General features: G+C 48.1%; 2 protein-coding genes across 3 annotated transcripts; both read right to left on the bottom strand.

The window, feature by feature from the left end:
- Positions 1 to 17,494: 17,494 nt before the first annotated feature.
- Positions 17,495 to 47,863, bottom strand: LOC147646147 (maestro heat-like repeat-containing protein family member 7). 2 transcript variants are annotated; one of them, XM_086873870.1, is made up of 17 exons: positions 47,670 to 47,863; positions 47,276 to 47,598; positions 47,018 to 47,176; positions 46,684 to 46,748; positions 46,425 to 46,574; positions 46,087 to 46,235; positions 45,635 to 45,782; positions 45,198 to 45,385; positions 44,971 to 45,108; positions 44,578 to 44,692; positions 44,268 to 44,405; positions 43,878 to 44,054; positions 43,586 to 43,741; positions 43,326 to 43,427; positions 43,000 to 43,102; positions 42,663 to 42,719; positions 41,932 to 42,374 (listed from the first exon to the last, which is right to left on the bottom strand). In XM_086873870.1, exons 2-17 carry the CDS (start codon positions 47,397 to 47,399, stop codon positions 42,175 to 42,177), a joined length of 2,169 nt encoding a protein of 722 aa, XP_086729996.1. In that variant the 5' UTR covers positions 47,400 to 47,598; positions 47,670 to 47,863; the 3' UTR covers positions 41,932 to 42,174. The 2 variants fall into 2 exon arrangements, with proteins under 2 accessions (XP_086729995.1, XP_086729996.1); XM_086873869.1 differs by lacking the exons at positions 41,932 to 42,374; positions 42,663 to 42,719; positions 43,000 to 43,102 and adding exons at positions 17,495 to 17,937; positions 18,228 to 18,284; positions 18,565 to 18,667 and having other exon boundaries at positions 47,276 to 47,863.
- Positions 20,400 to 24,638, bottom strand: LOC147646148 (uncharacterized). Its single transcript, XM_086873888.1, has 7 exons — positions 23,731 to 24,638; positions 22,986 to 23,524; positions 22,731 to 22,886; positions 22,397 to 22,461; positions 22,138 to 22,287; positions 21,729 to 21,948; positions 20,400 to 20,404 (listed from the first exon to the last, which is right to left on the bottom strand). Exons 2-7 carry the CDS (start codon positions 23,107 to 23,109, stop codon positions 20,400 to 20,402), a joined length of 720 nt encoding a protein of 239 aa, XP_086730014.1. The 5' UTR covers positions 23,110 to 23,524; positions 23,731 to 24,638.
- Positions 47,864 to 70,028: the final 22,165 nt, after the last annotated feature.

Genomic DNA, 70,028 nt, shown 5'->3' with positions numbered 1-70,028 from the left:
AATTCCTTGGAATTTGGAGGAGACTTGAAGAATTTTGAGGGATTTTTTTCCTAGATTTGGTGGAAATTGGTGGAGATTTTGGGAGATGTCAGTGGAATTTTGTAATGTTTTGAGAAGATTGTGGGAATTTTGTGGGATATTTCTGGAATTTTGAGTGTCTTTTCAAGAATTTTTTGGAGAGTTTTCTTGAATTTTGTGGAAATGTGTGGAGATTTTGTGAGATGGTTCTGGAATTTTGTGGGATATTGAGGAAATTTAATGAATTTTTGTGGGATTTTTCTTGAATTTTGTGGACATTTGTGGAGATTTTGTGGGATGTTGCAGGAATTTGGTAGAAATTTGAGAAGATTTAGGGAATTGTGTGGGGCTTTTCCAGAATTTTGTGGGATTTGGAGGAGACTTGAAGAATTTTGAGGGATTTTTCCTAGATTTTGTGGAAATGGGTGGAGATTTTGTGAGATGTTGCAGGAATTTTGTAATGGTTTGAGAAGATTGAAGGAATTTTGTTGGATTTTCCTGGAATTTTGTGGGGCTTTTCCAGAATTTTTTGTGATATTGAAAACATTTTGTGGGATGTTGCTGGAAATTTGTGGAATTTTTTTGGTATTTGGAGGAGACTTGAAAAATTTTGAGGGATTTTTCTTGTATTTTGTGGACATTTGTGGACATTTTTTGGGATGTTTCCAGATTTTCATAGGGTTTTGAGAAGATTTAGGGAATTTTGTTCCATTTTTCTGCAATTTTGTGGAATTTCTCTAGAATTTTTTGGGATTTGGTGGAGTCTTGAAGAATTTTGAGGGATTTTTCTTGTCTTTTGTGGCCATTTGTGGAGATTTTGAGAGATGTCTGTGAAATTTTGAAATGTTTTGAGAAGATTTAGGGGATTTTGTGGCATTTTTTTGGAATTTTGAGGGGCTTTTCAAGAATTTTTTTTGATATTGAGGAGATTTTGTGGGATGTTGCTGGAATTTTGTGCGATTTTTGTGGGATTTGGCGGAGACTTGAAGAATTTTGAGGGATTTTTCCTAGATTTTGTGGATATTTGACATGATTTTTTGAGATGTTGCAGGAATTTGGTTGGGTTTTGAGATGATTGAAGGAATTGTGTGGGGCTTTTCCAGAATTTTTTGGAATTTGGTGGAGACTTGATGAATTTTGAGGGAATTTTCTTAGATTTTGTCGAAATTGGTGGAGATTTTGTGAGATGTTGCAGGAATTTTGTAATGTTTTGAGAAGATTGTGTGAATTTTTTGGCCTTTTTCTGGAATTTTGAGAGGCTTTCAAGAGTTTTGTGGGATTTTTCCTGGATTTTGTGGAAATTGGTGGAGATTTTGTGGGATATTGCAGGAATTTGGTTGGGTTTTTAGAAAATTTAAGGAATTTTGTGAGATTTTCCAGGAATTTTGTGGGATTTTTGTGGGATTTCGAGGAGAGTTGAAGGATTGTGACTGATTTTTCCTGAATTTTGTGGAAATTGGTGGAGATTTTGGGAGATGTGTCTGGAATTTTGTTGGGTTTTGATAAGATTTAAGGAATTTTGTGGTTTTTTTCTCGAATTTTGAGGAGCTTTTCAAGAATTTTGTGGCAGTTTTCTTGAATTTTGTGGAAATTTGTTGAGATTTTGTGAGATGGTTCTGGAATTTGGTGGGATATTGAGGAAATTTAATGAATTTTTGAGGGATTTTTCTTGAATTTTGTGGACGTTTGTGGAGATTTTGTGAGATGTGGTTGGAGTCTGGTAGGGTTTTGAGAAGATTGAAGGAATTTTGTAACATTTTCCTGAAATTTTGAGGATTTCTCTTCAATTTCTTGGAATTTGGAGGAGACTTGAAGAATTTTGAGGGATTTTTCTTAGATAATGTGGAAATTTGTGGAGGTTTTGTGAGACGTGTCCGGAATTTTGTAATGTTTTGAAGAGATTTAGGGAATTTTGTGGGATTTTCCTGGAATTTTGTGGGGCTTTTCCAGAATTTTTTGTGATATTGAGAAGATTTTGTGGGATGTTGCTGGAATTTTGTGGGATTTTTGTGGGATTTGGAGGAGACTTGAAGAATTTTGCGGGATTTTTCCTAGATTTTGTGGACATTTGTGGAGATTTTCTGGGATGTTGCAGGAATTTGGTAGAAATTTGAGAAGATTTAGGGAATTGTGTGGGGCTTTTCCAGAATTTTTTGGGAAGAATTTTGAGGGATTTTTCCTAGATTTTGTGGAAATTGCTGGAGATTTTGTGAGATGTTGCCCGTATTTGGTTGGGTTTGGAGACGATTGAGGGAATTTTGTGGCATTTTTCGGCAATTTTGTGGGGTTGTCCAGAATTTTGTGGGATTTTTCCTGGATTTTGTGGAAATTGGTGGAGATTTTGTGAGATGGTTCTGGAATTTTGTGGGATATTGAGGAAATTTAGTGAATTTTGTGGGAGTTTTCTGGAATTTTGTGGACATTTGTGGAGATTTTGTGGGATGTTGCAGGAATTTGGTTGGGTTTTGAAAAAATTTCGGGGATTTTGTGGGTTTTTTCTTAAATTTTTTGGGAATATGTGCAGATTTTATCAAATATTTCTGGAATTTGGTTGTGGTTTGAGAAGTTTCAGGGAATTTTTTGATATTTTTCTGCAATTTCCTGGGATTTTTCTTGAATTTTGTGGATGTTGAGAAAACCTGAAGAATTTTGTGGTGTTTCACTTGATTTTTTTCTGGATTATTTCTGGAGTTTTTTTGAATTAGAGTAGATTTTTGGGATATTTTTGGAATTTAGAGGAATTTTGTGTAATTGCATCAGATTTTTCTGTAATTTCTGGGGGTTTTGTGGAATTTTGTGAATTTTTTAAAGAATTTTGTGGGTCATTTAAAAGCTTTAGGGATTTTTGTGGGATATTTCTATAATTTTGTGAGATATTTCTGGAATTTTCAGGATTTTGTGTCTGTTTGGTGAATTTGGTGGTATTTTTCTGGAAATTTGTGGGAATTTCAGGAGGCTTTGTGGGATTTTTGTGGAATTTTGTGGAGTTTTTCTGGAATTTTGTAGGATTTTGAGAATATCTGGGGCAATCTTTATGAAGATTTTGATAAAAAAGCTGGGAAAAAAGTGGTAAAACTGCTGAAATTTCAATAAACAAAGGAGAAAAGCAAAATCATATAAAGGGACCTAAACTGCGCACTAAATCCGCATAGTTTGGCCTAACATCAGCCAAATGGGGTTAAAATCATCCCAGGGAGTCCAAAGTGCAACCACCAGGGCATAAAAATGCCCAAAGCGGTGTCAAACCCACTCCAAATGGCCTAAAATCACCCTGGGATCTCCCAAATGGGTGCAAGGTCCACCCTGAAAGTCGCTGGTTTTGCCTCAAATCACCCAAAGGGCCCCAACATCAGCCAAAGTGGCCTGAAACGCCCAAAAGGGACCTGAAATCACCCGAAAAGGGCTCGGTTCGAGCGGCACCGGGACTGGGAGCGAGACCCAGATGGAGACCGAGACCGAGACTGAGGCCTAGAGCGGGCCTGAGACTGGGACTGAATCCGGCACCGGCACCGAGAGCGGCACCGCTCCGGGACCGGGACTGAGACCGGGACCGGCACCGCTGCGCCATTGAGATCGACACCGGGACCGGAATCGGCTCCGGGAGTGCCCCGGGACTGCTCCGAGACTGAGAGCGAGGCCAGCACAGGGACTGGGATCAACACCAGGAGCGCTCCCAGAGCAGAACAGGGATCTCCGAGTGTTCTCAGTGTGGGAAGAGGTTTCCCAACAGATCCATTCCTTTCCGGCACTATCGGATTCACAGGGATGAGAGGCCTTTCCGCTGCCCCGACTGCGGGAAGGGCTTCAAGCACAACAGCAACCTGGTCAAACAGCGGCGCATCCACAGCGGGGAGAGGCCCCACGAGTGTTCCCAGTGTGGGAAGAGCTTCTCACAGAGCTCTCACTTGACCCGACACCAACGGAAGGGAAGCCCTGCGAGTGCCCCGAGTGCGGGAAGAGCTTCGTGCGCTGCTGCAGCTCCATCCCCCACTGGAGGAGCCACCTTGGGCACATTCCTGGGATCCACCTTGGCAATACAACTGGCTGCTAATCCTTCTCCTTTGGCCACAGTTTGCTTCTCATCTCCATCTCTTTGCACTCCAAAAGCCAGGAGGGATCCATCTGTCACCTCAGAACAACTCAATCCCACGCAAAACAGCTCCATTTGACCCCAAAAGGGCTCGATCCCAACTCCAAAGGGCTTGTTCCACCTCAGAAAATCTTAATCCCAGGCTAAAAGAATGGATCTGAAGAAATGCAGAATGTCATTTATAACCTACACAACAGTAAGTGAGTAGAAATTTGCTCCTTGGAAGAAATGCTCCAGAGTATATAAAGATACAATATTGGGTTTCAATTACTTATGCTGAACAGCACTGGAAGAAATCCAGGTTGGAATTCTAATACCATTTCAGAGTGTCTTCATTCTTGCTCCTCTAAGAACATAAAAGCAATGATGCATTGACAGTCAAGGCAATGCAAGATAAATGCAGTCTTAGGAAAAACCTTGAGATAATCCAAGTAAATTTGGAGAGCACACATTTCTCTGTATGTTGTACAGTTCCAGACATATTGTTGTAATAAATATCTTTCCCATGGCATCAGTAATTACAGGAGCATGCAAGTAAAATGATCATTGCCCTCTCCCCCCCCAGTTTTACTCTTTAAGTAGATCTTTTAGAGATCAATGTACTTACCAAAAAGAGGACTGAGGGGTTATTTGATCATAGTTTCTAACTGCCTTCTCAGGGTAAAAGTACAGGATATGAAATAACTGTTTCATCTAGCAGCAAACAATACTATGGGTACAAAAGATACAAAAATTCAGGAGAAAATACTTATCAAACTTTTTTTTTTTTTTTTTTTTTAATGTGGAGTGAATGGCCAGTAAATCAAAACATGAAGAAAAGAGTAGATGCCTCATAACTCAATGTCATCAAAGCCAGACTGAATGCTTCTGTGGAAAATCCCAAGCACTAGGTCTAAGTTGTGGCCTTGCAATCAAAACTAACCGATGTGACTGGCCCTAATCGCTTGTGTCTTTAAAACCAACTTCTCCCTCTAATTTGCATTTCTACCTTGCCTTGTATAATGCTGATAGTTTTCATTCACCTATTGAAATACTTCTTCAATTCAAAGCAATGGATGTACTTGACCGTGAGAAATGCACAAACAAGGCTGGGAAATATTTTCATATGTATCCTCTAATTTGGACAAGTAGATACACGGATAAAAGCTGAGATAGGCCAAATAAATTTAGCAGAAGCATGTGAGGACATGATCAGCAGATTCTGCTGGTGATACAGAATTGTAGAGGTCAACACTAAGAAAAAAAGTCAAGCTGGACACAAGTATAGGTTTGGACAGAAGTGGGGGGAGAGCAGCCCTACAGAAAAGGATCTGGGGGTGTTGGCTAAAGAGGAGTCAGCAGTGTGCCCCCAGGGAACGTCATGCTGGGACAAATGAAACACAGCATCATTAATTGGTCAAAAGGGGGAATTACCCAGCAGTGCTGGCAGCTGGGGGAAATGAGGCTGAGCAGCAAACTCTTTGCTCTCTCCAAACACCTGAGGAAGGCAAGGTGCTGATCTCTTCTCCCCGGTATCCAGTGATAAGACAGATGGGAATGGTTCCAAACTGAGCTAGATGAGGTTTAGCAAGCATTTTTATCAATAGACATGGGTCAAACACTTCCTAACAGGCTTCCTAAAGAGATGATTGATGGTTCCAAGCCTGTCTGTTTGAGAGGTACTTGGACAATGAGCTGAATAACATTCTTAACATTTTGCTCAGCCCTGAATTGATTCAAGCAGCTGAAGGAGGCCATGGGACTGCTGGAGACCATGGATAGGATCAGAGGGCTGGAATACCTCTCCTACGATGACAAGCTGAGAGAGTTTGGTTTGTTCAGCCTGGAGAACAGAAGGCTCTGGGGCAACCTTAAAGCACCTTAAAGGGGGGCTCCAAGAAAGCTGGAGAGACTTTTAAAGGACATGTAGTGATAGGATAAGGGGAAATGGCTTGAAACCAAAAGAAAATACATTTAGATGAAATGTTAGAAATTCTTTAGGGTGAGGCTGGTGAGGCACTGGAACAGGTTACCCAGAGAAGCCGTGGGTGCTCCGTGCCTGAAAGTGTTCAAGAGCAGGCTGGACAAGGCTTGGAGTAACCTGCTCTAGAGGAAGGTGTCCCTGCCCGTGGCAGCGTGATTGGAACTAGATGATCTTCAAAGTCCCTTCCAACCCAAGCCATTCTATGATTCTGTCATTCTATGACTGGTGTAGGACTCTTCCAACTGAAATAGTTTTTTCCACTTTTTTTTGGTTGTGTGACCTTCATGACTCACTGCTCAGCTCACTGAGGCAATCTGCCTTCCCAACAGGAACAGAAATGGAAAGCCCCATGAAACACTCATCTTAGATGATTTCACACAGCTCAGTCTCCTGGGAAAATACGGCTAAGCAGCTTTTCCAGTCCGTGCACAGTTCTTCATTGACATAATGCATGAATTTGAAGCAGGGCCATCACCTCAGGGTTACTGTAAACTTCCAGACATGGGTGTCACAAGAAACATCGGACTCATATTTGTATTCCAAGTCCATCAGTCTAAGAAAACAGATCTCCTTGCAGAACCACTCTATATCTCAAATATTGAGCTGCCTGCCTTTGCAGGAATAGCTCAAATTGTTCCTGTGTGAAGAAATGCCCTCATACGTAACTTAAATATATACTTTTACAGGAACTTGATCTCAAAGTATGGCTGAGTGGAGCACTTGGTGCTTAAAATGGCAGCAAACTTGTGTTAGTGCTATTCACAGATAGATCCATCCCGAGCAATTCCTTTGATCCTTAACTCTTTCACACTCCCATCCTTGTCATCTCCCTACTTAGCTGCCTACCGACACTCCATCTTAAAATTCAAATAGTTATGTTATTGGAGACACCTTTAATTTTCTGACACCTCTACTTCTCTGACACCTCTCCATATTTTTCTTTACTGTTTGCCACAGACCCTGGAGCACTGTCCCATTCCTGCCCCTCCCTCCTCTCCTCCCCCCAATCCCAGACGAAAAATCCTATTTTAAGAAAAATCCTATTAAGAAAAAATCCTATTTTTTCTTATCTTCCATCCTCTTGTCTTTTTCCACCTCCATATATGCATCTAGAGACATACACACTATTTTTGTTTGGCTGTGGAAAGTTTGTCTTTTCAGTTCCTTACAAAGTATTTGAAAAGATAGCATTTTTTTGCATTTAATTAAAGGCCATAAAATATCCCAAATGATGCCTTAGAGAAAAAGGCAGCAAATACTGTTGAAAGTCCTGGCTTGTGGTCTCTGATGGAAATCCAGCCCCTTAGCCAAGTGGAAGGGGCATAGCCCATGTATTTGGAATGACAGTTCTGTGTTCTCTTGGTTAGATTGTGCTCCTGTTATGGAATAAACTGATGAAGTCCTCCAAGAAAGATGAAGCTGTGGTTGGTTGTTTGGGCTTTTAAAAATGATGATTTTTAAATGACACATTGTGGCATCTCCCTATGGCCACAGACTTGCAGCCAGAAGTTACACAGAAAAAAAGGACTGTAGTCTGTCTGCTTTCAAATGTCACACCTGCACTGTGTGAAGAACTCCTGGTGACACTGAGGCCATTTAATTTTGGACCATCTATTCCTGTTATATGGCAGAGACTAATAACTTTGAACAGTAGCACAGGTCCCGGCAGGTGCCTTGTTTTCCTTGGGCAGCCTTGGCGAGGGGCAGGAGCTTGTGGGCACAGGTAGCTGGTGTGCTTTGTGTGCCTTGTGTGCCTGGCCTGGTGTGGGTTTTGTGCTTTGTGTGGCCTGTGTGCTGCTGGCTGTGGCTCCGAGTCCGCTGTGGCCACAGGCAGCCCTGGTGGCCGGGCTGTGTGCTCTGCGTGTCTGGGCTGTGTTGGTGAGGCTGCGGGGCACGGCAGGAAGGTGAGCGCTCCTGAGAGGGGAAGCAGCGCCTACGGCCAGAGCGCCCTGAGAGCGCCCGATCCCGCCTGATCTCGGAAGCTCAGCAGGGTCATGTAAATCATGTAGGACTTTTCTCCTAACATGAGTATCCTGGGGATTTCTCAGAGCTGTTTTAAAGGAAAATACAGGACAATGTCCTGGATTCCTTCTTTATGTTCCTAGAAAACCTTCTGCTAAGCTGCTTGCCTGTGTCTTCACTATCTAGCCTGAGACTTGGGTGACTAATCCTATTAATTAAGGCAGCATTATGATTAATAGCTCCTTGGATCAGTCAAAGGTAGATAACATGTTGGAGTCTGAGTGTGTCCCCTTGTTTTTAATACTTACTTCTAGGATTCAAAGAAACACTGAATTTCATATAATACGAAATTCATGAGCATGTTTTCATGGTGATACATGAAAACAAATGTTAAAGTTAGATAGGAAAAGTGTGAGTGTGTAGATTAGAAAGTTTTCTAAATCACTGGGCAAAAAAGTAGTTTAGAGAACAAGAGACAAGATGGAGGATTTAGGGTTTTTCTCTTGTCCTCCTTCTTTCTTCTTCATGTTCTTCTCCTAGGGGTTTTTGGGTAGTAGGAGGTGATTGGATAGAAAATACCGTAGTGCAGCACACAGGTGTTGGGTCATTGGGTCACTAAGAAAAATAACTCCCTGCAAAAGCTTACTAAATCTCCACCATTTCCCACTAAATCCAAGAAAAATCCCTCAAAATGCTTCAAGTCTCCTCCAAATCCCACAAAAATCCCACAAAATTCCAGAAACATTCCACAAAATCTCCTCAATATCCCACAAAATTCTGGAAAAGCCTCAAAAAATTCCAGAAAAATGCCACAACATTCCCTATAACTTCTCAAAATTCTACCAAATTCCAGCAACATCCACAACATATCCAAAAATGTCCACAAAATTTCACAAAATCCCACAAAATTCCAGGAAAATCTGATGAAATTGTTAGCGTTCAGGAACACACATCATCACAGAATGATTATATGAAGGTGCTTTATTGAAGAGCTCTGGGTGTCAGGGGTACACAGACCCAAATCTGACCCATCTTGCTTTTGAGCTGAACATGTTTTATACTCTATCGTTATACAACTTAGATATTAATTATTAAACTTACATTGATCTATTGTATGCATTGTTTTTACCCAAGCATGGATTTCTCGTGTTCCCCTCTCAACCCCCTAACATTGTTCCTCATGTTCTTTAAACAATAATTATATCTAATCACATCTAACAATTCTATCATTTATCATATATTGATTACACAGGTGCAGATTCACATGATCTTTAGCAAGCACAAGGCCTAACATTTCCCAGGGCCTACTCATCTTGAGCTTTCCAAGCCTAATTTTCTTTCTGAGTCCCCAAATTTTCTATGATTTTAGAACCTTTTACTATCATTCCCCCCTTTGAAAGCATTTTCACTTCACTATAAGTGCAAATGTTTGCACTTGACACAGTCCTTTGTTTCTGAGTTTACACTCGATGTTCTTCGAATCCTTGATTGATGTAAACGTTGTCCTGGATGCTGTCAGGAACTGGAGAACCAGAAGATGGTGGGGGTGGATCTTGTGTCAGTGCCTTTATTATTTTCTGGTTCCAGGATGTTTTCTTCTTTATTTCTCCCTTGAAGATGCTGTAAACTAAGCAAATTGCTAAGAATACAATTAGTAAGATGATCACACTCTCAATGATAGATTTAATCCATGAACTCACATTCCACCCTAACCCTTTGAAGATTTTGCCTAACCAACTTGTAGTCAAATCCTTTTGCTCTTCCTGTGCTTTGTGCTCTATTTGTTGCAACTGATTGATGTCATGTTCTACATCTGCAGTCACATTTGGGATGTGGACACAGCAATGATCAATCCATCCATTTAAAAACCCACACACTCCATGCTCTTTCAGGAGTAATAAATTGTAATTGTACATTTAGTTCTTTAAATCTTTCCCAGCTCACTCTTGCCAATTTCTCTACCTGACCTGTAGGTTTGTAAAACATTTCTTTATTCTGATAGTTTGCTCTAGGACCGAGCAAAGACTCTAGGGCCCAGCCAAATTTCACTCTACAAGAGGGTTCTTGCCAAGTGTCATCCTGATTCTGTTCCTATCCTAATCTTCCCTAGCTATGCCTGTGTCTAGCCACTGAGTTGTTTTTAAGCACATTTCACATTTTGACATTACTGATTTTACCATTGTTAGCATCTGTACCGAGATTAATTTTTGTTTCATCCATTTTACCAATGCCTCTGCACCCCAATGACATTTGTTATGTTTCATTTATAGAACTTCTCTCATTATCAAGGGGGTAAACACTATTTGTCTTTGTGCAGTTACATACCACTCTTCTGAATTCTTTTGTGCATTTAGAAAATGTCCCAATTTCTCATCTCCTATTGAATATTTCGGTTTTGGAGGCAAATTAAATTGAGATACATTAACTTTTAAAGATATCAATGCCATTGTTCTTTGCCCTTTTCAAGCAATCTGTCGAGCTGTCCAGTCTGCTTTCCGATTTTCTTCACAAATTTTGGAGTTTCCTGATTGGTGTCCTTTGCAGTGCATAATTGCTACTTGTTCAGGTTTTGTATTGCTTTTATCAATTGCAGGACTGCATCTTGATGTTTAATGTGTGTACCTTGAGCAGACAGCAGTCTTCTTTCTTTCCACAGCACTCTGTGGACATGCACTACTCCAAAGCATACTCTGAGCCAGTCCAGATGTTTCCCCTTTTCCCTTTACTCAATTCTAGTGCTCTGCTTAAGGCAACCAGTTCTGCCCTCTGGGCAGATGCATTTGCTGATAATGCTTTTGCCTCCACTATTGCACTGACTGTTGTTACCGCATATCCAGCGTATCTGGTCCCGTTCTCCACCAAGCTGCTTCCATCTGTGAATAGCTCTCACTCTGCTTGCTCCAGTGGGATGTCTTTCAGGTCTTCTCTTGCCAAATAGGTGTCCTCTATTACTTCTACACAGTCATGCTCTAATGGGCCTTCTTCAGTTGTGGTACCCAGGAACAGAGCTGCATTCAAGAGGTCAGTTGTCTTTAGTGTGACATCATCCTGCTCAGTCACGATTACCTGGAATTTCATCATCCTGCTTGGAGATAGCCAATGGCCCCTCTTTTGTTCTAAAACAGTGCTCACCATGTGTGGCACAGAGACATCTATGTGTCTACCCATGGTGAGTTTCCTGGCTTCTTGTGGCAGCATCACGCTGGCTGCAACTGCCCGCAGGCATGAAGGCCATCCAGCACTCCCCTTGTCAAGCTGTTTGGAAAAGCAGCCTACCAGCCTTTCCCAGCTTCCCAAACCTTGGCTCAGCACTCCCAGTGCTAGGTGTAGTCTTTCATGCACAAACAGCTGGAAATCTTTGGACAAATCTGGCAATCCGAACGCCGGAGCAGTTGTCAATGCCTCCTTCAGTTTGAGGAAGGCCTCCTTCTGTGCTCTGCCCCAGGTAAACGGCTGCGTCTTCTGGGCCTCATCCAGGGCTTTTGCAATTAGTCCATAGTCCATGATCCACAGGCAGCACCACCCTGTCATCCCAAGGAAGACTCGCAGCTCATGCACGTTCTGGGGTTCTGGAATAGCACAAATAGCTTGAATACAATTAGTACCCAGCTTACATTGCCCTGGTGAGATTTCACATCCCAGGGAAATCACACTCTGCCAGGCAATTTGTGCCTTTTCTTTCGACTCCTTATATCCTCCCATTCCCAGCTGATTTCAAATTTCAATTGGTACCTTTATGCAGGTTGTTCTCTCTTCTGTAGCTATCAGTACACCATCAACATACTGTAACAGCAGGTATTGTTTTCCCGGTACTTGCCCGTTCTCGGTCCAAATCTCCAGCTCCTTCCCCAGCTGCCTTCCAAATAGGGTTGGACAGTTCTTGTGTCCTTGTGGGAGTCGTGTCCAAGTGAGCTGAGTTTTCCTTCTATTTTCTGGATTTTCCCACTCAAAGACAAACAGTTTCCTACTTTTTTTGTCAAGGGGTATGCAGAAAAAGGCATCTTTTAAATCAAGTACAGTAAACCATTTCTATTTCTCTTTTATAGATGTTAACAATGTGCAAGGATTAGCTACCACTGGGTAAATATCTTTAGTTATTCCATATATTGCTCTCAAATCCTACACTAGTCTTTATTGGTCAACACAGAAACTTGGGCTCCAGTGTTAACTACAAAAGTAAAAAGTGGATGTATAGGACCCACTATTATGGAGAAACAGCTCAGACTATTCAGCCTAGTCTTCACAGAAGTATGGAGAACATCGTTTATTTCTATCTTGAGCACACTTTTATAGGGTTTTACAGGGTCCCTGGGCTAAGCAAGTTACTCTTGGTTAATCCACACAGGTTTACATTTTTTCTCTTATACACAAGGATATTGTTTTGCTTCATTCTCTCTGCTTCAGGAAACTTTCAAGGACATGAGCCTTTAATATCACGACTTATACCAAAGGCTGGTTTGTGCAGACAGGCCTTTACTAAAATATCATGCCCACCTTCTGTTCAAATATTCTCTACACACTATTGCTGTAATCAATATGTCTCCAGTTTTGTTATTTCTCGTAAGCATTTGAAATAAAAGCAACCTCTGCCTCTCTGCTCACCCAGGAGAAGCAGAGTTCCCAGTTTCCCTGATTCTGAGGCTCCTTAAGCTCCACTCCCAGAAGCTGAGAAGGAGACGGCTTTGGCTCACAGCCCAGAGCCTGTGGAGCTGTGCTGGGTTATCCAATGGGGCATTCCATACAATGAACTTGGGACAGTGCCAATTAGAAACAACTTCACTCAACTTTGAAGTGAGAAGCCATCTATTACCTTGCTGGGGACCCCCTTCTTTATCTCCAGTGACCACCAATACTGGCAGTGAGAGATTTCTTTTCTCTTGTCTGGGTTTTCCTTAAGAGAACCAATGCATCTAACACCTTTGCTTTCTCTGATTTTTCTTCTGCCATTTTTACAGGTCCATCATTTCTACTGGAATGAATTAGCTCTTTTGGAGGGTAAATTTGATTCAGGAGAGGGGTTTCCCCCTCTTCTGTTTCTTTTAGCGAGTCAGCATTTTTGAATTTTCATCCTGGAGGGCTGCTCGCAACAGATTGATCTTACTCTTTTCTTCATTGAATTGTTTTTGCAAAATTTCAACTAAGCTTTAGAAGGAGTCTATTCTAGTTCTTTCCTCACTTCTTTCCTTAAAGCCAGTTTTTGGAGCTGCTGTAAAACTGAGCAGAGTAGAGTTTGATTTTTGCCCAATTTAAATTTTCTTTCATCTTGTAAAGAACACACTCTATCAATCACATTTTCCAAATTAAACCAGTAACTAAGCGCCTGCTTTTCCCCTCTTGGAGAAGGTCTGGCATTGTGTTTTGCTAACAGAGCATAAAATGCAGCTTTAACTTCTGCACTGCCCTTTTCAGTCATTTTTACAAAGGGAAAACCACTACAGGGAGGTATAAACTTCAATTATACACACACACACACACACACACACACACACACACACACACACTGCTTTTTGCTTCCCTGTGTGGGTAAAAAGACCAAATCTGCTTGGGAGGCACTCTTTCAGTTTAAAATTCTGATTGTCTCTTCGCTACACCAAGCACTCAAAATTCACACACACAACAACAACAAAAGCATTCCCGCCCTTTTGCACTAAGAGATCATTTGTGAAATTCTGCAGACAGAGCCCTCAAGTGAGTGTGGGGTGCTTTTCACCTCGGCGTGTGCAGTTTGTGGGAAATTCGAGTTGCCCCCCTTGCTTTCTAGACACCGCTCACTCTCTTGGGAGTGTCGGGCTGGGTGCGGCTGGAGCAAAACATCTTTCCCCTAATACAGACTGCACAACAAACCTGCAGCCCCTTCTGTCTGTCAGAAATCCTGTCCGTGACTCCAGTTTAAATGTCACGATTCGCTAACGCCAGTGGGAGTCACGAGAAGTTTCTTTGATCTCAGAGTGCAAAAAGAACACAAAGGGATTTCAGTTGAAATCACAACAGCAATAATGTGCCTTTATTTTAGTGATAACAAGGGTTATGTGATAGAGGAGAGGGAGTGAGAGAGAGAGAGAGGAGAAAGAAAACAAAGTAAAGAAAGAGAGAGGTTATAGCTACCAACAGATGAGACAGTGTCACAGGGGTCTTTTTCCATGGGGAGATCTCACCAAAATTAATTTAGCCTTATGTAATTCTTCCCCAAAGTGACCTTGTTTCCTATGTGCTAATAAGCACCCCAAAGGAGAAGTACCTGCTATGAGAGCATTGCTGCCCAAAACCCCTTTAAGCTTCTCCATGTCACAACTACAATACACCACAAATGCCGAACCTGCAACGCTTTCGCAGTCGTCTGATGGACGGCGCCCAGGCAATCCCAACAGGAATTCCTTTAGCCCAACCAAGCGCAGCTTTTGCTGCGTCTTATTGGCAGGCACCCAAACCAAAGTGAAAGCACCTTACCTCTTCTCCTGGGGACGCTGTGAGCAGCGCAAACGGTCGCGGCCGATGGGCTCCCCGAGAATCCCTCGGTGCCGGCTGGAGCAGGATCGGGTCGCGAGCTCGCTCAGCAGCACTCACAAGGTCCCATCTGGGTCACCAAAATGTTAGAGTTCAGGAACACACATCATCACACAATGATTATATGCAGGTGCTTTAGTGAAGAGCTCTGGGTGTCAGGGGTACACAGACCCAAATCTGACCCGATTTGTTTTTGAGTTGAACATGTTTTACACTCTATCGTTATACAAATTACATATTAATTATTAAACTTACATTGTTCTATTGTATGCATTGTTTTTACCCAAGCATGGATTTCTCGTGATCCCACCCCAGCCCCCTAACATTGTTCCTCATGTTCTTTAAACAATAATTATATCTAATCACATCTAACAATTCTATCATTTATCATATATTGATTACACAGGTGCAGTTTCACATGATCTTTAGCAAGCACAAGGCCTAACATTTCCCAGGGCCTACTTTTCCCAGGGCTTGTCAAGCCTAACTTTCTTTCTGAGTTCCCGAATTTCCTAAGATTTTAAAATGTTTTACGATCACCTCCAGACACAAAGAGTCCTGTCTGAACAGTCACAAAGCTACATCTATTTTTAATTTTAACTTTTATCAATTTTTCCAGAGCCTGCTGGCTGTGTTCAAGGTTTTCTCCCTATTTACTCCCTAGTGCACATTCTCCAGAAACTCTGCTTTTACATCCTTTTGCATTGATTAAAGTTACCTGCAATGACCAGTCAATCCAAACCCTGGGAAAACTTGAACTTAAATGTGTACCTAGGCAAAATATTTACCTCCCACATCTGAAGCCATGAGCTGCCAAGTACTGTCCCCACTGTCATACCCTGTCCCCTGGAGCTCTGCTGATGCCATTTCAAAAGGGTTGCCAATGAAAACAAGTTTGAATATTTTGGTAGTTTCCACATTGGCATTCAAATCCTTGACTAGAAAAATCACAAGTCAAGATTTCTAGGATTCTTCCATACCAAAGCTGTCATTCTCACCCGTGATTTTAGAGTGTCTGAACAGTCAGACAAGGTTTTAGTTTCAGACACTACAGACAAAGTCCCTGCTGTTCGGCGATCCCATTCCATCAGCATATAGTCCTGATGATTCCTTTAGGCAGGAGCAGCAAAGGCAAGAATGAGCCAAACAAGCTGCTCCTGTGTTCTCATGTCCTGCACAGCAGTAACTGGGAATTCAAGAATGGATTCTGGAGACAGTGGGTGCACAGGGAGCCACCAAGACTTTGGGATGCTGAAATGGACCAGCCTGGTGCCTGTGCCCGGGCTGCACCGCGCTGAGCTCCAACTGGACAATCTAACAATGGTAGAATGGACACACCATGGGCAACTGGAGACTCCTACTCCTAGTTCTGTGAGCTACACTATTCACCTGTCATTCACCAGATGATTTTTTCATCTTTGCTTGAAATCTAGGAGAGGAAAAGGTCAACATGGAGAAGTGTTCTCCCAATTCTAGTGACAACTGTGCCTGCACACCACCTGTGCCCATGGCAGGGTGGTTGGAGACTGGATGATGTTGATGATACTTTGCAACACCAAGTGCTCAGGGATTCTGGGATTGCCCAAGTGGAGAGCAAAACTGAGCCGTGTAAGTCCCTGCTTTTTTTCAGTGCATCCTGCTTCTTCCTTTGCTTCCAAGCAAGTCCAGGATTTTGTTTCATGTGTCTTTAAGGTGCCTGGACAGATGAGAGGGAGGGCAGCTGCCCCATCAAACTCCCTCGCTCTCTCTCTCTCTCTCTCTCTCTCTCTCTCTCTCTCTTTCTCAGGATGGCGCCAATGCCGCTGTCTTGGGACACCTGAGTGTGGAAGGCGAGCTCGCCCTCAAGCACGGCCATCCAAGTCAGTCACGGGCACAGGCTGCAGTTGAAGCTGGCAAGCGTTGCTGTGAGGCTGCAAGTGAAGAGAAAGCCATTGTGGCCAACTCTGCTGAAGCCTTTTGCCAAAGCAAAGGCAATTGTGCCCACAGCCTCCCCGTTTGGCACCCGGCTGCTGCGGACGCCTCAGTGCGCAGGTGCCGACGTTGGGGCTGCTGCTGTTCCTGGGCACACTCTGCTGCTGTTTCTGTGGGCTCCAGAGCCGCTTGGGCAGCAGCCACTGGGCAGCCCTGCTGGAGGAGACATCGCCACCCTCCCCATGGTGGCAGCAGCTCTGTGGGCCCCGAGCTCTGTGTCAGGGGGGCCTCAGTCACAGCAGTGTGGCCTGGGCAGCCGCGAGGGCCCGGGCTGGCCGCCAGCCCTGCCTCTGCCCACTGCCCCTTCCTGGAGGCACCCAGTGGCCGTGGCCTGGCAGCACCCCCTGCCCTCCATGTCCCCAGCCAGCCCAGCCTGGCCACCTCGGGCTGTCCCCACCCTCCCGCTGGGGTGGTGTCCCAGCCTCCAGGCCTTCTGCTGCAGGCCTGGGGGACATTTTGGGGCAGCACCGGAGCAGCCGGGTGTCAGGGACCAGGCGGCTGTCTGGGGGCTGCTTATGGCCTCTGACACCCAATTCCTCAGGGCTTCCCACCACCCCGGCTCCTCCAGGGCCTTCTGTCCCCTTGGAACCTCCTGCCACCCACTCCCTCACACATCCCCCTCGTGCCTTGCCACTGCCTTGTCCCATCTGGGCCTCCGCAGCCCCTCATCCCTTCACGGCCTCCCAGCACCCCGTGCCCTCAGGGGCTCCCCCAGCCTGGCCCGGCAGCAGCGCCGCAGCCCCACAGGAGCTCCAGCAGCTCCTCAGCCATCACGGCACCAACACACGGGCAGCAGGACACAGATGGCGCTTCCTGCCTGCCACAGGGCTTGTGGCTTCAGCACAACCACCAAAGGCCAAGGGGCTTCTGGCCATTTCCCCTGCACCACTGCACGCCCCGGCAGGTTGCTGAACACAAGAACCCTTTTCCCTCTCTTCCCCTATGCCCCTCACACCCTGGGCAGCAAAAGAAAGGTCTTGGGACTCTTGTGGTTTATAACATATCCTATATTATTTACATACTAGATGGAAACGAAACGAAGAAAAGAACAATCTCTATGAAACAAAAAATAACAGAGGGCCCATGTGGCCCCAGAAGATAGAGCCTCTCAGCCCTAACATATCCTATATTATTTACATATTAAAAAGAAAAAAACAGAAGAAAACAATTCTTATGAAATTAAAAATCCTGGCTTGCCCAGGTGGCCCCAGAAAACAGAACGTCCTAAATCAGTGCTGAGCACATCTCCAGCAGCGCAGCCAGCCCAAGCCCGACAGACGAGGCCGTGTCCTCCATGCCCTGAGGATTTGGTCTTGCATCCTCTGCAGGATGGAGTATCGGGCACTCTGGATGGCCCGGAGGACATACAGCGTCTCAAGTGCCAGGTCTGACACGGCACCGCTTCTGTCCTCCGTCAGGCGTTCGAGGGCTGCAAGAGAGACGAACAGAGCCACGGTCAGATCCCAGAGCTGTGGGGGCCCAGCGAGAGCCCCCTGCCAGGGCCATGCCAGCCGGCTCTTGCCTTGGCCAGGAGGGAGCAGGGACCAAGGGGGTCAGCCCGAAGCTGCTGGCCACAAATGCCCCACGTGGCCCTGAAATCTCACTGTGCTCTGCCCACGCCGCCCCTCATCGGGACAGGGAGCAGAGCCCTCCACAGCCTGGCCAGGGCTTGCAGCTGCCCCCGACAGCCACCGCTGTCAGCCCGCTGTCCTGGCTCACCTCTGCACAACACCTGGAGCTCTGCGTGCTGCCCCCTCAGCTGCTCCCCGGCCATCCCTGAGAACACAGAGCCTGTCAGGGTCCCAGCAGCACAGCTCTCTGCCAGCGGCGCTGCCAGCCCTGTGGCCACACGGCCTCCTGCCCCGGCAGGGCTCAGCCCGGGCCCTTGCCGCACCCTGACTCAGCCCAAGGGCACGGCTGCCAGAGGCCGGCAGCAGCAGCCCCGAGGGCAGCCGGGGCTCCAGGGCGCCGGGCCCGGGTGCCGCTGCCGGGGCAGCAGCCGGGGCTGGGGCCGAGCTGCGGCGGGGCGGGGAGGGAGCCCGGGCTCGGGACTCACCGATGACCCTGATGGCCGCCGCTCGCAGGGTCTCCTGTGGGTCCTGCAGGTACTGCAGGGCCCGGCGCAGGTGCTCGGCCAAGGGGATCCTGTGGTCTGCCAGCTGGAGAGAGCGGCAGGAGGGAAGGGTTGGCGCGGGCTCTGTCCCTCGGCCGGGCGCTGCTGCCTGCGGCCAGCCCCGGCCTCCCGTGCCCGGCCAGCCCTGAGGCCCGGCCAGCAGCCGCTGGCGCCGGGCTCTGGAGGGGGCAGAGGGCCGGCTGCTGCCCGGGGAGCCGCCGTGCCGGTCCGGGCCTCAGCCCCGCTGGGCCGGGGCTCCATCGGCACCCGGCTCAGGGCCACAGGGGGCTAGAGAAGAAGCCGTGCGGCCCCCGGGAGCAGCAGTGGGCAGAGGCACAGCTGCCAGCCCCACACACTGAGCACCGGGGCCAGGGGGCTTCTCTAGCCTGAGGCTGGCACTTCCAGGCTGTCCTTACCACGAGCCTGGCAAACTTCCACAGTTTCTCCTTCCTCACAGCTTTTTCCAGGTCTGGCCTCTTCAGGAAGTCAGCCGCGCGAAGGAGCGTTGTCCGAGAGGCCTGGGGAGCAGCAGAGAGCCGCAAATGGCCCCACAAGGCAGGGCACAGGAGTGTCCCAGTGCCAAGGGCTGGAGGAGGCTGCAGCCTGCAAGCCTGCGTCAGGGCAGGAGGCAGCTGAGCCCCCTGCCAAGGCGCAGCAGCAGCCCAGGAGTCCTCACCTCTGCCACATGCCGATTCTCATCTTGGCAGTGGAAAAAGAGTGGGAGCAGGCTCTGGTACACTCGTTCCTTCAGGGGCTTTCTTCCTTCTTCTTCTGCTGAAGACATCACTCTTCGAAGGAGAGACATGGAGAGCAGCTGCACCTGGCTATCAGGCTGTATGAAAGGAAGGAAGGAAAAATGACCTCATCATTGGCTTCTTGTGGCCCACATTGGCGCAGGCCTGCAAATGCACAGGGCACAAAGTGTCCGGGCAGCAGGCAGTGGCCGTGGCTGGGGCACAGAGCCTTACATTGTCCAGGAGTTTCAGGAGCGGCTCAGCCAGCTGCAGGGCCCTGCGCCAGGATATTGGGGTGTCTTCATCCGTGAAAATATAGCTCAGGAGAGCAATGCTCATCCTGGCCACGTCACTGTCCAAGTCCCACAGGAGGTGCACTAGTCTTCCTGTCAGGCTCTGAATTCTTTCGGCCTGTGCAGAACACAAGGGTGTGAAAGCCCGGGCAGCTGCCGCAGGGCCCAGAGGCCAAAGGGCTGTCCCAAAGCACTCGGGCAGCTGAAGCAGGAGGCAGGAGAGCTGCGAGGAGCTGCCTCAGCGCCCAAGGCAAAGGCCAGCCAAGGCCAAGTGACAGCATTGCCCAGCCTCATGCTGCCCACACGGCTTCAGCTGCTGCCCCCTTCTCACCATGGAGGGATGGTCCTTTAGCAGGAGGAGAGCCCTGAGCACCTGGTGATGCATCTCTCTGGAGTTGTACCACAGGTACTTATACAAGATATCCATTAGGCTGTCACCACAGTCACTCAAGTCCAGGCAATCTAGGAGCTGAAAGGCACAGGGCAGTGAGAGGGGAGCTGGCTGGCAGGAGCCTGGAAGTGCGCAGGGCTGGGCCCAGGCAGCAGCACAGGGCGCGGGTGCCATCCCAGGCAGCTGTGGCTATGCCAGGGGACAGGGCTGGCAGGGAGCTGAGCGAGGTAGTGCTGGCCATCAGGCTCACCTCCACAAGGAATGCCATGGCAGAGACATCCCAGTGTGGCAACGGTTTGCTGAGCACCTCAAGCAGGTAGCTTAAGATGCCTTTACACAAGTGGGCGGATGCACGGCGCATTACCCTGGAAGGCAGAAAATGGCAGAAAGAGTCTCAGCAAGAGTGCGAAAAGCCTCTCCCAGGACTGACTGACACAGTTGTCATATTGCCCCAGCACTCTGTGAGGGGATGTGGGCCCTTCAGATGTGGCTGCTCCTGGGCACCCTCCTCTCACAGCCTTTTGCAGTCTCCTTGGCCATCCCTCGGTGACGAGGCCCTCAGGCCCATGGCCACGGGGACTGTGGGGGGGCATCCCGGGCAGGGGGCACAAATGTCAGAGGCAGTGGAGAGAAGGGGGGCTCACCTGGCCAGCAGACCCACGGCATAGTGGTGGGTGTCAGCACAGAGCAGCGTGTCCCAGCCACGCTTGCGTTCCATTGCCACCACCACATGCTCCAAGTGGAGACTGCAGAGCAGGGCCTTCAGGGTCTGCACTGCAAACCTGTGTGCACAGCAAAGCCCAGGTGACGCTGGGAGCGCTGGCTCCGAGGCTGGGGAAGTGGCAGGGACAGGAGGAGTGGCATGGAGCACCTATTGGGGCTGGTGGAGAGGCCGTGTTGCTCCTGGCATTCCTTCCAGAAGGTATCGACGTCCTCTGTCATATACAAAGTACTGAAGTACGTTTGGAAGAGCAGATGCACAAAGAGGCGGGGGAAATAGACTGTGAGGATCTGTGGGCAACAGGGCCCCTGGAGGATCTTCCACATCACCAGAGTTGCCTGCAGAGGACAAAGCAGCCCGAGACAGCGCTCAGTGCCGGGGCGTCCGTGTGGCGGGGCCTGAGCGTGGCAGGGAGAGGCCGGGGGAGACGCAGGGGGAGCAGCGGGCCTGGTGGCCCTGAAGCTGCCCCTAGGCCAGGTTTGTGGCCAGTGCCTGAAGCAGGGAGATGCAGTGGGGGAAGGAGGCAACAGAGCTGCTGGAGAGGCGGCCGGCCTTGCGGTGAGCAAAGGCCAGCTCCCGAAACTCACAGTCGGGGAAAAGACAGCCGTCTTGTCCCCATCAGAGGTGCCCAGGTTTTTCTGCGGCCAGCTCCCCACCACATTGATGAGGAGCGGTGTCACTTCCTCTGAAATCCAGGGCGAGAGCAAGATGGTCGTCCACATGGCCATAGCAGCTCTGTGGGGTCAGACACAGCACCGTGGGCTGGGCAGCAGCGGGGAGCTGAGCTGGCCGCCAGCTCTGCCTGTGCCCACTGCCCCTGAGCGGCAGCAGCAGCCAGGCAGCCCAGCCCTGTGGGGACAGGCCCCTGAGGGGCAGGCTGGCAGCACGGCAGCAGGCTCGGGGGCCGACTTTGTAGCAGGGCTGGCAAAGGGAGCAGCCAGAGGGCCCTGCAAGTCTGTGTTGCTCACAGCCCTGGGCCGGGCTGTACAGGGTGATGGGCTGGGGAGCCCTGAGGCCTCGGGGCAGCTGGGCCCCATGCCTGTCACACGTTGGGGCCACCCGCAGGAGAGTGATGGCCACATCATCGGGCTCTGCCTCGGCCACTTGCATCAGGGCCCAGTCCATCCTGTGCTCAGCAGCCTCATTGGCCATGAGCCACTGGTGGATGTACCTCACCACGCCGGGCACCTGGAGAAGGCACAGGGAGACTTGGAATGCTAGCAGAGGGAGTCAGCAATGTGCCCAGCTTCTTCCCCAGACAAGTGCTTCTCTTCCACCATGCTGCCATGGCCTCAGAAGCTTCAAGTGACCAGCAGGTATGGCTTGGGAAAGCCAAGCAATTGCTGGAGGATCAAAGGCTGGCCACAGGCTGCTTACTTGCTCTGGATTGAAAAGAGCCGTCTCTACAAGCAGATCCAGCTGGGCAGCGCTGCTCTGTTCTACCAAGACCTCTGAGGATGCCTTGACCTCAGTGTCCATAGGTCTGGTGTCTTCCTTGCCAATTCTCGTGATGAATTGGTAAAGAAACTGTAGGAGAAGGGCAGGAAGGCAGGGAAGTTGCATGGAGTGCTCCAAGTGCGGTGCTGGGCTGAGCAGTGCCAGCAGGCCCAGCCCAGGTGGGGATGGCTGCAGGTACCTGCGCTGCTCTGCGGAAGCGGCCACGGGCGGTGTCCTGCTCTTGTGTGCCGTCCATGGCTGCATCTGGCAAAGAGCAGCCAGAGCTGAGGGGCTGCGGGAGAGGCCGGAGAGCACAGCCCAGCCCTGCGTTCCCCAGGCAGGGACAGTCCCGGGATGCCCCAGGGGATGCAGCACGGCCACTGCTGTGGGGGCAGCCCCAGCCCCTTTTTTGTGCTGTCCATGGGTGTGTGTCCACAGGACAGTGTGGGATGGGATGAGATGGGATGCAATGGGATGGGATGGGGCCAAGATGGCTGCAGGCACCAGCCCTGTGGCCCAGCTCTGCCACTCACCCTCCTCCAGCGGCTGCAACTGCTGCACCTCTTCGGTCTCTGGTGCTGGGGCAGCTCCAGGGCCTTCTTCCTCGACCTCCTCCTCCTCCTCCACCCAGGCCAGTTTGGGCACTTTTGGGGGTCGCTGCTCCATATCTTCCTCCAGACTCTCCCATCCTTTCCATAGGAACAGCACCAGGGGATGGCATGGCATGGAATGGGATGGGGCCAAGCTGGCAACAGGCACTAGCCCTAAGGCCGAGCTCTGCAACTCACTCTCCTGTGGTGCCTGGAACTCCTGCACCTCTTCAGACTCCTGTGCCAGGACAGCTCCACGGCCGCCTTCTTCCTCCTCCGCAAGCCAGGCCAACTTGGGCACTCTTGGGGGTCGCTGCTCCATGGCAGTGACTGGATTTATGGCTACTTTCAGGAGAGATGGCTCGGAAAAGCTCGGAGTCAGCAAGTCCTGCAGTCGTGCCTGGAAGGCACCTGCAAGACTCAAGTCCTGGCAAGACTGCAAGACAGCGAGTCCTGCACTTGGGTCTTGAGGGCTCCTTCCACAAGGACAGGAGGCTCCTGGTCACGGACTGTGGTCTGGCCTCAGGGGCAGAGAGTCCAGGGATTTTAGATGCCTCAGAGAGGAACCTCTGTGCATGAATGAAATGTTGCAGGTCCTGACACCGCTCCGGGCGCTCCAGCACCATCACGATGGCGTTGGGGAGCTCAAACCACTCCAGCAGCTGCACCACATTGGGGAAGCCTGTGGACACCTTGTCCAGCAGCACGATCTCCAGAGGTGTGCTGGTGCCGTCGGGCTGCGGGAGGAGCACGGTGCCGTCAGTGGGGCTGAGGCCGTGCTAGGGCTTGGGAAGCTCTCAGCCAGCCCGGGATGCTCTGCACCCTCCACTGGCCCCATGCCCGATCTCTCCTTCCATGTGTCCTAGCGGCTCCCACCCTTCCAGGCCCCAGCTCATCCCCGCCTGGCACTCCCCAGCTTCTGCCGCTGGCCCCGCTCACTCACCAGCTCGCCCCAGTGCCGGACGCGGTTCCGTGGCACCTTTTTGATGGCCACCTGCAAGCCAAAGGGAACAGCGGATTCAGCTCGCCGTCCACCACATCCAGCTCCATCCTACTCCTCTGCTCCCTCCTCCTCGTCTGCCCTGTCCTCCTCCTCGGCCCGCCACCGGCCCCACCGCTCACCGGGAGTTCGTCCGAGAGCCTCGTGGCCGTGAAAACTCTGCCGAAGCCACCGCGGCCCAGCAGCGAGTCAATCCTGTAGCGCTTCTGCAGGGCCTGCTGCGCCTTCCCTGGAGAAGAGACGCTGCCGTCAGCGCTCGGCCCGGGGCCAGGAACGGCCCCCGAGCGCTCCCCGACCTCCCCGGGCCGGGCATCCGCAGGCGTTCCCTCATTGGAACGCGAAAGCGGCGGCTCGGGACCGGCGGCTGCACCGCTGAGCGGCGGAGCTCGAACCGGGGAAGCCGCAGCGGAGGCGGCGACAGCGGCCGCGCCGTCTGTGTCCTCCGCGGGCCCTGGGAGGAGCCGGGGCTGGGGCCCGAACCAGAACCGGAACCGGAGCCTGCATCGGGGATGGGGCCGAGGGCAGGGCAGGCGGAGCCAAAGGGTGGCAATGCCGCCCCAGCCCCAGGCACTGATGCCCGCCCAGCACAGCCAGAGCCAGGCAAAGAGGAGACCTCCGCGGGACGGGCGGGGATGGGGACGGGGACGGGGACGGGGACGGGGACGGGGACGGGGCAGCCCCACCTGGGGCCAGGGGCGGGCTGGGGGCATGGCCCAGCCGGGCACGGGGAGAGGGAGGCTTGGAGAGGAGGGGGCACCGGGAAAGGGAGACCGGGAGAGGATGCGGGACTGCGGGAGAGGGAGAGGAGAGACAGAAAATTGCTAAATTCTCTTCTTGCCGCTGCTGCCGCTGCTGCCGCTGCTGCCGCTGCTGCCGCTGCTGCCGCTGCAACTGAAGCACCGGGGCCGTTTGTCCCCGTGTCCGTTTGTCCGTTGCCCGCTTGGCCCCGCGCCGAGCCCCGCGCTCCCCGGGCAGCCCCTGAGCCTGGCCAAACATGGGAACTTTGCCCTGGTGAGCCAAGAGCCAGAGTCTGGACTCCTGCACAGGGACACAGCAATGCCCTTGGCTGCTGCTGTGCCTTGTCCCTGCTGAGCGTCAAACACTGTCTGAGCACATTCCCTGAATGCAGAATTTGTACCTGAGCCAAGCACTGCACTTGTGTCTCCAGCATTGCTTTCCAAGGAAAACAGGGCCAGGCAAACTGGGTATAGCTCATGGTATTTTACAGTATCTAAAACTTGCCAAGTCTCAAATCTTAGAGGTGAGATCCATTTGGAATGAATGGGATAGAGAAACAGTGCAAGATGGAAAAGGGGAACATAAAAATAAATAGAGGAAAATAGAGAAAAAATATATTGGTTGTTTCTTTTGATTTTATTTTCATTTCTTTAAAAAGCTGTTTCAATTTTCCCATATTTTTCTCCACAGTCCTGTCTGTTCTTTCCAAAAACCTGTCCTGGAGAACGAGGTGCAGCTCCTGTCACAAGATGTGCCCCCAGCTGCAGCTTCTCTTGGCTCCCCACACTGTGAGTGCAGCACAACTCTTGCAGCAAAGCAGGACAAATGGTTGAAGAACCTGACAACTTGTTCTTTCTTTTCCTTGTGCACTGGGGAGTTGTGCCATTGCTAAGGTTTTCATCGTTACTCTTCTAGCCAAAGAAAACATGATGAGGTACCAGGAATTGTGAGGGAATACAAGCCTGGCTGAATGTGGAGAAAGAATCTCCAGAGCCTGCAGCCAGCAGTGGAGGGCTCATCATTCCAACAGCCCCATGGACATGTTGAAAGTGATCTGGAACATGAAGATGGGCTGACAGAGAGAGTTTGTTTCTGTGTTCAGTTGAGATGATTCTATATCTCTAGCAGTGGTAGAAATCAAGAGCACAATCAGTGGATGATAAGCAGCAGAACATGATAAGCTGGACCTCTCAGTAGATGACAGAAAGACTGTGAAAAGGAGAAATGCAGGGAATGACTTGGTGAACTTTGTGTGTAAGAAGGGTCATTTTTTCTAATAATTCCCAATTAATTCCCTTTGCTTTTATCCTTTTAACAAGACCAATTGCATCTCCGATTCCCCAGGAAATGAGAACCCCGAGCTTGTGGAACTGCCTGAAAGGTGCCCTGTTCCTTTTTCTTCTGCTGCTCAGAAGAAACAATGAAGTGAATTGGGAAGTTCTGGTTTTTCTTTCTCCTGGTGGATTTTTTCATTTTATTTGCCACTGCAGGGGCAATTTCTGTGATGGCCTCTGTCAGTTGATTCTATTTCAGCAGCAGCAACAGGGCTGTGTTTGAGCACTGCAAATGTGACCTGTGTGGCTTTAATTCCCCTCGACTTAGTGCTCAGGGACTTGGGAGCATTTTAATGTCTGCTACTCATGATGCCTGAAACAAAAATCCTGAGTTCCCCATCACAAAAGCACAGTGGGTAGCATTGATTGGAAGAGGCAATTGCAGCTGTACTGCTAAAATTCAGGTGGCAAGCAGAAGAGGGGCAAGAGCAGCCAGGATCTAAAACTGCCAAGGCAAATGTAGGTTAAATAATTTTGTGGGACTTTTCTCAAATTTTGTGGGATTTTTCTGAAATTTTGTGGGATATTGAGAAGATTTAAATAATTTTGTGGGATCTTTCTTTCTAAATATATTTTGTGGGAATTCTGAGGTATTTTTCTTGAATTTTGTGAGATTTTTGTGGAATTTAGTGGAAATTTGAGGAGATTTTGTGGGATGTTTCTGGAATTTGGTGGGGTATTGAGAAGATTTAGGGAATTATGGGGGATTTTTTCATAATTTTGTGGGATATTAAAGAGACTTGAATTTTGAGGGATTTTTCTAGAATTTTTTTGGATTTTGAGGAGACAGGAAGAATTTTGAGGGATTTTTCTTAGATTTTGTGAACATTTGTGGAGATTTTGTGGGATGTTTCTGGAATTTGGTAGGGTTTTCAGAACATTTAGGGAATAGTGTGGGATTTTTCTTCAATTTTGTGGGATATTCTGGAATTTTGTGGAAATTGGAGGAGATTTCCTGGGATGTTTCTGTAATTTTATGGGATTTTGAGGAGACATGAAGAATTTTGAGGTATTTTCTTAGATTTTGTGGAAATTGGAAGACATTTTGTGGGATGTTTCTGGAATTTTGTGGTATTTTTATCGGATTTTGGGAGAGTTTGAAAAGATTTGAAGAATGTTGAGGGATTTTTTTCTGGAATAGTCTAAGGCTTTTCAAGAATTTTGTGGGATTTTGAGGAGATTTAGGGAATTTTGTGGGAATTTTCTGAAATTTTGTGGATTTTTGTGTAGATTTTTTGGGATGTCCCTGGAATTTGGAAAGATTTTGAGAAGATTTAGGTAATTTTTTAGAATTCTTTGGGAATTTTGTGGGATGTTTCAAGAATTTTATGAGATTTTTCTGGAATTTTATGGAAAATTGTGGAGATTTTGTGAGATGTTTCATGAATTTTGTGGGATAAGGAGGATATTTAGGGAATTTTAGGGCATTTTTGTTGAATTTTTTTGACATTTGAGGACATTTTGGTGGATGTTGCTGGAATTTGGTAGACTTTTGAGAAGATTTAGGGAATTTTGTGGGATTTTTATGGGATTTTGTGGGATTTTGAGGAGAGCTGAAGCATTCTGAGGGATTTTTCTGGAATTTTTTGGCATTTGTGGGGATTTTGTGGGATGTTTCTGGAATTTGGTCGGGTTTTGCGATCGATTGGCATTGAAGAAAACAAAGAGAAACGCCTAAGGAAGTTCAAACTGCTGGCGGCTGATGGGAGTTTGTCTCCTCGCCAACAGCTGGCCATTTCTAAGAATTGACAGCAGTTTTAAGCACTGCAAAGTGAGATCAAGCTGTGAACAGCAGCTTAAGCCCTAAGGCTGGGAATTTCTTTGTCTCTTGGTTTGCTGGCTGTGAAAGGTAACTGAGCTCCAGCTGGCTTCCCGTCCCCGGCCCAGCCCATGCGGCCCGGGCAGGGGCTGGGCTGGGCCTGCCGCGGCTCCCGGCCGGGAGATGGGGCCTGCGGGGCTTGCCCCGGGCTCTGGCCGGGCCAGGCCGCTCCCTGGCTCGGCTGCACTTTTTGCTGCGACTGAATTCACCACAGACTGCCCAGGAAAGAAAGAAAAAGCTCTTGAGCTGCGGCGGGCTGAGACAGTGACCACACTCTCCAGAGCAGCCATGAAGAATCTTCCAGCGCACACAGCTCCAGCCGCTGCTCCGGCAGAGATCACAGAACCATCTACAAAGCCTGGGCAAGATTTTAACCTTTTCATTACCCAGATGAGACTTGCAGATTAATCCTTTTACCCAGAGAGAGAAAAAGAGAGGAATCAACATGTAGAGAGACTTCATAAACTATCAGAGACAGTAAAGAAAAGAATTAAGCTTCAGAAGAGGTAGAGAATAAGGAGATGCTTTAATTAAGCTGAAATATTTTTCTGTTAAAGCTATGGAGATGGACAATAGTGTTCTGAAAAAACTCCTTTAATTCATGACAGAGTATATTGGGAGGAATGGAGTGTTCAAAGTGTGGATTTTCAGCAAGAGGTGGAGTAATTGTGATACAGTGAGGTGCTGGAACACAGAGGGGAGAAGTAATATTTGAAAATTTGAGGCCTTGAGAGGCAAAGAGAAAACTTCTGTTTCCAGGGAAGCTCACAGAGACAGATGAAGAGAACTTTTGCCTTTGAATAACTCATCCTTAAAAATGACACCCCTCGACTCATTGACCCATACACACCTCAGAGTGATGTGAAATGGGAGGAGTGAACTGGTGACAGGATTTCTGGGCAGCTGGCATGGCAGAAATAGAAAACTATAACAGAAATAGTTTTCTCGTGAGAAACTCCATAGATTAGCAGAAGAAGACTTCTGTTTCTCTACAGGGACTGATGAAAAGAGTCTAGCAGGAATTAGGACGTTTTAAACACCAAAGTTCCAAAGTTTTTGTCTCTATGTTGTCATGTGAACAAAAGAATTGTGGGTAGTGGGGGATAAAGGGGTTTTCTGGAGGTTTATTCTGGTGTTGTTATTCTTGTAGTTTTGTTAATAAACTTTATTTATTTCTTTAAGTTTTAGGCTTGTTTTGCTCTTGCTCTAATCCATATCTCACAGCAAGAAATAAGTAAGTTTTCTAGTAATTTTTAAGTTACTGCTTTAAAACCACGACATAACTTTGGTGCTCCACCTGGGAAAATGAAATTAGCAAATCTAAACCACTACACTTACTCCTGTGTGCCCGTGAGTAACCTTCCACGTGGATGGAGGAGATTGTGGACAGGACAATTGATTGCGGCATTGCCATTTGGCTTCACTGCCACTCAGTTGAACATGGTCCTTATCTAAGAAGGACTTCCAAGAAATGGGTAGGAGTTTTGGCTGTGAGAGGAGCAGAAAGCACATTTTCTACAGCAAATTGCCAGCTGATGCAGTTTCCCTGCCAAAATCGTGATTGCCATTCATCTTCCTGGGGAGAATGTGAAGACCCATTCAGAGATGCCAGGTTCAGCTGGCCTGTGGCTTTGTGTACCTCATTTCACATGTCCAATTTCAAGGGCCACTAAAAGAGGCTCATGTTTGCCTTGCTACCCAGAAGTGCTGTAGGTATTTCCAGGAGAAAAAGAAAAAAATCGCTGTCCTGTGGTGTGGTAGAAATGCCAGCACAATTGTGACTCTGTGAGCAAAGAGAGCCAGTGCTTTTTGGGGCTGCAGCAGCTGAGAGTGTGGCAGAGCGGTTTTGATATTCTTTTTAGAGTCCTGAAAACATTGTTCTCAAAACAGTCTTTCTCTCCTGTCTTCTGTCCTAAACTGTGGAGCAGAGAAAATGGAAAGGAGCAGAGGTTGGTTTCAATTGGCTTTTTTATTTTGAAGTCTTCAAATAGTGTCAGCCTGATGCATGATCCTTTAGAAATTGGATGAGTAGCACCTATTTCATCCCAGCAGAGAGGTGGGATTGAAGACTTCCAACAACAGAAGTACTGGATGTGTAAGAGCTCAGGTTTCCACCCCTCACACCCTGGAATCTCGCTGGACTATTTAAAGCAGCCTCAGCCAGATACATTAAAATACTGCTTCAAACAACAACAGAATAAAAATGTTCCACCAAATGGGGAAAAATAAGAAAGGTGGGTGGCAGCCCTTTCTGAAGAGCTCGTGTTGATTTTGCGAAGTCAGATGCAAACAAGTTTTGCCATGTTTCTTTCCTAGAAAAATGTAGATATTTGATAGAAATCGATCTCTGAGGCTGCTAAGTTTGGTATGATTTTAGATCTGGGAGGAACAGAACAGGTTGCAGAGAAGCTGTGATTGTCTCACCCTTGGAAGGGTTCAAGGCCAGGTTGGATGGGGCTTGGAGCAAACTGGTCTAGGGGAAGGTGTCCTGAGTGTGCTGAGAGTTGGAACAAGAGGAGCTTTAAGGTCCCTTCCAAGCCAACACATCCTGAGAGTCCATGGAGAGAAACTGTGAGTTTTCCTGAGATGCTGCCTTTGCAAGGGCAAGTCCCAAACACCCCAGGGAGTTTGAAATGCCCTGAGCAGAACCCAGCTGTGCTTTCTCATAGGTTGTCGCGGCGGTGGAGGTGTCAGGGGTGCCGCGACTCCCGGGGAAGCGTTCCGCGGTTGGGCTGCCCGGGGCACAGACACATCCTCTGCCCGGCGAGTGATTTCAGCTCAGCTCAGCTCGGCGGCAGCGTGCAGGCGACACAGAGGGAGAGAGCAGAGCGCTGTGTGGCGTTCCGCAGAGAACTGGCCTTTATTACAGCCGGGCCCTCGGCGAAGGGAGCCAGTGACAGCAGCTCTCTGGAACAGGGAAAAAACTGGGGGATTTATAGGGGAGGAGAGGGGTGGGGGAAACTGGGATACAGGTATGGGGTGGGATGGCAGGGGAGAACAGCAATGGAGTGTAACAGTTTAACAGAACTAACTCAAAGATTGCTGGCAGTGATACTTTTCTCTCTCTTAGAGCAAAGTGCCTTGCCTCCAAGGGAGGGCCAGGATCTCTGAATTAGCTGATTTCCTGGCCCCCACAACTCCCCCTTCTTTACTTCTTAAAAAGGCATCTCCCAGAGATTTGGCTAATAATTTCTTAAAACAGGAAAACATACATAGGAAAATAATAATGATTAGGAAAACCCAAAAACTGTTTTTGAGGAGGGAGGCAACCCATCCTTTGAGTCCCCAGCTCCCAAAAAGGTCTTCAGACCACTGGGGCTCCTTTTCAGTCTGGAGTTCCTGGAGCGCGTGTTGGAGTCTCTGGATGCGGGCGTGGATGCCTTCGCTGGGGCAGGCAGGGTGACAGAGGGTTGGTGGCGCTGCCCATGGACAAGCACATGTACTCTTGTTTGAGAGTCTTTGCCAGGGTGATCCACACGTTCTCGTGGGGCTGTGCTACTAGCCAGGCATCCACAGATGATGTTTTCAGGAGCATCCAGATGGTCAGGAACGTCAGGAACTCAAGGATGGTTTTGCTCTCCATTTTCTATAACAAAGCATAAAAGATTAGCTCTGACCTTTTTTTTGGGGGGAGGAATATTTTCTTTTTCCCCTTCCTCTCCTGTCTTCCCCCTCTTTCTAAAACAAAATAACTATAAGTGAGGAACGGGTACTGGGGATGAGGTCGTTGTTTGCTGGTGGGGCTGTTTTGTGCATCGGGGACACATGACCAGACACCAGCAGCACCACTGAGGTGCATTTTGGTGTAAATTGGCAATTTGGGTTAGGTAATGAGGGTAAGAAGGGAAGTTTAATAATTGATATGTAAATTATACAACAAGAGAGTATAAAACATGTTCAGCTCAAAAAACCAAGAAGGGTCAGATTTGGGTCTGTGTACCCCTGACACCCAGATCCCTTAATAAAGCACCTGCATATAATCATTCTGTGATGATGAGTGTTCCTGAATGCCAACAATTTCATCAGATTTTACTGGAATTTTGTGGGATTTTTCTGGAATTTTGTAGATTTTGTGGAATTTTGTGGGATTTTGTGGGATTTGGAGGAGACTTGAAGAATTTTGTGGGATATTTCTGGAATTTGGTGGAAATTGGAGGAGATTTTGTGAAATGTTTCTGGAATTTGGTAGGGTTTTGAGAAGATTTCTCTAATTTTGTGGATTTTTCTGGAATTTTGTGGGATGTTTCTGCAATTTTGTGGGATGTTTCTGGAATTTTGTGGGAATTTCTTGGAATGCTGTGGAATTTTCTGCAATTTTGTAGGATTTTGAAAAGACTTGAAGAATTTTGAGGGATTTTTCTTAGATTTTGTGGAGATTTTGTGGAGATTTTGTGGGATTTTTCTTGAATTTTGTGGGGCATTTAAATAATTTTGTGGGGTGTTTCTGGAATTTTTGGGACTTTTCAAGAATTTTGAGGGATTTTTCTGGAATTTTATGGAAATTGGAGGACATTTTGTGGGATATTTCTTGGAATTTGGTAAGGTTTTGAGAAGATTTAAGGAATTTTGTGTGATTTTTTTGTCATGGAGTAGATTTACCTTTAAGACAGCTTAGAAGGAGAAGAAGTTGAAGCTGCTGGTGGCTGATGGGAGTTTTTCCTCCTGACCAATTATCAGTCATTTCCAAGAATTGACAGCAGATCTGACTATTAAAAAGTGAATTCAACTTGTAAACACCCCCTTAAGAAGTACAGACAAAATTCTCTTGCCCTCTTTAGTTACCAGCTTCTGACAAGGCAGCAGGACTGTGTCTCCGCCTCCTCCCCCCCTCTCCAGGCCGACCAGGCCGCGGGGTGGAGGGTGAGAAGGGGAAGGGAAGCAGCGCTCGTCAGCCGAGCTTAGTTTTTCAGTTTTTGCTGCTAGACTGAAACTTAACACCATGAACTCTTGCAGTTTTCCTAAAGCTTTTAATTCTTTTACTACCTGGATAAACGTACAGATTACTCCTTTTCTCAGAAAGACAGAGAGAGAGAGACAATCAACATAGAGGAGACATCATAGAACCACCAAAAACAGTGAAGAAAAGAGTTAAGTTTAAATAAGAAAGAGAGAATAAGGAGATGCTTTACAGCTGAAATATCTTTCTGTTGAAGCTATGGAGATGGACAATAATAGTATAAAAAGACTCCTTTAATTCATGATAAGAGTATTAGGGGGAGTGAGATATTCAAAGTGTAACTTTTGAGCAGAAGAGAGACAGAGAGAGTGCTTGTGATACTGTGAGTTGCTGGAATTGAGTTGAGTGAAGATTTTGAAGCTTTGAGGGCAAAGAGAAAACTGTTTTCCAGGAAGGCTCACAGAGACAAATGAAGAAGACTTCTGCCTTTGAATAACTTATCCTTAAAATAAGATTCCTAAACTCTGTGACCCATACACACCTTGGAGATGTGAAATGGGAGGAGAAGATCTAATGACAGATTTCCGGGCAGCTGGCATTAGAGAAATAGAAAACTATGATGAAAAATAGTTTTCTCGTGAGAAACTCCGTAAGCTAACAGAAAGAGACTTCTGTTTCTCTACAAAGACTGATGAAAGACTGTAGCAAGAATTAAGACTGTTTTTAACCACCAAAGTCCTAAAGTTATTTGTCTCTATGTTGTCATGTGTACAGAGAAATAGTTAAGATGTAGAAGATAAGGAGGTTTTCTGAAAGTTTATTCTGGTATTCTCATTCTTGTAGTTTGTTAATAAACTGTCTTTATTCCTTTAAGTCTTAAGCCTGTTTTGCTCTTGTTTTAATACATATCTCACAACAAAAAAATAAGTAGTTTTTTAGTTACTGGTTTAAAACCACGACAAATTGTTAGAGTTCAGGAACACACATCATCACACAATGATTATATGCAGGTGCTTTATTGAACAACTCCGGGTGTCAGGGGTACACAGACCCAAATCTGACCCATCTTGCTTTTGAGCTGAACATGTTTGATACTCTATCATTATATAACTTACATATTAATTATTAAACTTACACTGTTCTATTGAATGCATTGTTTTTACCCAAGCATGGATATTTCATGATCCACCCCAGCCCCCTAACATTGTTCCTCATGTACTCTAAACAATAATTATATCTAATCACATCTAACAATAGTGTCATTTATCATATATTGATTCCACAGGTGCAGTTTCACATGATCTTTAGCAAGCACAAGGCCTAACATTTCCCAGGGCCTACTTTTCCCAGGGCTTGCCAAGCCTAACTTTCTTTCTAAGTCCCCAAATTTTCTATGATTTTAGAACCTTTTACTATCATTCCTCTCTTTTAAAGCATTTTCACTTCACTGTAAGTGCAAATGTTTTCACTTGACACAGTCCTTTGTTTCTGAGTTTACACTCGATGTTCTTCGAATCCTTGATTGATGTAAACGTTGTCCTGGATGCTGTCAGGAACTGGAGAACCAGAAGGTGGTGGGGGTGGATCTCGTGTCCGTGCCTTTATTATTTTCTGGTTCCAGGATGTTTTCTTCTGTATTTCTCCCTTGAAGATGCTGTAAACTAAGAAAATTGCTAAGAATACAATTAGTAAGATGATCACACTCTCAATGATAGATTTAATCCGTGAACTCACATTCCATCCTAACCCTTGGAAGATTTTGCCTAACCAACTTGTAGTCAAATCCTTTTGCTCTTCCTGTGCTTTGTGCTCTATTTGTTGCAACTGATTGCTGTCATATTCTACATCTGCAGTCCCATTTGGGATGTGGACACAGCAATGATCAATCCATCCATTTAAAAACCCACGCACTCCATGCTCTTTCAGGAATAATAAATTGTAATTGTACATTTAGTTCTTTAAATCTTTCCCAGATCACTCTTGCCAATTTCTCTACCTGACCTGTAGGTTTGTAAAACATTTCTTTATTCTGATAGTTTGCTCTAGGACCGAGCAAAGACTCTAGGGCCCAGCCAAATTTCACTCTACAAGAGGGTTCTTGCCAAGTGGCATCCTGATTCTGTTCCTATCCTAATCTTCCCTAGCTATGCCTGTGTCTAGCCACTGAGTTGTTTTTAAGCACATTTCACATTTTGACATTACTGATTTTACCATTGTTAGCATCTGTACCGAGATTAATTTTTGTTTCATCCATTTCACCAATGCCTCTGCACCCCAATGACATTTGTTATGCTTCATTTATAGAACGTCTCTCATTATCAAGAGGGTAAACACTATTTGTCTTTGTGCAGTTACATACCACTCTTCTGAATTCTTTTGTGCATTTAGAAAATGTCCCAATTTCTCATCTCCTATTGAATATTTCGGTTTTGGAGGCAAATTAAATTGAGATACATTAACTTTTAAAGATATCAATGCCATTGTTCTTTGCCCTTTTCAAGCAATCTGTCAAGCTGTCCAGTCTGCTTTTCGATTTTCTTCACAAATTTTGGAGTTTCCTGATTGGTGTCCTTTGCAGTGCATAATTGCTACTTGTTCAGGTTTTGTATTGCTTTTATCAATTGCAGGACTGCATCTTGATGTTTAATGTGTGTACCTTGAGCAGACAGCAGTCTTCTTTCTTTCCACAGCACTCTGTGGACATGCACTACTCCAAAGCATACTCTGAGCCAGTCCAGATGTTTCCCCTTTTCCCTTTACTCAATTCTAGTGCTCTGCTTAAGGCAACCAGTTCTGCCCTCTGGGCAGATGCATTTGCTGGTAATGCTTTCGCCTCCACTATTGCACTGACTGTTGTTACCGCATATCCAGCGTATCTGGTCCCGTTCTCCACCAAGCTGCTTCCATCTGTGAATAGATCTCACTCTGCTTGCTCCAGTGGGATGTCTTTCAGGTCTTCTCTTGCCAAATAGGTGTCCTCTATTACTTCTACACAGTCATGCTCTAATGGGCCTTCTTCAGTTGTGGTACCCAGGAACAGAGCTGCATTCAAGAGGTCAGTTGTCTTTAGTGTGACATCATCCTGCTCAGTCAGGATTACCTGGAATTTCATCATCCTGCTTGGAGATAGCCAATGGCCCCTCTTTTGTTCTAAAACAGTGCTCACCATGTGTGGCACAGAGACATCTATGTGTCTACCCATGGTGAGTTTCCTGGCTTCTTGTGGCAGCATCACGCTGGCTGCAACTGCCCGCAGGCATGAAGGCCATCCAGCACTCCCCTTGTCAAGCTGTTTGGAAAAGCAGCCGACCGGCCTTTCCCAGCTTCCCAAACCTTGGCTCAGCACTCCCAGTGCTAGGTGTAGTCTTTCATGCACAAACAGCTGGAAATCTTTGGACAAATCTGGCAATCCGAACGCCGGAGCAGTTGTCAATGCCTCCTTCAGTTTGAGGAAGGCCTCCTTCTGTGCTCTGCCCCAGGTAAACGGCTGCGTCTTCTGGGCCCCATCCAGGGCTTTTGCAATTAGTCCATAGTCCATGATCCACAGGCAGCACCACCCTGTCATCCCAAGGAAGACTCGCAGCTCATGCAGTTCTGGGGTTCTGGAATAGCACAAATAGCTTGAATACAATTAATACCCAGCTTACATTGCCCTGGTGAGATTTCACATCCCAGGGAAATCACACTCTGCCAGGCAATTTGTGCCTTTTCTTTAGACTCCTTATATCCTGCCATTCCCAGCAGATTTAAAATCTCAATCGGTACCTTTATGCAGGTTGTTCTCTCTTCTGTAGCTATCAGTACACCATCAACATACTGTAACAGCAGGTATTGTTTTCTCACTACTTGCCCATTCTCAGTCCAAATCTCCAGCTCCTTCCCCAGCTGCCTTCCAAATAGGGTTGGACTGTTCTTGTATCCTTGTGGGAGTCGTGTCCAAGTGAGCTGAGTTTTCCTTCCTATTTCTGGATTTTCCCACTCAAAGACAAACAGTTACCTACTTTTTTTGTCAAGGGGTATGCAGAAAAAGGCATCTTTTAAATCAAGTACAGTAAACCATTTCTATTTCTCTTTTATAGATGTTAACAATGTGCAAGGATTAGCTCCCACTGGGTAAATATCTTTAGTTATTCCATTTATTACTCTCAAATCCTGCACTAGTCTTTATTGGTCAACACAGAAATTTGGGCTCCAGTGTTAACTACAAAAGTAAAAAGTGGATGTATAGGACCCACTATTATGGAGAAACAGCTCAGACTATTCAGCCTAGTCTTCACAGAAGTATGGAGAACACCATTTATTTCTATCTTTAGCACACTTTTATAGGGTTTTACAGGGTCCCCGGGCTAAGCAAGTTACTCTTGGTTAATCCACACAGGTTTACATTTTTTCTCTTATACACAAGGATATTGTTTTGCTTCATTCTCTCTGCTTCAGGAAAGTTTCAAGGACATGAGCCTTTAATATCACAACTTATACCAAAGGCTGGTTTGTGCAGACAGGCCTTTACTAAAATATCATGCCCACCTTGTGTTCAAATATTCTCTACACACTATTGCTGTAATCAGTATGTCTCCAGTTTTGTTATCTCTAGTGAGCACTTGAAATAAAAGCAACCTCTGCCTCTCTGCTCACCCAGGAGAGGCACAGTTCCCAGTTCCCCTGATTCTGAGGCTCTTTGGGCTCCACTCCCAGAAGCTGAGAAGGAGACGGCTTTGGCTCACAGCCCAGAGCCTGTGGAGCTGTGCTGGGTTATCCAATGGGGCATTCCATACAATGAACTTGGGACAGTGCCAATTAGAAACAACTTCACTCAACTTTGAAGTGAGAAGCCATCTATTACCTTGCTGGGGACCCCCTTCTTTATCTCCAGTGACCACCAATACTGGAGTGAGAGATTTCTTTTCTCTTGTCTGGGTTTTCCTTAAGAGAACCAATGCATCTAACACCTTTGCTTTCTCTGATTTTTCTTCTGCCATTTTTACAGGTCCATCATTTCTACTGGAATGAATCAGCTCTTTTGGAGGGTAAATTTGATTCAGGAGAGGGGTTTCCCCCTCTTCTTTCCTCACTTCTTTGCTTAAAGCCAGTTTTTGGAGCTGCTGTAAAACAAGCTCCCAAAACTGAGCAGAGTAGAGTTTGATTTTTCCCCAATTTAAATTTTCTTTCATCTTGTAAAGAACATACTCTATCAATCACATTTTCCAAATTAAACCAGTAACTAAGCGCCCACTTTTCCCCTCTTGGAGAAGGTCTGGCATTGTGTTTTGCTAACAGAGCATAAAATGCAGCTTTAACTTCTGCACTGCCCTTTTCAGTCATTTTTACAAAGGAAAAACCACTACAGGGAGGTATAAACTTCAATTACACACACACACACACACACACACACACACACACACACACTGCTTTTTGCTTCCCTGTGTGGGTAAAAAGACCAAATCTTCTTGGGAGGCACTCTTTCAGTTTAAAATTCTGATTGTCTCTTTGCTACACCAAGCACTCAAAATTCACACACACAACAACAACAAAAACATTCCCACCCTTTTGCACTAAGAGATCATTTGTGAAATTCTGCAGACAGAGCCCTCAAGTGAGTGTGGGGTGCTTTTCACCTCAGCGTGTGCAGTTTGTGGGAAATTCGAGTTGCCCCCCTTGCTTTCTAGACACCGCTCACTCTCTTGGGAGTGTCGGGCTGGGTGCGGCTGGAGCAAAACATCTTTCCCCTAATACAGACTGCACAACAAACCTGCAGCCCCTTCTGTCTGTCAGAAATCCTGTCCGTGACTCCAGTTTAAATGTCACGATTCGCTAACGCCAGTGGGAGTCGCGAGAAGTTTGTTTGATCTCAGAGGGCACAAAGGACACAAGGGATTTCAGTTGAAATCACAACAGCAATAATGTACATTTATTTTAGTGATAACAAGGGTTATGTGATAGAGGAGAGGGAGAGAGAGAGAGAGAGAGGAGAAAGAAAACAAAGTAAAGAAAGAGAGAGGTTATAGCTACCAACAGATGAGACAGTGTCACAGGGGTCTTTTTCCGTGGGGAGATCTCACCAAAATTAATTTAGCCTTATGTAATTCTTCCCCAAAGTGACCTTGTTTCCAATGTGCTAAGAAGCACCCCAAAGGAGAAGTTCCTGCTATGAGAGCATTGCTGCCCAAAACCCCTTTAAGCTTCTCCATGTCACAACTACAAGACACCACAAATGCCGAACCTGCAACGCTTTCGCAGTCGTCTGACGGACGGCGCCCAGGCATTCCAACAGGAATTCCTTTAGCCCAACCAAGCGCAGCTTTTGCTGCGTCTTATTGGCAGGCACCCAAACCAAAGTGAAAGCTCCTTACCTCTTCTCCTGGGGACGCTGTGAGCAGCGCAGACGGTCGCGGCCGATGGGCTCCCCGAGAATCCCTCGGTGCCGGCTGGAGCAGGATCGGGTCGCGAGCTCGCTCAGCAGCACTCACAAGGTCCCATCTGGGTCACCAAAATGTTAGAGTTCAGGAACACACATCATCACACAATGATTATATGCAGGTGCTTTATTGAAGAGCTCTGGGTGTCAGGGGTACACAGACCCAAATCTGACCCGATTTGTTTTTGAGTTGAACATGTTTTATACTCTATCGTTATACAACTTACATATTAATTATTAAACTTACATTGTTCTATTGTATGCATTGTTTTTACCCAAGCATGGATTTCTCGTGATCCCACCCCAGCCCCCTAACATTGTTCCTCATGTTCTTTAAACAATAATTATATCTAATCACATCTAACAATTCTATCATTTATCATATATTGATTACACAGGTGCAGTTTCACATGATCTTTAGCAAGCACAAGGCCTAACATTTCCAGGGCCTACTTTTCCCAGGGCTTGTCAAGCCTAACTTTCTTTCTGAGTTCCCGAATTTCCTAAGATTTTAAAATGTTTTACGATCACCTCCAGACACAAAGAGTCCTGTCTGAACAGTCACAGTGCTACATCTATTTTTAATTTTAATTTTTATCAATTTTTCCAGAGCCTGCTGGCTGTGTTCAAGGTTTTCTCCCTATTTCCTCCCTAGTGCACATTCTCCAGAAACTCTGCTTTTACATCCTTTTGCATTGATTAAAGTTACCTGCAATGACGAGTCAATCCAAACCCTGGGAAAACTTGAACTTAAATGTGTACCTAGGCAAAATATTTACCTCCCACATCTGAAGCCATGAGCTGCCAAGTACTGTCCCCACTGTCATACCCTGTCCCCTGGAGGTGTGCTGATGCCATTTCAAAGGGGTTGCCAATGAAAACAAGTTTGAATATTTTGGTAGTTTCCACATTGGCATTCAAATCCTTGACTAGAAAAATCACAAGTCAAGATTTCTAGGATTCTTCCATACCAAAGCTGTCATTCTCACCCTGGATTTTAGAGTGTCTGAACAGTCAGACAAGGTTTTAGTTTTAGACTCTAGAGACAAAGTCCCTGCTGTTCGGCGATCCCATTCCATCAGCATATAGTCCTGATGATTCCTTTAGGCAGGAGCAGCAAAGGCAAGAATGAGCCAAACAAGCTGCTCCTGTGTTCTCATGTCCTGCACAGCAGTAACTGGGAATTCAAGAATGGATTCAGGAGACAATGGGTGCACAGGGAGCCACCAAGACTTTGGGATGCTGAAATGGACCAGCCTGGTGCCTGTGCCCGGGCTGCACCGCGCTGAGCTCCAACTGGACAATCTAACAATGGTTGAATGGACACACCATGGGCCACTGGAGACTCCTACTCCTAGTTCTGTGAGCTACACTATTCACCTGTCATTCACCAGATGATTTTTTCATCTCTGCTTGAAATCCAGGAAAGGAAAAGGTCAACATGGAAAAGTGTTCTCCCAATTCTAGTGACAGCTGTGCCTGCACACCACCTGTGCCCATGGCAGGGTGCTTGGAGACTGGATGATGTTGATGCTACTTTGCAACACCAAGTGCTCAGGGATTCTGGGATTGCCCAAGTGGAGAGCAAAACTGAGCCGTGTAAGTCCCTGCTTTTTTCAGCACATGCTGCTTCTTCCTTTGTTCCAAGCAAGTCCAGAATTTGGTTTCATGTGTCTTTAAGGTGCCTGGACAGATGAGAGGGAGGGCAGCTGCCCCATCAGACTCTCTCTCTCTCTCTCTCTCTCTCTCTCTCTCTCTCACTCAGGATGGTGCCAATGCCGCTGCCTTGGGGCACCTGAGTGTGGAAGGCGAGCTCGCCCTCAAGCACGGCCATCCAAGTCAGTCACGGGCACAGGCTGCAGCTGAAGCTGCCAAGCGTTGCTGTGAGGCTGCAAGTGAAGAGAAAGCCATTGTGGCCAACTCTGCTGAAGCCTTTTGCCAAAGCAAAGGCAATTGTGCCCACAGCTTCCCCCTGTTTGGCACCCGGCTGCTGCGGACGCCTCAGTGCGCAGGTGCCGACGTTGGGGCTGCTGCTGTTCCTGGGCACACTGTGCTGCTGTTTCTGTGGGCTCCAGAGCCGCTTGGGCAGCAGCCACTGGGCAGCCCTGCCGGAGGAGACATCGCCACCCTCCCCATGGTGGCAGCAGCTCTGTGGGCCCCGAGCTCTGTGTCAGGAGGGCCTTGGTCACAGCAGCGTGGCCTGGGCAGCCACGAGGGCCCGGGCTGGCCGTTAGCCCTGCCTCTGCCCACTGCCCCTTCCTGGAGGCACCCAGTGGCTGTGGCCTGGCAGCACCCCCTGCCCTCCATGTCCCCAGCCAGCCCAGCCTGGGCACCTCGGGCTGTCCCCACCCTCCTGCTGGGGTGGTGTCCCAGCATCCAGGCCTTCTGCTGCAGGCCTGGGGGATATTTTGGGGCAGCACCGGAGCAGCCGGGTGTCAGGGACCAGGCGGCTGCCCGGGGGCTGCTTATGGCCTCTGACACCCAATTCCTCAGGGCTTCCCACCACCCCGGCTCCTCCAGGGCCTTCTGTCCCCTTGGAACCTCCTGCCACCCACTCCCTCACACATCCCCCTCGTGCCTTCCCACTGCCTTGTCCCGTCTGGGCCTCCGCAGCCCCTCATCCCTTCACAGCCTCCCAGCACCCCGTGCCCTCAGGGGCTCCCCCAGCCTGGCCCGGCAGCAGCGCCGCAGCCCCACAGGAGCTCCAGCAGCTCCTCAGCCATCACGGCACCAACACACGGGCAGCAGGACACAGATGGCGCTTCCTGCCTGCCACAGGGCTTGTGGCTTCAGCACAACCACCAAAGGCCAAGGGGCTTCTGGCCATTTCCCCTGCACCACCGCATGCCCCGGCAGGTTGCTGAACACAAGAACCCTTTTCCCTCTCTTCCCCTATGCCCCGCACACCCTGGGCAGCAAAAGAAAGGTCTTGGGACTCTTGTGGTTTATAACATATCCTATATTATTTACATACTAGATGGAAACGAAACGAAGAAAAGAACAATCTCTATGAAACAAAAACTAACAGATGGCCCATGTGGCCCCAGAAGATAGAGCCTCTCAGCCCTAACATATCCTACATTATTTACATACTAAAAAGAAGAGAAAAATGGAAAAGAGCAACCCTTATGATATAAAAAATCCTGGCTGGCCCATGTGGCCCCAGAAGACAGAGCCTCTCAGGTCAGCGCTGAGCACATCTCCAGCAGTGCAGCCAGCCCAGGCCCGACAGACGAGGCCGTGTCCTCCATGCCCTGAGGATTTGGTCTTCCATCCTCTGGAGAATGGAGTAACGGGCACTCTGGATGGCCCGGAGGACATACAGCGTTTCAAGTGCCAGGTCTGACACGGCACCGCTTCTGTCCTCCGTCAGGCGTTCGAGGGCTGCAAGAGAGACGAACAGAGCCACGGTCAGATCCCAGAGCTGTGGGGGCCCAGCGAGAGCCCCCTGCCAGGGCCATGCCAGCCGGCTCTTGCCTTGGCCAGGAGGGAGCAGGGACCAAGGGGGTCAGCCCGAAGCTGCTGGCCACAAATGCCCCACGTGGCCCTGAAATCTCGCTGTGCTCTGCCCACGCCGCCCCTCATCGGCACAGGGAGCAGAGCCCTCCACAGCCTGGCCAGGGCTTGCAGCTGCCCCCAACAGCCAACTGCCAGCCCGCTGCCATGGCTCACCTCTGCACAACACCTGGAGCTCTGCGTGCTGCCCCCTCAGCTGCTCCCCGGCCATCCCTGAGAACACAGAGCCTGTCAGGGTCCCAGCAGCACAGCTCCCTGACAGCGGCGCTGCCAGCCCTGCGGCCACACGGCCTCCTGCCCCGGCAGGGCTCAGCCCGGGCCCTTGCCGCATCCTGACCCAGCCCAAGGGCACGGCTGCCAGAGGCCGGCAGCAGCAGCCCCGAGGGCAGCCGGGGCTCCAGGGCGCCGGGCCCAGGTGCCGCTTCCGGGGCAGCAGCCGGGGCTGGGGCCGAGCTGCGGCGGGGCGGGGAGGGAGCCCGGGCTCGGGACTCACCGATGACCCTGATGGCCGCCGCTCGCAGGGTCTCCTGTGGGTCCTGCAGGTACTGCAGGGCCCGGCGCAGGTGCTGGGCCAAGGGGATCCTGTGGTCTGCCAGCTGGAGAGAGCGGCAGGAGGGAAGGCTTGGCGCGGGCTCTGTCCCTCGGCCGGGCGCTGCTGCCTGCGGCCCGCCCCGGCCTCCCGTGCCCGGCCAGCCCTGAGAAGCCGTGCGGCCCCCGGGTGCAGCAGTGGGCAGGGGCACAGCTGCCAGCCCCACACACTGAGCACCGGGGCCAGGGGGCTTCTCTAGCCTTTGGCTGGCACTTGCAGCCCGCCCTTACCACGAGCTTGGCAAACTTCCACAGCTTCTCCTTCCTCACAGCTTTTTCCAGGTCTGGCCTCTTCAGAAAGCCAGCCGCGCGAAGGAGCGTTGTCCGAGAGGCCTGGGAAGCAGCAGAGAGCCGCAAATGGCCCCACAAGGCAGGGCACAGGAGTGTCCCAGTGCCAAGGGCTGGAGGAGGCTGCAGCCTGCAAGCCTGCGTCAGGGCAGGAGGCAGCTGAGCCCCCTGCCAAGGCGCAGCAGCAGCCCAGGAGTCCTCACCTCTGCCACATGCCGATTCTCATCTTGGCAGTGGAAAAAGAGTGGGAGCAGGCTCTGGTACACTCGTTCCTTCAGGGGCTTTCTTCCTTCTTCTTCTGCTGAAGACATCACTCTTCGAAGGAGAGACATGGAGAGCAGCTGCACCTGGCTATCAGGCTGTATGAAAGGAAGGAAGGAAAAATGACCTCATCATTGGCTTCTTGTGGCCCACATTGGCGCAGGCCTGCAAATGCACAGGGCACAAAGTGTCCGGGCAGCAGGCAGTGGCCGTGGCTGGGGCACAGAGCCTTACATTGTCCAGGAGTTTCAGGAGCGGCTCAGCCAGCTGCAGGGCCCTGCGCCAGGATATTGGGGTGTCTTCATCCAGGAAAATATAGCTCAGGAGAGCAATGCTCATCCTGGCCACATCACTGTCCAAGTCCCACAGGAGGTGCACTAGTCTTCCTGTCAGGCTCTGAATTCTTTCGGCCTGTGCAGAACACAAGGGTGTGAAAGCCCGGGCAGCTGCCGCAGGGCCCAGAGGCCAAAGGGCTGTCCCAAAGCACTCGGGCAGCTGAAGCAGGAGGCAGGAGAGCTGCGAGGAGCTGCCTCAGCGCCCAAGGCAAAGGCCAGCCAAGGCCAAGGGACAGCATTGCCCAGCCTCATGCTGCCCACACGGCTTCAGCTGCTGCCCCCTTCTCACCATGGAGGGACGGTCCTTTAGCAGGAGGAGAGCCCTGAGAACCTGGTGATGCATCTCTGTGGAGTTGTACCACAGGTACTTATACAAGATCTCCATTAGGCTGTCACCACAGTCACTCAAGTCCAGGCAATCTAGGAGCTGAAAGGCACAGGGCAGTGAGAGGGGAGCCGGCCGGCAGGAGCCTGGAAGTGCGCAGGGCTGGGCCCAGGCAGTAGCACAGGGCGCGGGTGCCGTCCCAGGCAGCTGTGGCTATGCCAGGGGACAGGGCTGGCAGGGAGCTGAGCGAGGTAGTGCTGGCCATCAGGCTCACCTCCACAAGGAATGCCATGGCAGAGACATCCCAGTGTGGCAACGGTTTGCTGAGCACCTCAAGCAGGTAGCTTAAGATGCTTTTGCACAAGTGGGCGGATGCACGGCGCATTACCCTGGAAGGCAGAAAATGGCAGAAAGAGTCTCAGCAAGGGTGCGAAAAACCTCTCCCAGGACTGATGGACACAGTTGTCCTATTGCCCCAGCACTCTGTGAGGGTATTTGGGCCCGTGAGATGTGGCTGCTCCTGGGCACCCTCCTCTCACAGCCTTTTGCAGTCTCCTTGGCCATCCCTCGCTGACGAGGTCCTCAGGCCCATGGCCACGGGGACTGTGGGGGGCATCCCGGGCAAGGGGCACAAACGTCAGAGGCAGTGGGGAGAAGGGGGGCTCACCTGGCCAGCAGACCCACGGCATAGTGGTGGGTGTCAGCACAGAGCAGCGTGTCCCAGCCACGCTTGCGTTCCATTGCCACCACCACATGCTCCAAGTGGAGACTGCAGAGCAGGGCCTTCAGGGTCTGCACTGCAAACCTGTGTGCACAGCAAAGCCCAGGTGATGCTGGGAGCACTGGCTCTGAGGCTGGGGAAGTGGCAGGTACAGGAGGAGTGGCATGGAGCACCTGTTGGGGCTGGTGGAGAGGCCGTGTTGCTCCTGGCATTCCTTCCAGAAGGTACGGACGTCCTCTGTCATATACAAAGTACTGAAGTACGTTTGGAAGAGGAGATGCACAAAGAGGCGGGGGAAATAGACTGTGAGGATCTGTGGGCAACAGGGCCCCTGGAGGATCTTCCACATCACCAGAGTTGCCTGCAGAGGACAAAGCAGCCCGAGACAGCGCTCAGTGCCGGGGCGTCCGTGTGGCGGGGCCTGAGCGTGGCAGGGAGAGGCCGGGGCAGACGCAGGGGGAGCAGCGGGCCTGGTGGCCCTGAAGCTGCCCCTAGGCCAGGTTTGTGGCCAGTGCCTGAAGCAGGGAGATGCAGTGGGGGAAGGAGGCAACAGAGCTGCTGGAGAGGCGGCCGGCCTTGTGGTGAGCAAAGGCCAGCTCCAGAAACTCACAGTCAGGGAAAAGACAGCCGTCTTGTCCCCATCAGAGGTGCCCAGGTTTTTCTGCGGCCAGCTCCCCACCACATTGATGAGGAGCGGTGTCACTTCCTCTGAAATCCAGGGCGAGAGCAAGATGGTCGTCCACATGGCCATAGCAGCTCTGCGGGGTCAGACACAGCACCGTGGGCTGGGCAGCAGCGGGGAGCTGAGCTGGCCGCCAGCTCTGCCTGTGCCCACTGGCCCTGAGCGGCAGCAGCAGCCAGGCAGCCCAGCCCTGTGGGGACAGGCCCCTGAGGGGCAGGCTGGCAGCACGGCAGTGGGCTCGGGGGCCGACTTTGTAGCAGGGCTGGCAAAGGGAGCAGCCAGAGGGCCCTGGAAGTCTGTGTTGCTCACAGCCCTGGGCCGGGCTGTACAGGGTGATGGGCTGGGGAGCCCTGAGGCCTCGGGGCAGCTGGGCCCCATACCTGTCACACGTTGGGGCCACCCGCAGGAGAGTGATGGCCACATCATCGGGCTCTGCCTCGGCCACTTGCATCAGGGCCCAGTCCATCCTGTGCTCAGCAGCCTCATTGGCCATGAGCCACTGGTGGATGTACCTCACCACGCCGGGCACCTGGAGAAGGCACAGGGAGACTTGGAATGCCAGCAGAGGGAGTCAGCAATGTGCCCAGCTTCTTCCTCAGACAAGTGCTTCTCTTCCAGCACGCTGCCATGGCCTCAAAAGCTCCAAGTGAGCAGCAGGCGTGGCTTGGGAAAGCCAAGCAATTGCTGGAGGATCAAAGGCTGGCCACAGGCTGCTTACTTGCTCTGGATTGAAAAGAGCCGTCTCTACAAGCAGATCCAGCTGGGCAGCGCTGCTTTGTTCTACCAAGACCTCTGAGGATGCTTTGACCTCAGTGTCCATAGGTCTGGTGTCTTCCTTGCCAATTCTCGTGATGAATTGGTAAAGAAACTGTAGGAGAAGGGCAGGAAGGCAGGGAAGTTGCATGGAGTGCTCCAAGTGCGGTGCTGGGCTGAGCAGTGCCAGCAGGCCCAGCGCAGGTGGGGATGGCTGCAGGTACCTGCGCTGCTCTGCGGAAGCGGCCACGGGCGGTGTCCTGCTCTTGTGTGCCGTCCATGGCTGCATCTGGCAAAGAGCAGCCAGAGCTGAGGGGCTGCGGGAGAGGCCGGAGAGCACAGCCCAGCCCTGCGTTCCGCAGGCAGGGACAGTCCTGGGATGCCCCAGGGGATGCAGCACGGCCACTGCTGCGGGGGCAGCCCCAGCCCCTTTTTTGTGCTGTCCATGGGTGTGTCTCCACAGGACAGTGTGGGATGGGATGAGATGGGATGCAATGGGATGGGATGGGGCCAAGATGGCCGCAGGCACCAGCCCTGTGGCCCAGCTCTGCCACTCACCCTCCTCCAGCGGCTGCAACTGCTGCACCTCTTCGGTCTCTGGTGCTGGGGCAGCTCCAGGACCTTCTTCCTCGACCTCCTCTTCCTCCTCCTCCACCCAGGCCAGTTTGGGCACTCTTGGGGGTCGCTGCTCCATATCTTCCTCCAGACTCTCCAATCCTTTCCATAGGAACAGCACCAGGGGATGGCATGGCATGGAATGGGATGGGGCCAAGCTGGCAACAGGCACTAGCCCTAAGGCCGAGCTCTGCAACTCACCCTCCTGTGGTGCCTGGAACTCCTGCACCTCTTCAGTCTCCTGTGCCAGGACAGCTCCAGAGCCTTCTTCTTCCTCCTCCTCAAGCCAGGCCAACTTGGGCACTCTTGGGGGTCGCTGCTCCATGGCAGTGACTGGATTTATGGCTGCTTGCAGGAGAGATGGCTCGGAAAAGCTCAGAGTCAGCAAGTCCTGCAGTCGTGCCTGGAAGGCACCTGCAAGACTCAAGTCCTGGCAAGATTGCAAGACAGTGAGTCCTGCACTTGGGTCTTGAGGGCTCGTGCCAGAAGGACAGGAGGCTCCTCGACAGGGATTGTGGTCTGGTCTCAAGGGCAGAGACTGCAGGGATGGGCGACACGTCGGAAAAGCTCCAGGTCACCAAGTCCCACGGTCTGCCCTCAAGAGAACCTTAAGAAGGAAGTCTCGGGAAGGCCACAGGTCAGCAAGACCTGTGGTCTGGCCTCGAGGTCACCTGTAGTAATAGTGCTTCAGAAAAGCTCCAGGTCCGACACAAAGGAGTGCGCTGTGCGGGGGCTCCTCACAGCACCGCTCTGGCGCGTCCTGACCCGTCGCGTGCACCGAGCACTGTGGCGTGGCCCTGTCACCGCCAGCTCCTATGTCAGCACGTGTCACAAAGGGCCCTTTGACATCTGCTCCCGTTGCCACCATCCCATGGTGACCGTGCTGCAGCGTGTCACAAAGGGCCCTTGCACACCCTGCCCTCCGCCCTGGGGCCGCCCCCATCCCCCCCCCAAGTGGCCCAGCTTGGAAGGAATCCCTTGCCCAAAGTGTCTAAGACAGCCTGACGGGATCTTTAGGAACAGCTTGTTAGAAATGAAATGGAGGCAAATTTATCAATAAGAATTTTATTGAAAACTTTGTAAAATTTTCTCATGGAAATGTCTCGGTTTTTGGAGACATGTGTCTGCTAGGGAGGGCAGGAGCCTCCCTTGGAATGAAAAACGTAGACCCCCTCCCTCCGAATTATGATAATCTTGAAATCAAGGGGCTCTCAGGCAGAGATCTGGGGATAGGAATAACAGTTCTTTACTAATATTTATAACCAGGCAAACAAACAGCAATAACTACAACGTTAGCAAGAAAACAGAGCCAGGGACCCCGTGACAGCGTTCTGGACTGAGACGGGAAAGGATGGAGGAGAGGCTTTGTTTCACAAACCCCCTCGGGTTGGCAGTCAGTGCTGGTGCTCCTGCAGGGCTCTGAGGAACACTCAGCTGGAACAGCAGGGATGAGCTGAGATCCTGGGCCAGTGGCTGAGGTGGATCAGCAGCTCCGTGGCGGTGGCTGGCACTGCCACACGTCCCGGCAGGACAGGGGGTGCGAGGCCACCAATGAAGAGGGAAGAAGGAGAAGAAGCAGCAGCTCCATCTGGGTGATGGCGAAATTCCCTTCTCCCCACCACAACAGCTCTGCACCCAAAGTGTTCTTCTCCGAAGCTGAAGAAGCCACCAAACTGTCCCCACCCTCCCCTTTTCCTGCCCCCTTCCACCCCTGGGCCCAGCCAAACTCTTTATCTTTCCTCAAGCACCCACCAGGTACCCGCAATTAAGTTTTCCCTGCAAGTCATGAGTAAAAATTCCACAGGCAAGCCAGAACTAAATAGAAAATAAAGGACACCTAACCCCCAACACCTGTAAGTTGTATCTTGAGAGTCAGACAGGATCTTTGTTTGCGAGAAACACCTCTGAAGTTTAATCAAGGCATTAGTCATCAAAATTATTTTGAAAATTTAAAGCTCAAAGTAGCCAAAATACTCAATGTAACTAATTGCTGGGTATGTTCTCAGCTCAGGTTGGGAGGAATGGGGTTCCCTCGGAGGGCTCACCCTGTGGGGTGGCCAAAACTCTGTCAATGGGCTCTGACTTGTAACGGATCCAGTGCAGGGACACTGACAGAAAACTGTGCTGTGGAGCACAGGAATGCAATTATCAGTTTTACAGGATTGACTGAGATTTCCCTTCAGGAGAAACCAAGCCCTGTTCTAGTTGGAGGCCACAATGTGAAAGGATTTCTGTGCTTTACCATCACAAGCTTACTCATTCTTTTTCCTCACTCTCATTCATGTTAGGAACAATAATTCTGTTGTCCATGGAGCTGGCATTTTTTGAATTCCAGAATAATGTCCCCAAGGTCCTTTGCTGTTCAGCTTTACCGCGCTGTCTGTGGCTAACAAGGCTTGCTGGGGTCCTTTTCCCTTCGGCTGGAGAGGTGCCGGGTCCCAGTCCCTGAGGGACAGCCAGGCTCCTGGCTGGAATTGGTGTGGAAGTCCCTCAGGGTCACATCAGCCTTCACATGGAGCCCCGTGGATCTGAGCATTTTCCAAAGGGGCCGTTGGGGCAAACAGGGAGATTTGGTCTGGCAGGGTCTGTAAAACAATATCCCATCCCATCGACTTGTTCTGGCAGAGAACACTTGGCTGCAGGGACATATTCCCATTGTTCCTGCCCAGGTCTCAGGATTCAAACAGTGCTGTCTTTGCCCAGAGCTGTTCCTTCAGTTGGCTCGGGAGGGCCATTTGGCCTCTGGACCCACACTCTGGCTCCTTTATTAAGACTGCTGGATCCATACGTTTTATCTCCACAAATGGAGGTGATTTGAGGTGGATGTCCTTTTTTTACAATTGTTTTTAAAACTGCAATATTGATAACTGTATTACCCTGCATTGTGGTGGAAAACCAAATCTTGTTCACTATTGTTTAACAGACTTACTTCAATTTCTCCTTGATAATCTGCATCAATTTTTCCTCCAGTGACATGAACATTTTGCAAGGCCAAGCTCCAGTGAGCAGTTATCAAACCAAAGTGTCCTGGAGGAATCTGAATTCTTATTCCTGCATTGTAAACTCTCATTTGCTTCTGATTTCTCCTAATGAATTCCAGTGCATGAAGGTCCAGCCCTGCAGCCTCTGGGGTGGCCCTGGCAGGGGCCATCACAGCCAGAACAATTTCCCAGGCAGTCCAAGTCTCACTGTCCATGGCTGTGTTTGCAAATTGGGTGCAGCTGTGCACACCCAGGGGTTTCCATTTCCCAGTGGGCCCATTGTTAAGGGCATGGAGCCCATCTGGGAGATGGGTTCTCCACCGGGACAGGTTCCCATCTCCTCATTTTATCAACTGCTCTTTTAAGAGCCTCTCCAGCCATGGAACCAATCCTGCCATTTGTGGATAGTGTGGTACATGAAAAACCCAGCAGTTTTAATCTCTGTATTTTTCCCAGGAACAGACAAAGCATTCCACATCACAGCATCAGCAAACCATATAAAAACAGCCAACTTCACCCCTTCCTCCTTTATTCTGTGTATACAATTCACAAAGTTTACCATTGACATTTGGGCCTTTGCTAGTCCTTTTTTGTAGGGTATTTAGTGTTACAGTGAGCAACCAAAGCTCACAAATTAGTATTGTCAACATTATTTCACATTATCAATTTTTAATTTTGGATATAAATATATATTATTGATTATTATTATTATTATTATCATTATTAAAATTATTACTATTATTATCATTATTATTATCATTATCATCATCATCATTGTTGTTTTTGTTGTTTCACTTGCACAAACAAACCTGAGCTCAAGACTAAAACCTGCTGTACCTTCACATGGGAGCATTCCAAAAACAATTGTTCCTTCTCTTGGTGCTGTTTCCAATGTGCTGTTAACAAAATCCATCCTCATCTTCCCAAACCCACCAGTTCTTTTCCTTTTTCCACATGCAATTTTTGGCTGCATTCTAAGACTGATTTACTAAAATATGGATATGATCTAGTATCACTATCCAACTGAGACAGACAAAGACTCTTGAACTGGTTTAGGGTTAAAAAGTGTATGATTATTAGCAGCGCTGGGCCGATGTGTCAGATCACCCCTTAATACACATGGCCCCGAATACAGGTGAATACAGGCTTTTTATTTCCAGAAATATGGAACACAAATGCATATTCATAACCCCGTTGCCACCCACACTCTGCTTCCTATGCTAATTAGGAAAAAAGCAATTAAGCATGCGTAGTTTGTTCCTTGAAATGAGTTGGTGGTCCTTTTATGAGGAGGGGTGAGAGAAGGGAGGGAAGGGATATGGCTCTTCCTCCTTCTGACCTTTCTACCTTTTCAATGCAAAGTGACAAATGGACCCTTGGCTGGGCTCCTAGTTTCATGTCTTCCAGGAGTTTCTGATTTGCAATTCTCTTCTGTTCTTCAAGTTCCTTACCAGATTCATTGCTTCTCATTATAAGCCCAGCTGAACAAGCATAGAGTTGACAGACAATTAGTTATTAGCCAATGATTAACCTCTAATTTTAGCAAAGCTTCTCTAGCTCCCTCTAATTTTAGCAAGGCCCATCTATTTATTTTATTTAGATTTAGCAAGGCTTCTTTCTAATGAAGGCCTCGGCTTCTCTAAATTCTTAAATTCTTCAAAGTTTATGTCTCAGAGTTTTGACTGCTTTACGGATCCAATGGAACCTCCATAGCCCCTGGCACCCCCAGAGTTCTGGCTGAGATGAAAAGATGAATGGGGAAATAAAGAAACACCTTCTGAAGCTGGTGATAGAAACTAAGATGCCGGCTCTTGCCACTGGCTTGGGCAAGAAGAAGGGCCAGACCCAGTGGGGATACTCAATTATCTCCCTTTGAACTGATGATTAGAATTCCTTATCCTGGTAATCCTCAGCCTTGAGAATTACCTGGGGGTAGGGATAAAGGATATCTATTGGAAACAATATGTAGCCTGGATAGTGTCTCTTGTAAAAGCTCTTTGACAAGAAGCTCAGCTAGCACAGAGCCTGCCTTTAGACTTTGCTGTTCACAACATCCAGCCAGGAGATTGAGTCCTAGTGAAGGAGTAGAGAGAAGCAGCAGCAGCAGCAGCAAAGTAGTGTAGACCTGTGCAAGTGTTGCTGAGCACAGAAACAGCCGTCAGGAGAGCTGAACACGGGTAGAGCCATCCCTCTCGAGTCAAGGTCTCTAAGGCCCCAGAAATTCAGACATCTCAGCTAGAGGAGAAGCTCGGCAGGCTGCCACTGATGCTCCACAAGAGGGGACTGGAGCAGTAGCCAGGCCATCAACATCAGGGGAAGCCCCGTGTGCCTCCCACAGCCTGGCTGCTGAAATAGTTTGTGTGGGCATCCCTTCTCTCAAATCTCCAGTCATTAGAGGCCAGTCCTTACTGTCATTGTTTTCTTTATGTTAAAGCTCTTTCTGTGCCTTCACTCGCCTTTACAGGTCGTGTAAAGACAACATGAAAGTAAAAGTTAAGTTAGGAAATTAAATTACACCATTAAAATGTTTGTCTTAATAATCTTACCTTGATATTGTCAGCCACTTGAAGTTGAAGCCAAAAGTAGAAAAGTAATTTTTAACCATAGGAGAAGAAGTAGCAAATCCTTTTACCTGAAAAATTGTGAAGTCTGTGGAAGGCCAGGAAGATCTGAAGACTGGCTGTGGGTGGCCAGCCCAGTCAAACCTAAACAACGAGTTAAGTCCATAACAAACAGGATTTTGAGATGAAGAAGGAAGTCTATGGTGGCTTCATTCTTCTGAAAAAAAGCATTTGTTGTCTAAATAGAACAAGAAGCACATACGTGGGAAAAAGCATTTCTGACCAGACTTTAGGTTCAGAGTGTTAGACCCCCAACTTCCCTCCTTATAATTGTTTCAGATATCAAGGCAAATAGAATCAAATGTTTGTTAAGGTCACTACCAGCAGCTAAGCAAGGTGTTCCTTCCATAATTACCAAAAAGATTTTGAAGGCTATAAAGCAGAGGGGAAAGAGAAGGTTTTTTGGAGCCCTTATTTTTAAGCTGCCCCCAAAACAATTCCACAAGCAGGACACGTGTTGTCCGCGACGATCAGTAGAAGTAGCAACACTGAAACAAAACTTAAATCCTTTGTAATAGGTTCTGGTCCAGATCCAACAAAACAGATTTAAATGGAACTGCAGGTAGAAGCCTCGTGTGAGAGCTTAGAAATGCAAACGCTGTCAGCAGAAGAAGGGAGAGTGTGGCAAATTAAATGATAGCTAAAAGGTAGTGAAAGGAATTACAAAAGCAATAGGAAAGTTAACTCATGTATCAGTCCAAACATGGAAAGAATGAATATAAGATGTGTTTTCGTGGTTATCTAGTAAACTGTGGGTTTAACAAATGCTTTTCTTGTGCTGTAGCAACTCTAATCTTTTTAGCATGCATGATCCCTTGCTTAGTACAATTTCTGCAACATTTGATAAAGAGGATGCAGGTAGTAGCCATAGCTACTAATCCAGGAATAGCTACAAAAGGACAGAAATTGATGTCACTGCAAATAATTGCAAAACAAAAAAAAAAAATCGAGGAATAGGAAATAAAGTCAATCATAACTAAAGTTTGTAAAGACCATTAGTAAGAAATTTTTTTTAAAAAGAGAGGTTGAGAGGAATGAGAGATTTTTCTTTAAAAACAAGCTGTGGGTCTGCTGGTAAATAAAACTAGCACTGAGAGATAAAAGAAACAATGGGAAGGATTCCTCTGATTGATGAATGGAAAAAAGATATTTGCCTTTACAAACAAACTGTAAGTTTGCTGATAAATTAAATTTGATATTGAAAGATTAAAGAAACAATGGGGGAAAACCATAAATTCAATAAGAATTAAAAATGAAGAAGGAGGGTTATACATTAGAGGGGAATCTTAGGTATCAGGCAGTCCAGGGAGTCTGGACCTCTCAAGTACCTCAGCCAATGGGGAAAGAGACAGGGACGTGGCTGGGAAATTCGGATAAAAAGGAGGCTGTGTCCTCCAAAAATTTGAGAGACCCCAGGAGAATGGCCCATGGCCTCTCCCTTTATTCAAATCAAGTAAAAGGACTCCTCTGTCTCCTTTTTAGACATAAACCTCTGGTGTTTGTAGATGAATTTTCCTGACAAGGCCAACAACAGACTGGAATGGAAAAATCAGCATCAGAAACGTGTGAGATGGAAAAGTTTTGGCTGTTTGAGATAAAAAATGTGAACTAAAAATCTCTATGGCAAAGAACAACCTTTCTCACAAGGATTACTGTAGAAAAAGTGATGCAGGTGTTGGAATGACACCCAGTGCCCTCAGCAAAGACAATTCCCTGTCCTGTGGGCTCCATAAACCACACGTGAACGTGGCACTCATCCTGATTAATCCCAAAGCACTTCTCTGCAAGAAGCACTAGAGAAGTGCATGGGGCAGGAGTTCTGCAAGTGCCAGGTTCTCGTGCAGCAGAAAAGTTGTAAAATTGGAAAGATTCTAGCAACCACAAAAAATCCATCATTTATGGCTTGTAAATATTCCAGTGAATGTCAGTTACTTCTGGGTAAAATCAAACACCAAGTAGGTTTCATAACAAAATCCCAGTTTGTCTGTTCCTGTTTGTGGCAGAGGATGAGGTTACAAGCTGGCCAGCTGAAGAAGCCAAGGAAAATCTCCACTTCCCTGTCATATTTTCCTACTGACACAGGAATGAAGACCAAGAATTTGGCTCATTGGAGGGGTAAAACCAGAGGATGGGTGAGGGTTTACATCCTAAGACTTCCTTTGCTAGAGTACAAAGAGTTTAGCTGTGTGTGGATCTCCTTGCTAAACCTCTTTGTTTCCAAACTCCATTCCTCCATGGCAGAACTGAACAAGCTCCGTATGTCAGAGCTTCAAGCTCCAAGCTGTGTGCTGAGTTAATTGTAATGGATCCATTAGCAGTGCGTGGGGTTGCTGCCATGAGGAGCTCAGGTGGCTTCTTGAGATGAAAATCAATGTGCCCTTTGTCCCAGCTCCATGTGTCCTGGGACAGCCCTGGCTCCACGGGAGCACGCGGAGTGTTCTCGTGCCATTTCTAAATGAAAATTGAACCTCCTCAAGAAGCCAGGCCAAAGTCACCAGACAGCAGTCACAAAAAGGAATTTAGGCACTTTGCTGGGTGTTGATCTAACAGCTACCACCTTCCCAAAGTCCTGAATCCACTAAACAAGGCTCTTTCCTCTGTCAGCAGCCTTGCACTTGAATGTGTTTGATACACGTACAGAAGAAGAAAAAGCCACTTGCACTGTGGAAACATGAGCTGCAGCTGTGCAGTAAGTTGTGCTCAGTAGCTGACCAGCTGATTTAATTCTGAGTGGGTATTAGACAGAAGATACTACAATAAAATTTCACAGGACAGCTATCAAGTATCTAAAAGATGCAGTATTTTGTTACTTTCTACCTCCAATATTGCCAGCTTAAGGAAGAAAGGTATTTACCAACCAGCACAGAGGAAAAAAAATAAAAATGAAAAAAGGATTTTAAAGGATATCACAGCAATGGCAACCAGGCATTTTCCAGCTTTGCAGGATATCAGTTCATAGTCAATCTAAACGAGCCAGCATATGTCTAGCAAGAAAGAAATCACACTTCATGTGTGTTCCTAAATCCAAGCTTTGCTATATCAAACATGGATGGTATCATTTTCCAGCTCTCAATAGATGTGTCATAATTTATATATAAACAAAATCTCGTGCATAAAAATATTTCATAGATTAGTAAAGTAGATAGATAGATAGATAGATAGATAGATAGATAGATAGATAGATAGATAAAGATAGATAGGTAGTGTTGGTTTTTCAAGCAAGGCAGACCACCCTAGTTCAGAAGCCAGCACGGTGGCTCCCCCTTGGCCACTCGGACCATTCCACCCACAAGACATCAATGTGATGGATGGTGAAGCAATAGCGTTTATTGCAGGAGAATTTGACCTTTTATAACCTAGGGTCATTGTGTTACTCCCATCTGCTCATGTCACACTTGAGTGCTATTGGCTAATTACAGAAGGTTTTACGATCCTAACAGAGAGGGGTTTTTGCTAACTTTCCGTTACATCCCAGTTTCTTCCACATCGCCAGGCCTTAAACTACAACAAGATAGATAGATAGATAGATAGATAGATAGATAGATAGATAGATATAGAAAGAAAAATAGTTTGACTTGGCAGATAGAGATATTTGAATGCTCTTGCCTGTATAACTTTGTATAGAAAGGGATGGGGAAGTGAGAGGTTATTCTTTTCCACACATGGAAAACCCTCTTTTTTCCAGTAGAATCAGCTTCCTCCCTCAATGACCACCAGGCTCCCTGAAGACCCCACCAAGAAGGCCCTGTGATCCCCATGGCCTGTGCATGCAGCACTTCAAGAAAGCAATGCCTGCCTCTTAATACTACAGGGGTGTTCAAGAGATTTATTCCCAACCTTTGGTGACAAGGTGAACAAACCGAAGCCAGTTACTGTAAAAGGCCTGAACCAGCAGCACCACAAAGCACAGCCAAAAGTAGCAGGTCCCACACGGTGTCCCACAATCATGGCCCAAGCGGCCGCAAATTCTCCTTCAACCCCGGCTGCATTGCAGTCCCACTGAGCACCAAGAAGAAAAGGGCCTTTGTGAGAGCAAGCAGGACACAAATTCAGAGGGCAAAAAATTGAAAAACCCCACAGCATCAGCCAAACTTCCCAATGAGAAGGGTTGGAACTCTCTGCCCCTCCACACTTCCCCAGCAGGTTTACAAAGGGAACTGGGATCTAAGCTGTGCCCTCCAAACCAACATAGCCAGCCTCCCTTCAGGGTGAGAAGCCATGGCCTCAGTTCCAGCCCCGGGTGCCTCCTGTGCCCCAGAGAATGGCTGTGGCTGTAAATGTGTGTTTGGCTGCAGCACAGGGCCAGGGTGAAGCTCGGCAGCCTCATCAGAGCCCACGGCCACGGCCCTTCCCTGCCGGGGCCCTCACCTGGCCCGGCCCGGCCCGGCCCGAGCAGCCCGGACTGGCCTCAAGGGATGGGCTCTGCCTGCCCGCTGTGCCCACAGGCCGGGCCCAAGGGCTCGCAAGAGGCTTCCTCCCAGCTCTGCAAAACCTCAGCCAAGAGTGTCCCCTTTGCTGTGCTGAGAAGAGGAAAAAACCCTCTCAATTTAACCCCGCTGCACACCTCATGGGGGATCCCTGCATACCTTAGCAGAGAGCCCAAATTAGCCCTGGGTGCCTCATGAGGTGCAGGCCCAGGTGATGCCACTGAAGGAAATGTGCCCCCACAGCCCAGGGATGCTCAGCATGGGCTCCCCCAGCCCCTCGTGGCCCCACCACTGGTCATGGCAGCCCCTGCCTGGCTCCTGCCTGCCCACACTGTGGACACCCCTGGCTGCTCCAGGACATGGAGCTCAGCAGGGGCTGGTGCCATGAGGGCTTTGCTGGTGGTACCATCCAGACACTGAGATGAAATCTCCATCTCTTTATTTGAACAAAAACCATGGGCCAAGCCCTGCTCTGGTGGACAGGGGCTGCCCAATTTCAGTCCTGGCCAGGGACCAGGGCCAGGGGGCTCAGGGGCAGAGGGTCTCACTTTGCAGGTGTGGGTCTTGGGACGCCCTCAAGACAGGGATGGAGCCGCAGCAGAGCAGAGGGAGACAGAGGTGAAGAGTGGGGATGAGAGGTCAACTTCTCGGTGATTAAAGTCTTTGGCTGCTGTTCTGAAGGTGCAGAGGTGCTCCTGTGGAGAGAGGAGGTGGCTGAGGCCCCCAGCTGCCGCTGGCACGCAGGGACCCTCCTGCACAGCAGGGCCCAGAGCGGCCAAGGCTCCCCAGCACGGCTGGAGCTGCTGGCACAGCTTGGCCCAGCTGGACAGCTGCCCCTCAAGGCCCCGGCGAGCAGGGGATGGCTCTGGGCAGGGTCCCTGGCCAGGAGCGGGCCCCAGAGCGCCTCTGCCTTTCAAGGGCAATCTCGTCCCCGCTCTTTCTCCTGCCCACCTTGCTTTGCCTCTGCCCGCTGCTCCTGGGGCTGCTCTTGGCCAGGCAGCCTCAGTGGCAGCCAGCACTGGCTGCAGCCCCAGCGGGCTCCCCAGGACAAGGCCCAGCAATTAAGAGGCCAATGAAAGGCCTGGGCAGCAGCAGAACTCTCGGCAGAGTTATTTGGACAACCACTGACTATCTACAGGTCCACAGCAGCCTCACTGGGAATGTTTCCCGACTATGAGCAGCCTTTCAAGAAGCTGTTGGAGGCCGAGATCAGCAAAACACTCACCCTTTTCTCTTCCAGCAATACCAGATTCCAGCATAGCACATCAGCAGGAAAAGTGCTCCACCAGCCACAATGGCCATTAACTTAGTCAAGCCATGTGTTCCCTGGTAGAAAACTCTTCTCATGCTCTCCCAGATCTTCTGAGCATGTCTTGTGGTGCCGGCTGCATCTGTGGGAGCAATGGGCAGCGTGAGCCTGTGCTGTGCTCCACTGCTGAGCTGGCAGCACGCTGGATACAGCCAGGACGTTCTCTGTTTCCCCCAGAGCTGGGGCCTGCAGGCACCTTGCCACCCCTTGGCACAAGACTGCTCAAGCCCTTGAGCTTGCATGGCACAATTTCTCTGTGCTGTGCTGGTCTTGTCCAGGCAATACTTTGCAAAAACATGGATAAGGATCAGGAAAATGCCCAGGCTTTTGAAGATGCTCCACGGCCCTCCATCCTCCAAACAGCCCCTACACCTGATCTACCCTGAGACCGGGAAATTGCAGGGGATCTCAGGGTGTGCATGGCCTGTGCTGCTGTTTGGGCTCCCTGTCAGCTGATGCCAAATGCCTTCCTGCAGAGGCTGGGGAGAAGCTGCAGCCAGGCCAGGCTGGGAAAAAGCCTTGCAGGCCAGGAAAGCAGCAGTGGAGCAGCGAGGCTGCCATGGATCCCTTCCCGCTGTGCTGGGCGTGGCGTGTCCAGATGTGCAGAGAAAGCCCCCGGCTGCTGAGTCTCAGGAGAAGGCTGAGGGACATGGACCCACCACGGCATCTCTCCAGATCACTCAGGATTATGTCCAGATGTTTGAATTCCTCCATTGGTCTCCCAGAAGGAAAGGCTTTGACCTACCCTTATCATCTTCCTCATTATCAGGCTCAGTAACTGATATGGACTGGGAATCCAGATCATCTTCATCATCAAGTTCATCTGCAAAGAAAGGCAGGGCAGAACAGCTCCCGTGACACTGCTGAAAATTCTCCTTCAGGCTGGAGTGGCAGTGAGTGCACCTGGGTGACTGGTGCCCTCCAAGGCACTCCCTCATCTCTGCCTTGCACTCCGGAGCAGGAGCAGGGGGACCACGTGCCTGCAGTGGGCCCACACTGGGATGGAAAGAGCCCCTTGCATGGCAGTCAGGAGAGAAAGGACTCCCTGGAGCTGCCAGCAGCTCTGAAGTGAGCCCCAGGCAGGGCCAGGGCTTGGCAGCAGCAGTGGGAGCAGCTCAGGCTCCCTGGGGCTGGCAAAGGAGCCACACAAGGCACAGCCCTGGGGCACAGCCCTGGGCCTGGCCCCTTCCCTCTCTGCTCCTCTCCGTGGCTGCACAGAGCACATGGAAGGAGACACTGGCATTGCACACGGGAAGAAAATTGACAGCTAAATGCTCCTTCCTCCCACTGACAGCGATGCTGTGGGATCACTCAGGGCTCCAGAAGGGAGCAGGGCGACATTTCCAGAATCCATCAACCTTCAGACTCTTAAGGGAAATGGAACATGAGAGTGCTCTTGCCACATTGACACTGATTATTCTGTGTGGAAAGGGACATAGAGAACTTGCCTCCAGCGTCTGGCAAGGTCTTCAAACCACCATTAACCAGCACTTTCAGATAATCCATGTCATGGTCCCAATCTAGAAGGCAGCACACATCAGAACCATTCCATGGTGTGCTGAGATCCCCTTCTGCCTTAGGGAACTGGGCACTGCAAGGGGTTTGGGTAAGGCTGTGGGAGCCAGATGTCAATGGACATGGCCAAAGCTGCAGAGGGGCCTGGGGAGCTCTGGGCTGGCTCTGGTTATTCTCAATACCCTTTCCATGCTCTGTGCAACATCCCTGAAGGGCAGGCACAGCCAAGCAGCAGAGATGGCAGCTCAAGCCTCAGCAGGGCTCAGGCCCAGAGGCACAGCAATTACCTCCTGTGACCGTGCCTGGCATGGCCTCCCTTCCTGCAGCAGAGGCTGCCCATGGGCCACTGCTTCCTCCGGGAAACGCCGCCTTCAGCAGAGCTTTTTGATCGTTCTCTGGAGAAAGGAAAAGGCACAGGTGGATCAGATGGAACTGAGAGTAAAAGGTCTTAAAATCTTAGAAAATCTGGGGACTTAGAAAGTTGGGTTTGGAAAGATGTGGGACAAGTAGGCCCGGGAAATGTTAGGCCTTGTGCTTGCTAAAGATCATGTGAAACTGCACCTGTGTAATCAATATATGATAAATGACACAATTGTTAGATGTGATTAGATATAATTATTGTTTAAAGAACATGAGGAACAATGTTAGGGGGCTGGGGGGGATCACGAGAAATCCATGCTTTGGTAAAAACAATGCATACAATAGAACAATGTAAGTTTAATTGTTAATATCTAAGTTGTATAACGATAGAGTATAAAACATGTTCAGCTCAAAAGCAAGATGGGTCAGATTTGGATCTGTGTACCCCTGACACCCAGAGCTGTTCAATGAAGCACCTTCATATAATCATTGTGTGATGATGTGTGTTCCTGAGCACTAATTTCATCAGATTTTACTGGAATTTTGTGGATTTCTCTTGAATTTTGTGGACATTTGTGGACATTGTGTGGGTTATTTCCAGAATTTGGTAGAGTTTTGAGAAGATTTAGGGAATTTTGTGGGATTTTTTTCTGGAATTTTGAGGGGCTTTTCAAAATTTTTTTTGGGTATTGAGGAGATTTATGGAATTTTGTGGGATTTTTCTGGAATTTTGAGGGGCTTTTCAGGAGTTTTGTGGGATATTGAAGAGATTTTTTGGGATGTTTCTGGAAATTTGTGGGATTTTTGTAAGATTTTGAGGAGACTGGAAGAATTTTGAAGGATTTTTCTTAGATTTTGAGGGAATTGGTGGAGATTTTGTGGCATGTTTCTGGAATTTGGCAGGGTTTTGAGAAGATTTAGGGAATTTTGTGGGATTTTTCATGAATTTTGTGGACATTTGTGGACATTTTGTGGGATGTTGCTGGAATTTTGAAGGGTTTTGAGAAGATCTAGGGATATTTTTTTATTCCTCTGTAATTTTTGGGATTTTGCTGGAATGTTGTGGAATTTTATGGAATGTTTTAGAATTTTCTGGAATTTTGTGGGATTTTGAAAAGAGTTGAAGAATTTTGAGGTATTTTCTTAGATTTTGTGTTAATTTGTAAAGATTTTGTGGGATGTTTCCTGACTTTCGTGAAGTTTTGAGAAAATTTAAAAAATTTTTGGGGATTTTTCTGGTATTGTGTGGGGCTTTTTTTTTAATTTTGTGGAAATTTGTGGACACTTTGTGGGATGTTTGTGGAATTTTGTGGGATATTGAGAAGATTTAGGGAATTTTGTGGCATTTTCCTGGAATTTTGAGGATTTCTCTTGAATTTTGTGGGATTTGGAAGAGACTTAAAGAATTTTGAGGAATTTTTCTTAGATTTTGTGGAAATTGGTAGAGATTTTGTGAGATGTTGCAGGAATTTGGTTGGGTTTTGAGAAGATTCAGGGAATTTTGTGGGATGTTGCGGGAATTTTGTGGAATTTCTCTAGAATTTTGTGGGATATTGAGGAGATTTTGTGGGATATTGAGGTGATTTATTGAATTTTTTTGGATTATATTGGAATTTTGTGGAATTTATCTGGAATTTTGTGGGATATTGAGGAGATTTTGTGGGATGTTTCTGGAATTTTATGGGATTTTTGTGTGATTTTTGTGGATTTTGAAGAGACTTGAAGAATTTTGAGGAATTTTTCTTAGATTTTGTGGGAATTGGAGATTTTGTTGGATGTTTCAGAAATTTGGTAGGGTTTTGAGAAGACTTTGGGAATTTTGTGGGATTTTTCTTGAATTTTGCAGAAATTTGTGGGATGTTTCTGGTATTTTGTGGGATATTTGTTGTCTTTTAAGCAAGGCAGACACCCTGGTTCCAGGAACAGCACGGTGGCCAGCATCTTTGGCCACTCGGTCCATTACCCACGACACCAATGTGATGGATGGCAGAATGGCGTTTATTGCTGGAGAATTTGACATTTTATAACCGAGGGTCACTATGTCAGTCCCATCTGCTTTCATCACAGCCAGGTGCTGTTGGCCAATTGCAGGGAGCATTACCATACTCTGTGGAGGAGGGGGGGTTACTATCTTTCCGTTACATCCCGATATCTTCCGAGCGCTGGGCCTTAGCTTCCACACAACATCCCACAAAATATCCACAAATGTCCACCAAATTCAAGAAAAATCCCACAAAATTCACTAAATCTCCTCAATATCCCACAAAGTTCCGGAAACATACCATAAAATTTAACAGAAATTCTACAAAATTCAAAAAACATCATACAAAATTCTGGAAAAGCCCCACAAAATTCCAGAAAAATCCAACAAAAATCCCTAAATCCCCTCAAAACCCAACCAAACTCCTGCAACATCTCACGAAATCTCCACCAATTCCCACAAAATCTAAGAAAAATCCCACAAAATTATTCAAGTCTCCTCTAAATGCCACAAAATTCTAGAGAAACTCCACAAAATTCCAGGAAAATTCCACAAATTTCCAAGAAAATGTCACAATATTCCTTAAACCTTCTCAAAATTCTTTCAAATTCATGAAACATCCGACAAAATCTCCAATTCCCACAAAATCTAAGAAATATTCTGCAAAATTCTAGAGAAATTCCACAAAATTGCAGAAGAATCCCACAAAATTCCTTAAATCTCCGCAAAATATTACCAGATTCCAGAGACATCCCATAAAATGTCCACAAATGTCCACAAACTTCAAGAAAAATCCCACAAAATTCCATAAATCTACCCAATATCCAATAAAATTTCAGAAACATCCCACAAAATCTCCACAAATTTCCACAAAATTCAAGAAAAATCCCACAAAGTTCAAGAAAAGCCCCACAGAATTCCAGAAAAATGCCACAAAATTCCCTAAATTTTCTCAAAACCCTTCCAAATTCCAGAAATGTCCAACAAAATCTCTAATTCATATAAAATTCAAAAGAAAAAAAAAATAAACTTTTGAAAATCCTACAAAATTCCACAAAAATCTCACAAAAATCCCTAAATCTACTAAAGACCCAACCAAATTCCTGCAACATCTCACAAAATATCCACAAATTTTCACAAAATCTAATAAAAATCCCTCAAAATTCTTCAAGTATCCTCCAAATATGAAAAAATTCAAGAGAAAATTCCTCAAAATTCTACAACAATCCCACAAAATTCTCTAAATCTTCTCAAAACCCAACAAATTCCAGAAACATCCCACAAAATATCCACAAATTTCCACAAAATTCAAGAAAAATGCCACAAAATTCTTGAAAAGCCCCACAAAATTCCCGAAAAATTGCCTCAAAATTCCCTAAATCTCCTCAATATCACACAAAATTCCAGAAACCTCCCACAAAATCAGTACAAATTTTCACAAAATTCAAGAAAAATCACACAAAATTCCCTAAATATCCTCAAAACCAGACCAAATTCTAGAATCCTCCCACAAAATCTCCATAAAATCTAAGAAAAGTCCCTCAAAAGTCATTAAAAGCCCCACAAAATTCCAAAAAAAATCCCACAAAATCTCCTAAATCTTCTCAAAACCCTACCAAATTTCAGAGACATCCCATAATATCTAAACCAACTCCCACAAAATCTAAGAAATGTCCTTCAAAATTTTTCAAGTCTCCTCTAAATCCCACAAAATTCTTAAAAGCCCCACAAAATTCCATGAAAATCCCACAAAATTCCCTAAATCTTCTCAAAAACTTTCCAAATTCCAGAAATATCCCTCAAAATCTACAAAAATTTCCACAAAATGTAAGAAAAATCCTTCAAAATTGTTCCACTCTTTTCAAAATCCCTCAAAATTCTTGAAAAGCCTTAGAATATTCCAGAAAAAGAATCCCACAAAATTCCCTAAATCTTATTAAAACTCTACGAAAATCCGGAAACATCCCACAAAATGTCCTCAAATGTCCACAGAATTCCAGAAAAATCCCGAAAAATCACCATCAATTCCCACAAAATCTAAGAAAAGTCTCAAAAAATTCTTCAAGTCTCTTCAAAATCCCCCCAAATACATACCACGGAATTCTTTAAATTTTCTCAAAATCCCACAAAATTCCAGAACCATCTCATAAAATCTCAACAAATTTCTACAAAATCTAAGAAATATCTCACAAAATTCTTCAAGTCTCCTCTAAATCCCACAAAATTCCTGAAAAGCCCCACAAAATTCCAGGAAAATCCCACAAAAGTCCCTAAATCTTCACAAAAACTTTCCAAATTCCAGAAACATCCCACAAAATCTCTACAAATTTCCACAAAATCTAAGAAAAATCCCTCAATATTCTTCAAGTCTTCTCAAAATCCCACACAAAATCCCCCAAAATTTCAGAGACATCCCACTGAATTCTTAAAATTTTCTCAAAATATCAAAAAATTCCAGACAAATCCCACAAAATTCACTAAATCTTCTCAAAATCCCACAAAATTCCAGAAACACCCACAAAATTCTGAAAATCCCTCAAAATCTCACAAATTTCTTGAAAAAACCCATAGAATTCCCTAAATCTTCTCGAATACCTATCAAATTTTAGAAACATCTCACAAAATCACCATCAATTCCTACAAAATTCCAGAAAAATCCCTCAAAATTCTTCAAGTCTCCTCAAAATCCCACAAATCTTAGAAAAATCTCACAAAATTCCGTAAATATCACACAAAATCTTCTCAATATCCCACAAAATTCCAGAAACATCAAACAAAATTCCAGAAACATCTCACAAAATCTCCAATTCTTTCAAAATCTAAGAAAAATCTCTCAAAAATCTTCAAATTTCCTCAAAATCCTACAAAATTTCAGAAAATTTCACAAAATTCCAAAAAATCCCACAAAATTCCAGAAGCATCCCAGAAAATTCTTTAAATTTTCTCCAAGTCCCACAAATCTCCAGAATAATCCCACAAAATTCCTGAAATCTTCTCAAAACCCTACCAAATTCTAGAAACATCCCACAAAATCTCAACAAATTTCCACAAAATCTAAGAAAAATCTCATAAAATTCTTCAACTCTCCTCCAAATCCCACAAAATTCCAGTAAAATCGGATGAAATTGTTGGCATTCAGGAACACAGATGATTTTTCCCCATGGCTGCTGTGGGGAGTGTGGCCATTATCTGAGCACAAAGCTGCAAGCTGCTATCTTTCCCTGCCTTTAGTGGCAGCCTGTGGTGAAACTGAGCAGCGGCACAAAGTGCAGGCCAGGCAGGGAGCGGCCTGGCCCGGCAGCCCCGCTGTGCAAGGCCCAGCCAAGCCTCTGAGAAGGGGCTCCTGGCACTTGCCAGTCTCCATCCTCCCCGGGAAGCGCAGAGCTGCGGCCAGCCCCGCTCCCCTCCCGTGGCCTTGGCTGGCCTGGGGGGAAGGAGGCTGAAGCCGAGCCCTGCTACCTCTTCAAAAGGCGCAAAGCAAAGAGAGCCAAGAGAAATTGCCGGCCTTAGGGCTTCAAGTGCTGTTCCCAGCTTGATGGCACTTTGCAATGGGCAAAACTGCTGGCACTTCTCAGCAATGGCCTCTTATGGGCCAGCAGAAAAACTCCTCTCAGCCTCCAGCAGCTTCAACTTCCTTAGGTGCTTCTCTTTCTTTTCTGAAACGTCAACCCATCAGACGTGGCATTTTGGGAAAATGTAGGAAATTTTGTGGGATTTTCAGGAGATTTCAAGAATTTTGAGGGATTTTTGTTGGATGGAGTTTGGAGTTTAGTTGCGGGAATTTGAGGAGATTCAGGGAATTTTGTTGGGTTTTTTGCTGAATTTTGTGCAATTTTTCTAGAATGTTGTGGGATTTAAAGAAAAATTAAAGAATTATGAGATTTTTCATTAATTTTTATGGAATTTTTCTGGAATTTTGTGGATTTTTTCTGCAATTTTGTGGAATTTTTCTGCAATTTGTAAGATTTTAACAAAATTTAGGGAATTTTGTGGTGTTTTTCTGCCATTTTGTGGGATTTTTGTGGGAATTTTGTCACATTTTGCTGGAATTTTGTGGGATTTTTTTATTAATGGAGAAGACAATGGAGATTTTGCCAAACCTCCTTTCAAACAACAAAACTTGGGGCAGCACGACAGAAAAGAAGAAAAGAAAATCTTCCCCAGTTAGAACAGAGCCAGAGTCCCACCATTTTCCCCTCCACTTTCATTTCTTTTCTCCATTTAGAGGCAAACCTTCCATCTCCAAAAGCTTCCATCTCTCACTTCCTGATGCCGTTTGCCACCCTTTAGCCTCGACCCCCACGGATCTGAGTGCTGTCCATGTGGGGCTGGGGATGCTCAGCCTGGAAAGAGAAGGGGCTGGGGAGGCCTCCCTGCAGCTCTAGGAAAGATGGGCACAGAGAGGAGAAGGCTTTCAACTGCAGGAGTGAGATTGAAGTTGGATCTAATGCAGCTGCTCTTTTCCACTCAGGCTGCTGGGCCACTGGCCCAGGCTGGGCACAGAGGCTGGGGATGCTCCATCCTTGGCAACATCCAAGGCCAGCTGGGAGCAGGGCTCTGAGCAACCTGTTCTGGGGGAAGATTGCTCAGCTTGGAACAAGATGGTCTTTAGGGTCCCTTCCAAGCCCAAGCACCCAGGGATTCCATCATTCTAGCATCTCCCTTGTCCACTTCAGCCTGGGCCTGGGCTCCTGGCACTGATGTCACAGTGCACGCTCCAGCTAGAACTTCCAGCATCCAGCAACGGCCACAACACAACCCTTGGCTCCTTGTGTCAGCACGCTCTTCACCCTGCTCCAGGCCTACCCCTGTCACCTTGTTGTCACCTGCTCCCTCATACCCCCAGCAGTCCCCAAAGCTCCCCGTTGAGTGCATTTTGCTCTCCATCCCTGCAGGATGTGTGCATTTGCTCCAAAGAAGGTATGGTACCATTCCACGGAGGTGGACACCCCGCAGCTGCCTGGCTGGGCTGGAGCTCTGTGGGATAGTGTGGGAAAGGGACCCCACTGGGAGATTTTGCTACCTCTGCAGGCTGGCACAGACACAGAGGAGGAGATGGAGGTGGATACACAGATGGATACGGACGAGAAAATGGAAGTGGATGGAGAGAACACCAGAGAGGAAGAGATGGATGTGGATGAGACAGAGGAAGAAATGGAGGTGGACGTGGAAGACAATATTGAGGAGATGGATATTGATATGAAAGACGAGGAGGAGGACATGGTGTTGGGATGAAGAGCAATGCCAGCAGCAGAACAGGCAGGTGCTCCCCACAGGCAGAGTGGGTCCCCTGCTGCCCGGCTGGGGCTGGGCTGGGCACTCCCTGCTCAGGGACACGCTAGCCCATGCACTGGATTCTGCTGGCCATCCCTGGCCTGGCCTGGGCTTGCTTTGGGCCACACAAGCCCTGTTCCAGTGCCTGGGCCACAGCCCCCAGCCCCAGCCAGCCTCACTTCTGGCAGCAGAGTCCCACTGTGCCAGTGTCCCAGCCTGGCAGCACATGGAACACCCCTCCATGCCTGACTGCACTGACCGTGCTACTTGTTTTTCTTCCAGGACTGAGGCACATCCCGGACACAGATGCCACCCTGCTGTATATACGTTTTACAGTTGTTGTGTTCATGATAGATGTTTTAGGGTTTGCTGTAGTGTTCTGTAAATACGTTTCATGTAGTTTTGTTAGATATGTTCTTAGGTAAATAGGTTCTATAGTTTGTTGTTGTTGTTGTTACCAATATTCTTACAATGTAAATATGTTGTGTAGTTCATTCTTGTTCCTTTTCTTCTACAAATAAACATTCTTTTTTTTTCACACCCCAGTTCTCTTTGCATTCGCCTCGGGCACATTTGCAAAGTTGTGCTTTCCACTCGCTCCAGGTTCCCAGGGCTGGATGTCCCTGCGGGAGCTGGCACAGCCACCCCAGGAGTGGGCTCCCTGTGCACAGGGGGTCCCACTGACAGAGCTCACCCTCTCCTTGCAGTTTCTCTGCACACACTTGGTAGCTGGAGGGGGAAATCCCAGTGGGCCCTGTCCCATGGCATCCCACATGGGAGCAGGGCTCAGCCTCATCCATGGCTCTTCCCTGGCTAGCCCCAGGGCTAAGGAGGCTGCACTGGGCTGCGGGCAGCCTGCTTCCTGGGCACCCTGAGCGGCTGGAGCCAGCCTGGAGGGAGCCTCAGCACAGGGGCCTCTGGCCTACATGCACCAAGATTTCCTTTGGAAACCCCCTCTGTCACCACACTCTGCTATAAGCACAACATCAATTGTTCCTCCTAGTTAAAGGGGAGACCTTAATTGGCACAAATTTGTCCCTTGGACTTTCTAGCACAGCAAATGTCAGCACTTGTAATCCCTGTTCTGCACTCCCTGCTCGGGCACCAAAACATCAGAACCTGCCGGAACATCTTGAATTAGCACCAACCTGCAGAGAGCTACAGGGGGAGAACCTACCCCCAACCACACAGGGACATTGATGGGCTGGGGTAGAGCTGAAACTAAAGTATTTTAATGCCAAGAGACAGGATTTCTTATTGCTGAATTCATTCTCCCAGGACAAGAATGAAAGCTTTCAGTCTCCTCACCTGCCACACGTCTATTGCCAAGGTTTGCTTCTGGGTTACGACTGATTTTTATTCATCTCTTCACAACTCTGATGCTCTTCCTGCCTAAGGTGCAGAGATGATATTTCAGCTATTTCAGAGCCAGGTGAGCTCAGCACAGCTTGTGCAACACGCAGAATTTCCAGACTCACAGATTCAGGCCATGCAAACTGATACTTTTTCATCTCTGTGCAAAGATCACTGCAAGGATGTCATGATGTACCACACACTGCTCAGAGCTGTCCCTTCTATCCAGCTCTCCCCAGTCACTTCACACACTTCACTCCAAGCACTTTCTGATAGAGTTCAGTAGCACATGGGATTTCATCCTGGCTTTTCTTCCTTTTCTCCTGAGCTGTCTCCAGACACCGTGTGTGGGCACTGCAGCAGCATGAACGTGGCACCTCCCTGACACTGAGATTCATGTCACAACTTTTCATCCAAAGCAGCAAAGAAATGATTCCCACTGGCTCCCACACGGCTCCCTGGCAACTTGGTGCTGCTGCAGCTCCAGCACCAGCCCTGGTGCACAGCAATTTCAGGAGGAGACACACCAAAGGAATCAGCCATTCCCAGAGAAGAAACATCTGTTTGCATGGCCCAAATCCCCACAACACTGCAGACTGTGCTGACCCTGCACACTCTGCATTTGCACTTCAGCCTCTGTGCCTCACTTTTCCTCTCACTAAAGTCCCCCCAGTTTCCCTCATGCTCACATTCCCAAGAGAATTCAAAGCAGCATTAGGAGCAGGGATAGATGATGGGAGCTGTCCCAAGGCTCAACAGAATTTCTCAGGCCTGACAATTCTAGCCAAGGACAGAGGAAAAACCTGCATGGAAGAGGTGTGAAATCAAAGCAGTCATCAAATTTAGGTAGAATGAGAGAAGCTAAAGAGGTTTTCAATATTTGCAACAAGATTAGCAGCTCCAGGCACAGGAGGGATGTGACATTTTCCCCACTGTAACAACTCTGGGATGCAAATTGCATCTCAAATCCTTCTCCCCAGCTCTGGGACTTGTTCAGCCACCCACATGGTGCTGAATTTTTCAAGCAAAGTGGAAGCTGGTCAGAGAGGTGGCTTGCAAATCCAAATCACAGAGGACAGCTTGGAAGCAGCAGCCAGAGCAAAGAGAGGCAGAGCCTGGCCCTGGGGTGCAGC

This window comes from Cyanistes caeruleus, unplaced genomic scaffold (assembly GCF_971803275.1).
Source record: "Cyanistes caeruleus unplaced genomic scaffold, bCyaCae1.hap1.1 HAP1_SCAFFOLD_119, whole genome shotgun sequence".
In the NCBI taxonomy this organism is placed as follows: domain Eukaryota; kingdom Metazoa; phylum Chordata; class Aves; order Passeriformes; family Paridae; genus Cyanistes; species Cyanistes caeruleus.
This window is presented reverse-complemented; position numbering and strand designations above follow the sequence as displayed.

Coding starts and splice junctions, on each gene's coding strand:
- LOC147646147 (XM_086873869.1), bottom strand. CDS start 47,399: ATGGAGCAGCGACCCCCAAGAGTGCCCAAGTTGGCCTGGCTTGAGGAG. Junction 45,386..45,634: donor CGGCTGTCTTTTCCCTGACT/GTGAGTTTCTGG, acceptor TGTCCTCTGCAG/GCAACTCTGGTGATGTGGAA. Junction 44,406..44,577: donor CCATGGCATTCCTTGTGGAG/GTGAGCCTGATG, acceptor TGTGCCTTTCAG/CTCCTAGATTGCCTGGACTT.
- LOC147646148 (XM_086873888.1), bottom strand. CDS start 23,109: ATGGAGCAGCGACCCCCAAGAGTGCCCAAGTTGGCCTGGCTTGCGGAG. Junction 22,462..22,730: donor GTTGCAGCCGCTGGAGGAGG/GTGAGTGGCAGA, acceptor GCTCTTTGCCAG/ATGCAGCCATGGACGGCACA. Junction 21,949..22,137: donor CTCTTTTCAATCCAGAGCAA/GTAAGCAGCCTG, acceptor TGCCTTCTCCAG/GTGCCCGGCGTGGTGAGGTA.